A 70,840-nucleotide genomic window follows, 5' to 3' on the forward strand; every position below is an offset into this window, starting at 1 on the left:
GTTGATGTGAAACCAAATGACCCAACGGAGGAGACTGCTGCACTTTCCATTGCAGGCCCCATGCCAGCACCCCTGCTATAGCACACGATGCCTTTTCGTATTCTTAGCCCTCCTTTGCACCGCGGTAGCGGCTCACACAGGTGCTGACTTTTGTTTTAGCTGGTGGGTGCTCCTCTCTGCCCCCTCCCACCCATGAGGAAGAAACTGAGTGAGGGGTGGGGCCTTGAGGCAGAGCGGGGGCAGGGGCAGGGGGCAGGGCCTCAGGACACAGCAGTGGGCGGAGCCTCACTGGAAGAGATTCAGGGGGGTGGGGCCTTGGGGCGAAGCACAGGTGGAGCGAGGCCGCCGCCCAGGTGCCAGGACCCACAAAGGATTAATCTGGCCCTGCGGATGCTGAACACCCCCTATTTTTTTCAGTGGGTGTTTGAGCCCCAGAATATCTGGAACGTGAGCCCCGGTGCACACAAAGGACAGAGCCATGGCCTCCCTTTCCCCTCACCCTGTGTGATCACAATCACTCCGGGCCTCAGTTTCCCCACCTGCAAAATGGGGCTAACCGTCCATCCTCTGTGCGCCTTGTCTGTGGATGTGAAACGACTCAGCACAGAAGCGTGTGCCAGCACAACGGGGCCCTGATCTCACTTGGCACCACCTGCTGCTCCAGTCTGACACTACGAAAAGATTCTGAGGCCGGGTCTACACTGCAAACATAAACGGGTGTAACCGTGTCTCTCTGGGGTGTGAAAAATCCACACCCCCGAGCGGCGTAGTTATATTGATCTAACCCACGGCATAGACAGCGCTATGAAGCTCTCTTGTAAACGGCGCTGCAGCCTCTTGGGGAGGTGGATTAACTACACCGACAGGAGCAGTTCTTCACTAAAGCGCTACAGTGGTGCAGCTGCCTGGGGGCAGCTCTGTACATGAAGACAAGCCCTTGGGGGACTTCGTGGCTGGGACTGGCTGGCTAACAGGCCTGGTGGTAAGGGCTATGCCAGAACCTTTGGCGAAGGATCAAACCCTCCATGACTGACCTCTCAGCAAGTCTTAGTCCGGGCAACCTCTCGTGCTGCAGGGTAATTTCTCCTAAAAACGTAACAAGGCCTCAGATTGAGTGCGTAAGCTGGATATCACAAAGTATCTGCCATCCACAGCCTGGGAAAGTCTGTCCTCTTGCTAATGGTTAGTACACTCACACAGTCGGAGAGTCTGCTCTAGCTAAGGGCGCATAGTGCTTTTGTTGACACATTAGCAGCTTATGCCTTCTAGCTCTGAAAGTCCTTGGCTCGAGGGCTGGATTGTGTCACCCTGTGGCTAATACGCAGGGGAAAAAACCCGCCCCAAAGGTGCTATTTTTCAGGTGGGTTTACCATCATTTTATTAATTTACATGGATAAACTCAATTAGTCAAACTCATTACTTTCCAGCCTTTCACATACTGGCACTGAACGGCTTCTTCACTGGGGGCGCCTGGTGGGTGTTGGGGTTAAAAAACAGACCTTCATGAGCACAGTGTAGTGAGCTGGCTGGGGGCTTGTGTGCACTGCTGCCCTCAGCTGGAATGGAATCAGAATGGCTCGGCTGTGCGTCACAGCCCCTATATTGCCGCTAATTAAGGAAATGCTCCTTTAGCTCAAGTGGCAAGGGAGCTGTGCTTTGCAGAGCAGAGGGATCTGAGTTGTGGCCCTGCTATCACTGTGAATTTCCACAAGCACGAGTAAGCATACAGAGCGTCAGGAAGCTTTTTATCTTCAGGGGCATCTCATCCCCTGTTGGAAATAGGTGAGTAATGGATACAAAATGCCATTTCTTTGTTAGCCTTAAACTAAACCAAAAAATCTATAGCTACTGGTTATTCCTCTGAGGCGTCCACCAATCCACAGGAGCAGGACACTGGATTCTTACTGAGTCCCATGGATTTTGTCTCCTCCTGATGACCCCCTGCTCCAGATGGCAGCTAACAAACAGCAGGAACCCAAAACCAAGGAGAGCAAAAGCGCTGAGAAGAGAAGTTCTGAGGTTTGGGGCTTTGGTGCTTCCATTCTCACTTGCTCTCTGTGTCAAAAGGGCAGAAGTCACATCTGGGCAGAGGGTCTGAATCCAGCCTGTGCACCACGTAAGCCTTCAAATCAGTGCTTAAGTAGCACACAGGCCCTTGGCCCAGGGGTTGAATTTTGTGCCAGATTCACGGCTCCAGAGAACAGATTCCTCTGTTCACAGAACAGGGCAAGCCGCCTATCGGCCTCTTCCGGCCAGCGCTCCTGGAGGAGGCACCTTCGGACATGAGACAGGATTCTGGTCTCCATGGCCCATCCTGTCCTTGGTCTCTCTGCTAAGGCTGACGATGAATGGATGGGCCAAGCGAGTGTCATGTGCTGCTGGAAACTGGCCTGAGACCCACTGGGAAAGAGAAACACACATGGGAGACAGATCTCATGACCCTTGACAGGGGCAGGGCGACTGGAAACCAGCGAAGAGCAGAGCCGCCATCCCCTATCCAGCATCCCATCATCACCCCGTGCCATCCCTATTTCACCGAGAAGCAGTAGGTCCCATACGTCCTCTGCTCCTTGTTGGGGAAGCCGAAACTCCGGACGCCGGGGTCCAGAAGGCCCCCGCAGTGGGTGCGAGGAGTGGTGATGGGGTAGCGGACGCTGCCATCTGCCAGCCAGCCCCCGTCGCAAGTGTCCAGCTGGGAGAACTTCCAGGCGGAGTAGAGCTGCCCGACCTTGGCGATGGTGGCCCCTTGGTTGTGGCAAGCCTGCCCTGCCTCTTTGAAGCTCAGGTGGCCCTGGATGAAATAGACCTGGCCTGGGGAGAGAGAGATGGGAGGGGAGGGTATCAAGGCGAAAGTCATATGGGACGCTGAGTGGTGTGGGGACCTGCCACGGAGATGCCAAGGGTCCCTCTAGCCTGGCTAGAAAACAGCAGGTCCTGCCTAGCTCCTGGGCAATGCCCACTTCAGGGAGGTGGCGTGGAGCCATTGCACTGGGAGGAATGACCCAGACAGGGAGGAGGGGATACCACACCAGATGGAACTAGTGAGCTGACCCAGAACAGGACGGGGTACCAGACGAGCCGAGACGAGCCTCTGCTCTGATCTTGTCTCCCTACGCTCTGAGGTCGCATGGAGCCGCTGCATTCCCTCTGGACATACCCCTCACAGGAGAGGTGAAGCAGAACGCGTCAAACCGGTCCTTCTGCTTGTCCTTGGCCCCGTAGGTCCGAATTCCTGGGACGAGAAGCCGCCCCCCGCAGGGCTCTCGGGGGTTAATAATGGGGTAGTGGACGGTCCCGTCAAGAATCCAGCCTGCGTTACACCAGTCCAGCCCTTCGGTCCACGCTGTGGGTTAGCAAGAGAAAAGGGGACGGGCAAGCGTCAGAACCAAGCTACTGGATACCTTAATAATGGCCCTGATTCTCCGTTTTCCCGCATATCGTGCAGAGCAAAGGGGAGTCTATCCCCAGCTCTGGGAGAGAGAGTGGTCCAGTGCTTAGAGGAATGAGTTCTAATCCCAGCTCTGGGATCATAGAATCATAGAGTATCAGGGTTGGAAGGGACCTCAGGAGGTATCTAGTCCCTGCTCAAAGCAGAACCAACCCCATCTAAATCATCCCAGCCAGGGCTTTGTCAAGCCGGGTCTTAAAAACCTCTAAAGAAGGAGATTCCACCACCTCCCTAGGTAACCCCTTCCAGTGCTTTACCTCCCTCCTAGTGAAATAGTGTTTCCTAATATCCAGCTAAACCTCCCCCACTGCAACTTGAGACCATTACTCTTTTTCTGTCATCAGGTGCCACTGAGAACAGCCTAGATCCATCCTCTTTGGAAGCCCCCTTCAGGTAGTTGAAAGCAGAAGGGGGGTGGCATAGCAGTTCGAAGAGAGGGGGTTGGAGGCCAGAACTCCTGGGTCCTATTCCCAGATCTGATGATCCTGCTCTCTAATGTTTCTCTAAACAAAAACTGGCTGGTGTAACAATTCTGTAACTTCCGATGCAGTGGGCTGTAAGCACAAAAGCTTACCCTCAAATAAATTTGTTAGTCTCTAAGGTGCCACAAGGACTCGTTTTTGCTCATACAGACTAACAGGGCTACCACTCTGAAACCTGATTACCCTTCTGTCTCGGATATTTACATGACAATGATCCGTAAACCTATTAAAACATCCTCAATAAATAAAGAGATTATTTTTTTTCTCAAGCATATCTAGAGCAAAGTCTGTGAATTAGCTGCTAGAGGAGGTACAGAGGCTGGTTACCTTTGTAGAGCTGCTGGTAAGTGGCGAGCCTGGAGTCCTGCTCCTCACAGGCCTGCTTAGCCTCAAAGTAGTTGAATCTGTAGCGCCCCTGGCTGGTCTGGTAGGGGAAGACGACACCTGGGTAATTGTAAAAGAAAGAGAGTGAGCTGGTATTCTGAGGTCAGAGAGTTGATCTGGAATCTCAGTGCAGGGTGCTGGCCTCTGCACCTGCTTAACAATTTTTTGACAGAACCCTTTTCTGTCAGAAAATGCAGTTTTGTCAAAATGAAATTGATTTGCGAAAATTCGTCGACTTTGACGACATTTTCTGTGGGAAATAGTTGACACGATTCGCTTCGCCTACCTTGTTTCAGCACAACTGAAGCATTTGGCTTCGTGGCCACTTTTCTTACATGATGTTATAATAATATAAAACCAGCCAATATATTTTGTATTCTATTAGCATGTTTCAACGTTCCCAAAATGTTCTGAAGTTTCTGAATTGAAATCCTTCTGAATTTTTGTTCCATGGTGAATTTCAAAATTTCGACTTCTCTTTCTGGATCCGGAAGGAAAACAAAGTTTGAAATGTCGGGATTTCCTATGGGACAGAAATTCTATTTCCCGACCAGATTTGCTGGCACCCTGTGGAACCCCCATGGTAATATTCTGTTACAGCGGTGCATCAAAGGCTCGCAGGAGATCAGAGAGACAGAGCAAGAGACAATCCTTGCCCCGGAGAGCTCACAGTCTGAATAGACAGACAGAGGGTGGAAGGGGAAACTGAGGCACAGTGAGGGGCAGTGGCTTGCTCAAGGTCACAGAGCAGGGATTTGGGGAGCGGCAGCTGCAGGGACCCTCTGGACTGAGCGTAGGGATGGCTGGAAGGACCCAACTCACCCCTACGCTCAGAAGGAGCTGGGGGTCGAGGGGAAGTGAGCTAAGCCTTTTAAAACCACTTCCCTCATGGGCTCCCACCAGGGGATGCAGGTTCGCCCATCTCCCCCCGGGGACCCACTTCCAGGGGACACAGCTTCCCCTGACCCCTCTCACGGGAACCCTGCCAAAGGACATGGCTCCCCCCGCTTCCCCCCAAGGGACTCCTGCCAGGGGACACGGCTCCTGCTGCTTCTCCCTGGGGCTCCCTGCCAAGGGACTCAGTTCCCCCCGTTTTTCCTCTTGGCCCCCGGCCAGGGGCCATGGCTGCCCCCAACACCCAGGGCTCCCATCAGCAGAAGGTCTCTCCCCTGAAGAGGACGGGGCCATTGCTGGCCAGAGGGGGACCGTTCCCAGGCCACCATGGGAGCCGGGACCTACCGTCCAGCGTCAGCGTCAGCGACAGGCTCTCGTCCTCCAGCCCATTGACCAGCTGGCAGCGGTAGCGCCCCTCGTCCTCCAGCGCTACCCCGGCGATGGTGAGGGAGGCGTCGTTGCGGTGGCCGCGCCTCAGCCGGGCCCGGCCGCCCAGCTGCCCGTAGGTCTTGTGCTGGGCCCCGTTGGTGACCAGGATGATGTTCTCCAGCAGCTCGGCTGGCTCCACCTTGCTCCATTTCACCTTGTAGTGCGGGGGCCACGCCCGCAGGACGCAGGGCAGGGTGACCGTGGCACCGCGCTGGGCGTGCACCACCTCATAGAGGGGCTCCAGCAGGTACTGCAGGCGTGGGGTGGGGGCTGTGAGGGGACACCGGCAGGTGGCGGCACGTCAACCCCCCAGCCTTGCTCGGCCTGCGGCCTCCCGAGACGCTTGAGGATTGCGGCTCTGCGGCTCTCCTGCAAGTCCTGCTCTGTTTGCCTGCTGATGCCCTTCACTCCCAAACAGGAACCCCCACCCTGCTATTCCAGCCCTGAGCTCCACCCTCGTGCCCCCGATGCCCCTCAGTCCTGACCCACAGCCCCCCACCCTGCTATTCCAGCCCTGAGCTCCCCCCAGCATCCCTGATGCCCCTCAGTCCTGACCCACAACCCCACCCTGTTATTCCAGCCCTGAGCTCCCCCCCACAGCGCCCCGATGCCCCTCAGTCCCGACTCACAGCCCCACCCTGCTATTCCAGCCCTGAGCTCCCCCCAGCATCCCTGATGCCCCTCAGTCCTGACCCACAACCCCACCCTGTTATTCCAGCCCTGAGCTCCCCCCCACAGCGCCCCGATGCCCCTCAGTCCCGACTCACAGCCCCACCCTGCTATTCCAGCCCTGAGCTCCCCCCAGCATCCCTGATGCCCCTCAGTCCTGACCCACAACCCCACCCTGTTATTCCAGCCCTGAGCTCCCCCCCACAGCGCCCCGATGCCCCTCAGTCCCGACTCACAGCCCCACCCTGCTATTCCAGCCCTGAGCTCCCCCCAGCATCCCTGATGCCCCTCAGTCCTGACCCACAACCCCACCCTGTTATTCCAGCCCTGAGCTCCCCCCCACAGCGCCCCGATGCCCCTCAGTCCCGACTCACAGCCCCACCCTGCTATTCCAGCCCTGAGCTCCCCCCAGCATCCCTGATGCCCCTCAGTCCTGACCCACAACCCCACCCTGTTATTCCAGCCCTGAGCTCCCCCCCACAGCGCCCCGATGCCCCTCAGTCCCGACTCACAGCCCCACCCTGCTATTCCAGCCCTGAGCTCCCCCCAGCATCCCTGATGCCCCTCAGTCCTGACCCACAACCCCACCCTGTTATTCCAGCCCTGAGCTCCCCCCCACAGTGCCCCGATGCCCCTCAGTCCCGACTCACAGCCCCACCCTGCTATTCCAGCCCTGAGCTCCCCCCAGCACCCCCAATGCCCCTCAGTCCCGACTCACAGCCCCACCCTGCTATTCCAGCCCTGAGCTCCCCCCAGCACCCCCAATGCCCCTCAGTCCTGACTCACAGCCCCACCCTGCTATTCCAGCCCTGAGTTCCCCCTCCAGTGCCCACAATGCCCCTCAGTCCTGACCCGCAGCCCCACCCTGCTATTCCAGCCCTGAGCCCCCAGCCAGTGCCCCCGATGCCCCTCAGTCCAGACCCGCAGCCCCACCCTGCTCTCCCAGTCCAGGGTTTCTCTTCCACATGCACTGCTGCTGCACTGGGGTCCTGATTTGCCTCTGACAGTCCCAGTTCCCTTCCCCTGCACCTCTGCTGAGCCTGTCGCTTCCCTTCCTGGTCCAGCCCCGGGTGGGCACCCAACACCCAGCTGTGCTGGTGCACCTCAAACCAGCCTCCTGCTCTTCCCGTCTTCCCCCCGTCTGTGACCACGCACCTCAGCTTTAAACTGCGGCAAGTTGGGGCTTTGAGGTGATGCAGATGGGTTGGGACTAGTGTAAGAGCCAAACTGCCCCATGCTGGACAGGGGAAGGGGGGATTTGCTGGGAGGAAGAGAACATGGTTACCCACCTGGACCCCCAGCTGCCTTCTCGTAAATAGTTAAAGCAGCTGGCAGAGAAGAGAGGCAGAGTGAAGCCAGCAGCAGCAGCTGGTGCATACTTAGATGTGGGGCCAGGAACGTGCCTGAAAAAGGAACGATGTTTTGTTCTAGCAAGGCTCACCAGTGGTACTCTTCCACATAGTCTCAAGTTATTTTGCTCCCCTTGAGTTTTTGAAGAAATTCCGCATAGTTAGAGTTTTGCCATGAAGCTTCGTTTCGGGGGAGCTGTTGCAAGCAGCAGGAGAGTTTGCTCACAGAGAGTATGTGGGAGAGCAGGGAACTGTATCCAGATATCTGGCTAGCACCCTAACCACTGGACAGTCTGGCTTCTCTCCCCCACTCATATAATCACAGCAATTGTAGGGTTGGAAGGGAACTCGAAAGGTTGTCAAGCCCCTTGTACTGAGGCAGGACCAAGTAAACCTAGCCCATCCCTGACAGGGGTTTGTCCAACCTGTTCCGAAAAACCTCCAGCGATGAGGATTTCACAACCTCCCTTGGAAGCCTGTTCCAGAGCTTAACGCCACTGAGAAAGCTTTTCCTAATATCTCACTGTTCAGTCTTCTTTTCTCAAGACTAAACATTCCCCGATTTTTTAACCTTTCCTCACAGGTCGGGTTTTCTAAACCTTTTGTCATTTTTGTTTCTCTCCTCTGGTCTTTCTCCAACTTATCTCCATCTTTCTTAAAGCATGAGGCCGAGAATTGGACACAGGACTCCAACTGAGGCCTCACCAGTCGGACAATTATCTTCTGTGCCTAACATACGATGCTCCTGTTAATACACCCCAGAAGGACATAAGCCATTTTTTGTTGTTGTTGCAACATTCAATTTGTGATCCAGCCAAATCCCTTCCAGCAGTACGGCCGGCTCATGAGTTATTCCCCGTTTTGTGGTCGTGCGTTTGATTTTTCCTTCCAAGTACTTTGCACATGTTTTTACTACATGTCAGTGCTGCAGGAGAGCAAGGGGATAGCACATGCGTTGTGCTGGGTCGAGGAGAATGGACCATAGTTTGACTCTTCGTGTTATTGGCTGGTACAGCTCCTAGTGCTGTGGGGCCCTGGCTCCCCACAAGGGGTCATCGCAGTAATAATAATTATTAGCACCAGGATTCGATTTCTCTCTAATACTCACTCGGTTGAGCTCCCAGGGGGTCGCCGGCCACTTCTGACACAGGTGCTGTGGAAAGAAATGGGATTCAGTAAAACTGGCCCATTGGTTCCCCACCCCCATCCCATTGGCTTCGCCTATGAAGAGCAAGAGGCGGCCAGGGCAGGCTGACCCAGTTGGGGTGAAACAGGAACCAACCCATCCCCCCACCCAAGGCTCAAACCAAACCCAGAATGGGCTTCACCATGGTCCCGTATGCCTGAGGTTCGCTCACTGCCCATCAATGCCAGGTGGCCAGACCAGCCATACAAGGCATTCATGGTCTGCGTCCACTACCTCCCGGATCCTCAGCTTGTTCTAGGGCCGAGCAGACTCAGTGGGTTGTTGGATGCTTTCCCGAGCTGTCCCAGATATCTCAGCAGGACCTTGCAAGGAGATTGGTTCCAACTAGAACTGGGGAAAAAAATTCGGCCAAGTTTTTTGCACCAGAAAATGCAGATTTGGGTCAACCAAACCATTTCATAGTTTGGTGTTGAATTCGCTAAATTTATTTTGGTTGTAAGAATTTTTTTTTTTTAATAAATCTGATTTAAAAAATTTGATTTTTTCAGTTAGAAAGTATTTTGTGTGGACATTTATTTATTTTAAAAAACATTTGAAAAGGCTCACGGATGAAATGTTTTGTTTTATCTGAATCAATTCTGATCAGCCCCAGTTTTTCGACGGGGCTGGAGAACTGGAAAAAAAAAAACCCAACCAAAACAGTTCTTCACACAGCTCTAGTTCCAACACATGGTTCGTGCAGCATCCCAAGACATTTCTGAACCTCGCCCCAGATTCTGCCTCTGCTTCCATATCCCTCTCTGCCCCAAATTAATCCCAGTGATACGTCTACAGCTGCTTCCACTGATAAGCAATTACTTTGCACATCTCTAGCGTCTTCCCATGCAAAGATGACAAAGCCCTTTATAGAAACATAAATAAGTTAAGCCTCGTGGATTTTCAAAGAGGCCAGAGGTAGGCCAATGCCACTGACTGCCAGTGGGATTTAGGCACCTCATTTTCTTAGGGTCATTTGAAAGCCGCCCATGGTCCCATACTGGGCTATTAGCAGCACCCATTTTACAGACAGCAAAACTATGGCACAGAGAGACTAAGTGACGGCCTAATTTTACACAAGCAGAAGTCAGCGTCGGGGACTGAATCCTGAAGTCCTGGGGATGAAATCAACAGGGATTTTGCTACTGACGTCAGTGGAGCCAGGATTTCGGTCTGGGCTCGTAGTGCTACATTTTATTTGTTATCATCATCTGGATGACAGTTGTACGTAGGCGACCCAGTCATGGACCAGAGTCCCATGGTGCAAGGAGCTGTCCTGCTCCCTCCTTCCCTGCCCTCCACTTTTTGGTCCCCTCCTCTGACCCATGGCCCCAATTCTCCTACACCTTGCACAGTCATGGAGATCTGTGCAAAAATGAGTGCAAAGCGGGTGCAAACTGCCAGTGGGTCAGTGCACACGTCATTTGCATCCCATATGGAATGGGTGGGAATGACAGCAGAAGGTGCAAGGCAATGGAGGATAAAAACACAGTCTCTATAGAGCATCCCCCTACCCTGCCGCACCTCCAGCTCTACACTAACTCTTTGAGGTCTGGCTCCCTACAACCCATTGCCCTCTGCAAGATCCACTCGATCTGTTTGTCTAGGTCATTCTTAAACATAAATTGCATCATCCTGTGGCTTTCACATGGGTTGATTCTCTAGGGGGTTAATGTTCCTGGAATCCAAGGGGTTGGTGGTTGGAGGCTCTGTCTCTTTTGGTTCTCTGTTTGCACAGCACCTAGCGCCAAAGGTTTTTGGTCTGTAGCTAGGGCTCCTAGGTGCCCAGATCTCCCAATGTGCTAACACATAGAGACAGGCCCTGCCCTGAAGAGTTTACAATCTACATAGACAAGAGATGGGATGGAGGGAAGCAGCGAAGGGAAGTGACTGGCCCAAGGAGCACCCTGCAGGCCAGTGTCCTACCCACTAGACAATACTACCCTGCCTACTGAATCGTCTGAACCGCCTCTCACGTCGCTCGGGACCCACCCCCACCTTTGGGGATCGTGGGTAAGAGATGATGAAGGGAGGCAAAGGAGTGTTACAGGAAGAGCAAGCGGCATGTGGCTGGGAGGGTGAAGTGAATTCAGTTCGACCCCTGCCCTCTACAGCAAACCAGCCTGGGGACTGGCCAGCTCCCTGCTAGCCTACAATAACCAGCACTGTCAGGCTGAAGGGAGGGGTCTGGATGTTTTGGCTCAGCTGCCTCTGACTAGTTCCAGCAATGACTAGAGGCTGAAAGTGAGACTGGGGTCCTGTTGCGCTAGGGGCTGTACGGACGTGGAAACTGGGGAAACTGAGGCACTCGGCTTTGCCCTAGGTCACACAGCAGGTTAGCTTCAGAGATGAGACTACTCACATCTCCTCACTCCCATTCCAGTGCCAGACCCACTAGATCGGGGTGGCCAAACTTACTGACCCTCCGAGCCAGATATGAGAATCTTTAGACGTTGGAGAGCCAGGCAGCACCTGCTGCGGTTCAGGGTTTCAGCCCCACTCCTGCTGAAGCCCCAAGCCCCAGCAGATGCATCCCGCTGGGCAGAAGCCCTGAGACCCTTCTCCCCACTGGGCAGAATCCTCTACCCCACCATGCTGCTGCAAGGCAGAGGTCCTGAGCTTCCCACCCACCAAGTCTGGGAGGTGGAGAATGGGGGGAGACTTCACAAGCTGCACTCTAATGGTACAAGAATTCCTACCAGCAGAGCCCTGCATGGACACACAAAATTTGGCTCTGCATCTGAACCACATTTGTATCTGACCCACCCTCGACCTCTCATATGCATCTGCCCCAGCCCCCTCTTGCATTGTTAGAACCCTGTGCGGACACACAAAATTTGGATCTGCGGCCGATCCCCAAAGGTGGTGAACAATGCACTCGCATCCAGGGATGCAGGCATCCGTGGGTATAAAGCGGATAGCCGCGGATTTGCAGGGTTCTACGTACCAGCTCCGGGTTCGGTCCCGTACCTTCTACATTCACCAGGAAATCCTCCGCCAACCCACCGCACCCCTCCAAACCAGGCCGGGAAACAACAAAGCGATCCTTTGAGAGCTCTCCTCCACCACCTGCTGCTGCACGCCTGCCTGGGCCAGACTGCTGGCACGGGGCTGACTCAGCACCCCGTTATGCATCTGGCATGACGCACGCTCTCAAAAACCTGGTCCCGACTCCGTCACAAATGTCCCATTGTTGGATGGGAGAGGAACGGAAAGACCAAACTCGCTGCTCCAGTGCTGTTGGGTTCATTGGCAGAGGCGGCTTCTGGCTCCTTCCATGGCCAGCGGACACATCCGCTGGCATCGGGGACTGCGAGAGACCTGCCTGCCCTGGGAGAGGAAATCCAAGAACCAGAGAACGAGTTTTGCTTGAGGAGATCTAGCCTTTGTGCTCTTTGGACAGCATCAGAATTGTCTGGGTGGTGGTTGTATCTCCTTTTCTCTCTCTCTCAATCCCTCCCTTCGGCCCAGGACCAGTAAACAGTTGGTGTGTCTGTCTTTTCCCCTTTCACAAGCAAGGAAGATGCACAATTTCCCATTGTGAGCATCTTTCCCTGTATTGTTCTGCTCAGCAGAACAGAGCGGCCCCAGTGAACAAGCCAATCTTTATATGCAGCCGCAAGAGTTGGGGGATTCAGAATAAATGTCAACACCATTCAGACCCACATCTCCTCCGAACCAGATCCAAAGCTGGTGGAAAGATTCCCATTCACTTCCAGGAGCTTGGGATCAGGTCCTTCGAATACGCTCTCAACTCACTTTACTCCAGGGAAATTAGATTTTCCCATAATGCATCAGGCCACAGTCCGTTCCAGCAGCCAAAATCTGATGGCTCCAATTAAAGGAGGAACCTTCCCTATTGCACCAGGTTGACAGTGCAATGTTGTAGCATTGGTTGTTGGAATCCCCTTCCTGATCTCTGTACTGATCAGCTGATCCCCTGAAGCATGAGAGCTGATCATCCCCAAAAGGTCTGCAAATTAACTGGTCTTCTCCCCCCAACTCCCCCATCCTGCCAAACACGGACTGGCAGTGTTTGCATGAAACTTACCCCACAACCTGCTAGCAAGGGTTGCTCCATATGGGAAAAGGTTAATGGATTCCGATGACTCTCTGGTGCAGGGGAGTGGTTAACCCGACTGGGTATAAAAGAGGTGGGAGTGGGTCTCGGCGATAAGAGGATCTAGGGTGTGGGCTGAGCACAAAACCAGTCCTCCATAACCCCGAAACACTTGTGTAATTGACATGACTAAAGCGCTGGAAAGGTACAGGCCTTTCCTCATTCCACCTACTCCAGGATTTTCAAAGGTGACGACTGATTTGGGTGGCTCCTCTTCTGGGGACGGCCCAAATAAGACGCCATGAGAGGGGCCTGATTTTCAGAGAGCGCTGAAGGACCTGTACTCTGAAAACCAGGCCTCTTTCATGTGTCTCAGCTGAGCACTGGAAATCACTAGTGACTTCTGGAAGAACAGGCCAGGGTGTTCTAAAGGCCAAAATCCCTCATTAGCCCAAAAGAGAGATGATCAGGAATGAGCAGGACTGGGCGAGGGCAATCCAGGGGTCCTAGGTCCCCACCACGGCACAGCCCCCAGTAGTGCTGCTGCCAGGTCAGGGTTCCCCAGGATCACCCGTTTTCCAAGGCAGCCGTCCTGGGAAATGAGTCAGGGTGGCTCAGTACATGCTGTCACTGCCAGACGTCCGGTTTTACGGGCTCAGGAGCATCCCGGCTGTCCTGGCTTATTGTACTTTGGAGATGCCAATGCTAGACTCTGTAATCTGGTTCTGGCCCGTTACAGCAGCAGCGGCATGCAGCTCCCTGTTCCTCTCCAAAACAGAAGCAGTGGTCCCCTCCTCCTCTCTGGAGAGATGGGAGTGGTAGCTGGGGATCCCCATCGGCTGCATTCACACCCCTCCACACACTTCGGTAACGTACCTGCCTCATTTTGGCCGGGCCCTGATCCTGAGGCCACTGAAGTCGATGGAAAGGCTCCCCATTCGTTTCCCCAGGCTTTGGATCGGTGCCTTGGTCACGACACCGGCCCCCCCTGCTCTCCCTCCGGCTAAGGCTGGGGATGATGGTCTGTTTCTGAAAGGAGATGCGGAAAAAAAACAACGGGGACACAATGAGGCTGTGTTCTGGGGACGCAGCATGGAATTGGGCCTTTTCATTCAGCACCTCCCTCTGCCCCCCCGCCCCAGTACCCCTGCCCTGAAGATCCATCTCCTGGGAAGGAGGAAATGTACATCCGGATGAAACACAAGACAAGCAGCAGTTTGTCTCTGGCAGCAAGGGACAAAGCGATCCCGGCCTCTCCGTGACACACACTCCACCGAAAACAAGCTTCCCCGATGGCCCGGATGAAAACAAGTCTCCGGGCCTCACTCTCATTGCCTCGAACACCTCCCTTTAAACTGACCAGCCATTGCAATTCACAGTCACGCCCACCTTAAGGCCCCTTTGTGCTGCCAGGCTGTACAAAGGAACTGGATGCCTAAAACTAGGGGGAGAAAAATCATTTTTCGGGGACTTTTTTTTGAAAAATTTCGGTGAAAATGGAGTTTTCCCTCAGAAATTTCAGTTTCAACAAAACAGCCGTTTTCCTCCAGAAAAATCTAGCTGCTTATCCGGCCCCATGCCACATACCCCCCTACAACGTCAATGAATGTACCTGCTTGGCGCTTCTTTGACTTGCTGCGAGCCCCATGTCAGGAGTGGGGTACTGAGGCACGGGGAGATGAAATGACTTGCGCAACTGAAGTCTGTGGCATTTCGAACCCAGATCTCCTGGCTCCTCCTCTTCCGCACAAATTCAGTTCTTTGCACGCGGGGCGGTCAGAGTAGGCAATCTGTAGCTAAGCAATGACCCTGATCTTCAGCTGGGATAAACTGGTACGAAGCTAAGGGATCTGTGCTGATTTACACCAGCGGAGGATCTGGCCCCTTGAGACCAAGGCCAAAGTTAGTGGGGGAGGGATGGAGTCAGAGTCTGGCCATGTGCTGTTCTAAAAGGGATGGGGGGACAGGTAAATGAGTCCCCTGGATCTGTTTGACCCACACCTGAAGAATGTGACAGCACCATTAATGGCACTGGGGATAGGACAAACATGCTTTTTAGCTGGGGAGGGGAGGGCAAGTCTTGCTGTAACCAGACCGTGCTGAATGGAGCGGCCTCAGATGGTCATGGCTTTGCACCAGAGTGACCCGACTCTTCTGGTTGACCGGAGAGAGGCCTTATTGATGGGCTGATATGTTGAATATTGATTGATCTCTTAGACTGCAGAAGGTCAGCAAAGGTTCAGTCAGCTGAAGGCTACAGCATCAGGACTATTATGATTGATATCATTACAATGAGAGGCCCTCAGAGCGCACAAGAAACAGCTGCAATTTATCGCAAGTCCCTTGAGCAACAAATCCACAAATCAGGCCCCTGGACACTGAGAATGGACACAAATCAGATGTCGAGAATTATAACATTCAAAAACCAGTTGGAGAGCGCTTCAACCTCCCTGGTCACAATATTACAGACCTAAAAGTCACAATTATTTAACAACAAAAAACTTCAAAAACAGACTCCAACGAGAAACTGCAGAACTGGAATTAATTCGCAAACTGGACACCATTAAATTAGGCTTCAGTAAAGACTGGGAGTGGATGGGTCATTACACAAACAAAACTATTTCCCCATGCTAATTTCCCCCCTACTGTTACTCACACCTTCTTGTTAACTGTTTAAAATGGCCCATTTTGATTATCACTACAAAAGATTTTTTGTCTCCTGCTAATAGCTCACCTTATTCGATTAGTATCTTTAGAGTTGGCATGACAACACCCATCTTTTCATGTTCTCTGTATCTATCTATCTTCCTACTGTATTTTCCACTCTATGCATCTGATGAAGCGAGCTTTAACCCACAAAAGCCTATGCTCGAATAAATTTGTTAGTCTCTAAGGTGCCACAAGTACTCCTCGTTCTTTTTGCTGAAATCCAACAACAGACATGGAGAGAGTGCATGGTGTTTAGCCCTGTGACTAGCATCATTCACATCTCCTGCTGGGGCAACCTGGAGCATCAGTCACTCTTTTCTTCATCATCATCTTCATCATAATGCTAGTGCTTCCCAATGTGTTTTCCACGGGCCGGCCAACATCTTTATCATGAGTTCCGCTTTCACTTGCTAACGCTCAGACCTACCCATAAGTATTCCAACCCTTTTCCCCTTGTCCGGACTTCCTCCCCCCACTAAATTAGTGGTGCCGCCTTTTTCATATGCTCCCTGGTTAGTTCCCTTTTCACTCGTTAACACGGGTGTCACACAGTTGCCATAGCGACGTGTGGCCGAACTAAAATTCCCCAAGACATTCCTACCAGTCATCTTGCCATAATAATAGATACATTGCGATAGCTTTTCTAAAACATCAGCAATCAGCACGGCTTGTCCTCTAATCTTGGCAATTTACGGCTACAGGGTGCACTAGTGATCTTGGTGAATTAGCAGCTTGGTGAACCAGTCGTGTCAACCTCTATTCGGGCCTCAGCTTGTTGTGGCTAGCCGAGTATCTTACAGGCCTGAGACTCCTGATTACTGACTTAATTTATACATATATGTTTCAGATCAGGGGTAGCCGTGTTAGCTGGATCTGGTAAGCAGTCAGAGAATCCGGTGGCAACCATTATAGACATAACAGATGTTTGGAGGCGTGAGCTTTCGTGGTGAATACCCACTCTCGTCAGCCCTTAAGACAACAGACGAAGTGATATCCACTACAGAACGCACGCTCCAAAAACGTCTGTTAGTCTATAAGGTGCCACAAGGATTTCTCTGCTGCTTTTACAGATCCAGTACTATACATGGCTCCTACTGAGTACTGACACATGCAAGGCACTGCATTTAGCCGTATGGAGTGGAATCCATCAAACCTCAGAAGAAAACTGCACAAAACAGATACAGATATCATCTTCCTTCTAAATGCAAACGGATGACATCATACCAAATGGACTAAAGTAAAAAATCCACTGTATCTACATACTACAACACAGACCAACAGTGAGAGATTATGCCATAACACTAGCAAGAAACTAGAGGAACCACCTGAATCAGCAATCCTATACAGCAAACAGGAAACATCAAAAAAGAGCTCCCCCAACCTGGAACTTTCATTAAATACCAAACATTCCATAAAAAACGGACTTCACTAAAATAAGAAGAGATCTACAGCACTCACTTACACTCTCTACAAAGGAAAAAAGGACTGTAAAGCTGTCTAACTCCTACCTGCCAACATGGGGACACAACCGCAAGTACCCTAACCCACCCAGCAATATCGTACAAATGCTATCCAACACAACACTCAGCCCAAGAAGGAAAAGTCCTGTCCTACTCTCGGGACCTGCTTTCTCCCTGCCCAACCCACCAACATGATACAAGGTTCTGTGTGGCGATCTGGAAAGCCTACTTTCAGCCGTCTAACGACTGCAAAAGAATACTTCCAGGACAACACTGACAAGTGCACTGTACACAGGTTAACCTCCCACCACAGCACAAGAAGAAGAACTACCACATGGACTCCCCTGAGGGTCGAAATTGACAGTCTGGACACTAATACATTGAATGCTTCCGACGACATGCACAGGCAGAAAATCTGGAAAACAACATTGCTTTCTATAACCTAAGTCGTGCAGAACGCAATGTGCCATCCACAGCCTCAGAAACCACCCTGACATCATCATCAAAGAGCTGATAAAGGAGGTGCTGTTGTCGTCATGCAAACCAAGGTCCTGACTACCAAAAGGAGGCCGCCAGACAACTCTCCAATACCAAAATTCTAATCAGGCCATTCCCTCAGATAACAACTGAAGGAATACACTAAGGACTGCACCCATTACTCAGGACACTCCCGTAAAAAAAAAAAAAAAAAAAAAAGCATCGACGAAGTGGGGTTATCACCACGAACCGCTCACATCTCCAAACGTCGTTAGTCCCTATAAGTTGCCACAGGATTCGTCTGCTGCTTTTTTAACATATATGTTATATTTCACCTCTATATCCCAAATAGACTTGATATCCTTTATTCTTGGCTACAAGAGAACCTCAGATGAGGCCCACTGAGAGCTTGATGGTTGAAATGAACTCCTTGCCATGTAGGGCTTGATTCTAAGCCACTATGGACAAGCTCCCTGAAAGGAATTGAGGCTCCTAACTTCCTTTGATTTCAGCGGAAGACAGGAACCTAAATACCTTTGAAGCCCCAGCCCCTGCTTCTACACTTGTGGCAAGGAGAACCACCTTAAGCCCCCTTTGTGTTCCCCATATTCTGAGGCCATGCAGAGCCCCACCTGGTGTAACTTAGAGCAGCGTTGGGGCTGCCCAAACTTACGCTCTGCTCCTTATGGGCTGCTCTGTCTCCTGAGAAGCACAGCTGTAGTGGAGTGTGATCCACCCCCTACACCAGCATCTGGGAGCAGGGCCCTCTCACTGCTGCCACACCAGCTGGGGAGGCCCCCAGTGCATGGGGAAATCCTTAAAAAGATCCCTTTGTGCCCATATTAAGGCTGCTTTGTGCTGCCGGAGTGGCCTTTGCATTGCTGAGAACTGGGCACAACTCATCTGTCCAGTGGTTGGGCTACATGGTGGTTTGGGTCCAAATATAGGGTCAGATCCTCAGCTGGTGTAAACCAAAATTCAGTGTGATGCAAATCGGTCAGTGGAGGGACACTGATTTACAACACGATCTACCCTCCCCACTTATTTTTTAAGGGCACAAGAGAAATGGGCGAAGGGTCTATCCTCCGACAAGTTTCTCTGAATTCTTTGCATTGAATTGAGCTCTGGTGAATGGTGCAGCCCAGAAACTGGAGCCTTCTCTTTCCCCAAGAGCAAGTAAAGCAGCGGTTCTCAAACTTTTGTACCGGTGACCCCTTTCACACAGCAAGCCTCTGAGTGCAACCCCCCCTTAAATATATTTAAAAGTTTTTTCCTTTATAACACCACTATAAATGCTGGAGGCAAAGCACGGTTTGGGGTGGAGGCTGATAGCTCATGACCCACCATGTAATAACCTTGTAACCCTCCTGAGGGGTCCTGATCCCCAGTTTGAGAACCCCTGAGGTAAAGCACGTTCCAAGTTCTCCACACCTGCTCCTCCCTGCACCCCTCATCTTTCCTCTGCAGGGCGTGCCTTGGACAGCGTGGTGCACTCTTCACGAACCATTCAACGCTTGGTCTCTCCAGGAGCCTGCCAGCCAGGCACCCGCTTTTGCAATGCAGACACCTCTCCGCTGGGAGCTGGGCTGAGACCCACCTGCGCATTTCCTATGGTCCCACCAGCTCAGGGTGACTTTTACCAGCAGGAAATGAACTGAAACCAGCGACCTAGAACTGAAGGGCTCCCAGTCCCATCATGAGCCCGTTAAACTCTCCAGCTCTGTCCAGTTTCTTTAAGTTCTAGCCAAACACGGGCATGAGAACCAGACAAAACTTGGCTGCTTCCTCCCTGCTCAGACTAAAATAAGCAACCACTTTCACTCCATGGGCCAGATCCTCAGCTGGGATAAATCAGCACAGCTCTCTCCACTTCAGCACGACGCTGATTTACCCCAGGTGAGGATCTGGCCCGATATGTGAGAAGGCAAACGAAGGAGAGAATTTACACTGGGACCCCTTTACATCACTCTAGTGGCCCGAAAACAGCCTTCAAGGAGTGTAAATGTAATTTATGACCCCTTTACCAGGGCCAATGTTTGCATTAGATAAGGGCTAGATCTCATTAAAGAGCCCCCTTTGTTGATTGCATAATGTTTTGATTGGCTTAAAAAAAAACAGATGAAGCATGAAGATAAATGGATTGAAATCTTAGGGTTTAATGATTAATTGGGTAATTGCTTTGTTTGAGGTCACTTGAGTTTTATCTGTGTCAACCGGCAGGGGTAAAAAGTCAAATTCTAATTTACGCTCAGGCCCTCTTTATGCCTCTCTGGAGATGTAAAACGGCCTCCAGCATTTGAGAGTATCTGGAGCAATGTGAATAAATCTGGGAACACATATTTCTTCAGCTGGCCAGGTCAACATGAAATTCTGCCCTGAGCAGCGTGTGGGGTGAACTCAGCTTTAATTTAACTGCTGCCAGGTAGTTTGTGGAAAAGGGTCTTTAACTCAGGGGTGGGCAAACTACGGCCCAAGGGCCACATTCGGCCCTCCAGACATTTTAATCTGTCCCCTGAGCTCCAGTTGGGGAGCAGGGCAGGGTCCTGCTCCACTCTGCATGGCTCCTGGAAGCAGCGGCATGTCTCTTCTCCGGCTCCTACACATAGGGGCAGCCAGGGGGCTCCACATGCTGCCCCTACAGCTCCCATTGGCTGGGAACTGCAGCCAATGGGAGCTGTGGGGGCAGCGCCTGTGGACAGGGTAGTGCGCAGACCCGCTTGGCTGCACCTCCATGTAGAAGCCAGAGAGGGAACATGCTGCTGTTTCTGGGAGCTGCTTGAGGAAACCGCCACCCAGAGCCTGCCACCCTGACTCCCTCCCATGCCCCAAACCGCTGCCCCAGTCTTGACCCCGCCCTCCAAACCCCTCAGTCCCAGGCCGGAGCACCCTCCTGCACCCCCAACCCCTCATCCCTACCCCAGAGCCCACACCCCCAGCCGGAGCCCTCCTGCACCCCAACACCCAATTTGGTGAGCATTCATGTCCCACCATACAATTTCCATACCCAGATGTGGCCCTCAGGCCAAAAAGTTTGCCCACCCCTCCTTTAACTGGTTCCCCCTTTTTTTTGCACCCCTGGGTATGTCTATACTGCAAAAGAATATCTGCGGTATTGAGTTTCAGACCCTGGGTCAGTGTAGATGTTCCCACTGAGGTTAGTGGCTGGTTTTAAAAACCAGCTAGGAAGGATGGGTCTGAGAGCCCAGGGTTTAGCTGGAGTGGGAATATCGACACTGGTCTTGTTAGCCCTTTCGTGTGAGCCCGAGTCAGCTGACCTAGGCTCTGAGACTCACTGCTGTAGGAGTGGGGATTTGCCGTGCACACATACCCAATTTAATTTGGTTTTGGGAGTGTGTGTGCAGGAAATAACACTCGGCCAGACCCTGAGCTGGTACAAACTGATGTCGCTTCTGTCAAGCCGTGCTGATTTACAGCAGCTAGGGAGTTGGCCTAGAATTTAGAGCCAACTATGGTCTTGATTCTCCTTTTGCTTGCACTGGGTTAACGCAAGGCTGACATCACAGCTGGTACAGTCATCTCAGGGGCAGAATTATCACCGTGTCCAGTCCTACGTTTCTATGGTTATTAAGACAGCATCTAAGAGCCAGCCAAGAGCAGGGCCCCAATGTGCTAGGTGCAGTACAAACAGAGTAGACGGTCCCTGCCCCCAGGAGCTAACAATACCAAGCTCTTCTCTGGGGCTTTTGTAAGCAGTACATCTCAAAGCACTTCACAGTATTTATCCTTACAGCACATTTGTAAAGCAGAGCAATTAGCCCCATTGTACAGGTAGTGAAACTCAGGTACAGAGAAGCTAAGTGACTTGCCCATGATCACCCAAAGAGTCTGTAGCAAAGCAGGGAATTGACCCCAGCTCCACCAAGGTCAAGGCGATTGCCCCCAGCCATCTGGCCATCCTAAGACATACACAGGCTAAGGAAAAGTATACAACACACAAGCAGAGTGACTAATGGGCAGGCAGCAGACGTGTTCATTCCACTTCCTTTTGAGAGACAGATTTCAATCTCTGAAACCGCAGAAATCTAGAGTAACTCACGTTACACCAGTGTCATTCCACTGAAGTTAACAGAGATCAGAATCTGACCCAGTGCCTTTAAAATTAACAAAACTTATCCACGTCACTTTCCAAAAGGCTCTTTTATTTATTCAGCGTCAGTTCATTTCTCCTCCTCTGCTTTCTCGAGTCTTGGATTTCGCACTGCCTCTGTATATTACAAACACCTCTCAGCGAATGCAGAAGCAGAGAAAAAAAACGAAATCACACTCTCTGTTCCCCACACCCACTGCCTGCGTGAAATAATTTATAAAAAGTACAGGCTTTATTAGGAGCATAGAATTTATAAACAGTACACGCTGACGCAGCTTCTCTGCCCCCAGCTGGGAGATGAAACTTTCTCTCCTTTTCAGTTACCGGCCACCCTGGAACTGGGCAAAAATTTTCAGTTCAAACTTTTTTTTGGCGAAAATTGCCGATTCTATGACACCAAAATGTTTTGTGAATTCACATCGAATTCATCAAATCATTTGTTTTGAATAAAAAACAAACAAAATTCAGAAAAGATCAAAACATTTTGTTTTGATGACATTTTTGAAAATGAGACTTTGATTTTTTTGGTTTGAGATCAATTTCTGTTGAGAAATTTCGTTCAAATTAGCTACTCAAAAGCAAAACTTTTTTAAACCTTTTTTTTAAAAAAAAAAAACAAACAACAACAACCTTTTCAATGCTCTGAAAATTTCAAAAATTTTGTTTTCAGTTTAATCCAAAACATTTTTAGGAAGGATTTTTCGGAAGGATTTTTCAGACTTGCCAGCAAATCAAAACATTCATTTTTCACCTAGCACTGTTCTACAGTCCAATCTATCTAATCTCATATCTACATAAATCTGTTGAATCTAGAGAAAAAAGTACTTTACAATCGAGTTAAAGTTGAGAGTATGTGTTAGTAATTAAAAGCTAAAAGGCATTTCAGATATGTTATAAGTATCCCAAAACCACACACTGTAAATCCAGGAAATTCGGAGTTAAAGATACATTTAAAAGAAATGTACAACAAAATTACCCAAACAACTTTAACTCTGCCCTGCTGTGACATCACACAATAAACATATGTTTAGAATTAAAACTTTTTAAATACTTTTGGTCCTAAATTAGATACAGCTGATTTTTAAATACACATTTACTTTTTCCTATATTTTGTTGCATTGCAACATCATTATGGAATGATGTTAAGACTGAGTGCCCTAACTGAGCATGTCAAACAACCTACCAATGAGAACTCAACACAACTGACCAGTCCCATACTGGTGGGTCATTACAACCAATAGAGCTGTTGCATGCAAATTAGCCTTTGAGGCAATGTGGTGATTGGTTGAATTACCTTATCTGACAATGGAACCTCCTTAAGAGTTACCGGACCTGAGCCTGCCTGTAGTCTATCTAGTCATAAAAATTAGATACAACAATTCAGATAAATTGCAAACTAATTTATCCAATTCACCCAGTTAATATACTTGAGTGTTTGTGTTATTCTGTTGTTGTTAACATTTGGGACAAAAAAGGGACAAACAGATACTAAATTTCTTCCAGGATCTAGATTTGGGTCAATTTACACTAATAAACTAACAAATGTATTTATTTGTAAATTCTCAGAAACGTAATTCTATGCTCAAAGAGTAAGAGCTGTAAATTTGGGGATGGGATAGTTTATTTTTCATACAAAATAAAAAGATTGAAACTCCCCTGTAAGGGCAATACACAATTCACGAGGCACCCTAGCAAGGGTTAAGCTGCTCTACCTGTTACAAAGTTTACTGAGCTTATAAAGGTTAAAACCGCAAAACGTCCCACATAGATACAGCCTTATTTGGAATACAAATTGCTAATGCTGCAAAACATAACTAATATTTTTCCTATATGGCATGAATCTTGCAATTTAGCAAGCAACTCTTACACATTTTCCTGTTATTGTCTTTGCCAGTCAAGTCTGCGGTTTGACCGTTCTAGCACCTTTTCTGTAGTCCCGACAGCAGGCTCAGCTGTTGTAACTTAACAGATCTCCTGGGTCCCCTTTATCCAATTCTAGTTCCTCTTTTTGGGGCCCTGACCACGTCTTTCTGCCTTGGCATGCCCTTTGTACAGAAAAACAAGCTAAGCTAAGGCTCTAAATTATTTTTGCTCAAAGGCCTAGGGCCTAAAACAATGGGGGGGGGGTGTTATTTTCCCTATCATTCCCTCCTTTGGATGCCCATCTACGGCATCCAACTCCTATAATTGAATGTTCATTAGGTCTTGGATTTCTGAATAAGGGGCTTCTTCTTCATGGGGAAACTTTAAGGAAGAGTAAGTGGTGGAATGGTCTACTGGAAGGGGAGCTATTTCCCTTACAGGGCCTAAGACCATTGTTTGGGGTGGATTATATGGAGTAGGTTTTTGGGCGGTGACAGCAATTACTACAGCAACAACAACAAAGAGAAAAGGTTAAAACTAATAGCAAACCTCCCCCCAGGACTATCCAGAATATCCACGGGCGCTGGGAGGGATGAAGAACCTTCGTAACCTGACAATAGGTGGCTGTTCCTACACAAAGAGAAGAGGACATGTGTGCAGTTTGAAAGGCATTAAGTGCATCGTTATATATATATATTTTTTCTAGATAGTATAGTTGTTGTTGTGTCTGTGAGATTCTCTGGATTTCGAGCAATAGGGACAATAGACTGTGAAAACGATTAGGTACCACAGATGTCCAATCAAAAGGAATCTGGAACCGCAAAGGAACTTGATATGATTTTTCGGTAGGCACGTATATGGTGTGGGTACCTGAGGCGGTGACTAGATTAAAAGCTACATCGTGTGGGAGAAAAGAAGAGTTCACATGCACACAGCTATTATTGGCCAGTATTAGGGTTTGGGAGCTGAAGGCCGATAGGTTCATAGATTACCGAGTCCAGTCCAGAGGTCAGGTTTTATAGCTGGGGCACTGACAAGGAAGCAATTAGGACCATTGGGAGGCTTGATTTTCCACACATCCCAGTGGACCACCCAGTTCCACAAACAGCCACGGACCTGGGAGGATGCGATAAGTGGGAGCCCACACTCCTTTCACTGCCCATAGGCCTGGAAGGAGCACTGTGAGCACCAGCATTTCCATCCAGAAAATCTCCAAGTATATCTCCATGGCCACAAACCAGATGGTAAGCCTGAAGCATCCATAAGGGCGATGGGCCAAGCCTGCTGTTCAAGATCCTTCCGAACGGCCATTAGCTGGTCGTTCAGAAAATCCCGCACCTCGGAACAAGCCAGATTCCACCGCAATGCCTTCCCTGCTTCAGCGATGCTTAAAAGCATTTTCTTAATAAATCATGGGCCAGAGAACTAAGAGTGGGGACAACATACAATTCGCCCACTTCAGCCCGAACCTGTGCCCCGGAAATAAGCCTATGGCCTGGGCCAATTGGCCCAATTTTTCATTATGCTGTTGATTTTCGCACTATTTTAAACAGAAGCAACACTATTTTCCCGTCCCATAAGGAGCCAGCTAAGACCCTCCTTTGGCGGGAGGATGCACCCCAAGTCTGCTGCTGTACTAACCCAAGGGCAGCCCCTCAGGAGCAATTTGGGCAGGTAGCAGTGATCTGGAAGTGGGATAAGGGCAGGAAGACTTCACAGTTCCCAGGGTAGTGTTTAATCAAATTTACTCTGCCTGGGATTAAGTATGGTCCATTTGAACCCCCTGGGTTTCTTTTCCTAAAAGAACCATACCACAACTGTTGGTTATACACCCGGATACTTCTTCGGGAGCCTCTAGGTTCGTTATACGGGAGGGAGAATACTGTAACAGAGTACAGGCTATGTTGTTGGTTACTGGAATAGCCTCTAAGCAGAAAAATATTCCCGTGGTCAGACGAGTCCTGTGGATATACGTTTGGTTGTTTACTAGTAAGGCTACTGATTGGCTAAGATTTAGAAAAATATTACTTTCCCATCCCCACCCTAAGTTCGTTAAAGAGGAGAGGTTAAGGAACATTCATTTTCAGGTAGTTTTGGCTAGCTTCCGCAAGCTATTCTTCGAGATTTCGTAGTCTTAATTCACTTAGTTGTCCAGCAATGAGGCCGCAAGGGAGAGGTTACTAGCACAATCACCTTGCTTGCTTGGAGGCTTTATTATGTCCTCGAGTGAGTGGTTGTTTTCTTAGCAAGGCACAGTGAGTTTGTCAGCAGACAAAGGAGACGTTACCAGTTCTTTTACCTTGTCCTTCACTCCTGCTGTCCAGAAAGAGCAACAACGCCAGAAGGAAAGATAGACCGATCATCAGTCGGAGAGCCATTACAGTGAGAAACATGGGCAGGTAGTCAATTTTTGGCACTTCACAGCAAGCTGATAATTAACAATATTTGATAAGGGTCCTTTAGCATGGGGCCAGGGCAGTTTCTCACTGGTGGACTCCATGTAGACCCAATCTTCTGGTTTCAGCGAGCGGCAGAGCTACTGTATGTAAAAAACCTAACACATTTCATTAGTGCCTGGCAATAATTACACATTGTATTATCTATTAAACAAATGTCCACCTGAGCCAAAGCCAGCAGGGCACTGTCGATAGTTGCACTGGGTGCCCTGGTAGAAATTTTATGAGGGCTGAATGTGGTTTTTCAATTGGAAGTGGCCTTCTAAGGGCATTTGGCCATACTGGATCTGTGAAGCTGCACATGACTTAATTATAATGTGTTCAGTAAAATTAGGTTCACAACACATTGTTAAAACTAACACATACTTATAAGAACAACATTTTGGCATGTTTATAAAGTCAACCTGAATATTTACAAAGGGTCCCCATAAAGTGGGGTGAGCTACCGATCTAGTCCAGTCTGGCTTTTCACTATTGTGTGCCAGTTATTTTTTTATAACACCTTTTAACATTTATACTTAGTTTTATTATTTAATTTTCTTCAATAAACTATAGAGTTAACTTTTAACTTCTCTCTAACTTTCTCAAACCGCAGTTGCTGTTTATTTGGACTCGATCCTTTTTTCTTGCCACATTATTTCCTTCATGGACACAAGCATTGTTTCACTACCAATTTAACAATGAGGGTGGGCTTTTTAACTAAATCCCCTTTTATCTATTTATGCACACCTATTTACATACACACATTACATTTAGATGCATTTTGTTTAATAATTAACATTTTCTCTATGTCCGGACTTAATACAATTTTTCTTTGAGGCAATGACAACCCCTCAGCACCGGTGCTTTATAAGAAAGAAAAATAACAGGGCTATGAACAACAAATAAATTAAGGAGAAAAACAACATAAACAACACAATAAAATTCCTTCCTTGATATAGTTTGAGAGAGGGTTTCACTATATTTTGGGAAGTGGTCTTGCTGGGTTTAGGCAATTTCAGCCAGCTGGGCAGACCCAATGTGCCCAACCTAGTCAGCATGATCGGCTCACAATGTCCATAGGGACGGAGAGATCTTAACCAGCAATTCCTGTTGCAACGAGGAAGGGCTGGGGTCAGTCTTCTCCTTTAGAGTGTTCCTCTAAAAAAACTGCCAGGACCTCCTTGTGAGCGGGATCAGGCACATCCAGATACATACCATCTGGGTACAGCAGATTGTACAATTTAATTCACACAGCAAATACTTTCCCAATGGGGTGACGGGAGAACACGGACTAAGGACAAAAGCATGTTGAGCCAAGAGCAATACCAGTTTCCTGGCATTTCTAACAGCTAAGGGGAGGAGGGGATTGGCTTGGAAAAAATTGTTCTGGTGCTTCCCCCACATAAGAGGGATGTCTGGGGGGACGTGTGGGGCAATTTCCAATAATATGTCCTGTTTGTTTACAGTAGGCGCAGCTGCTATCCTGTGGGCAATCCTTTCTCCAATGTCCCTCCCTCCCACACGCAAAACCAAACATTAGGGTTGGGCAGGGGGTTCATTCCAGGCAGAGGTTGCGCTCCCGCTATTGGCTGTGCTTGTTTTCGCCTGAACAATCTCTTATTGGGATTCTGCATCGCTTGGATCTGCAAAGCCATAAGCTGGTATTCTGCTTCGTCCTTTTTCCTTTCCAATTGTCTATGAAAATGCTGTGCTGCAGCCAAAATTCCCTCCAAATCCTTGCCCTCCCAGTCCACTACACTAATCTTTAACTGCTCCCCAACTTTAGGCAGGAATCCCTGCACAAAAGCGGCTACTACAGCTTGCCTTGCTGTCTCCTCAGCATCATCAATCCCCGAATACCGTTCAAACACTTGCTTAAGACGTTCCATATAGTCTGCTGGACTTTCTCCCTTATTTTGTTTACAAGCATTTATTTTTGTCCAATTCATTTTCTTGGGGCAGACGGAAAGGACTTCCCTAACTAGGGCATCCCTGTGCATAATTAAGGCCTTGTCGGTAAGACCCTCACTAGTTTCCGGCCACTGAGCTCTCTGACAAAGGCGAGTAAGGGTTTCCCTGGGCAATATGGCTCTTAAAAGTTGCTCCATATCAGCCCAGGAAGGGTTATAACACCTCACTACCACGCCCAATTGCTCTTGGAATTTAACCGGGTCCTCCCAGATTTTTGGAAATTTATCTATTAGCTGGTATAAATCACCTGGTGACCATGAGGCATGTACACTCACCAGGGATCCATCAGCCCCAGGCAACTGCCGTAAAGGGAAGAGACATTCTCTTTGCCCCCTTCGCAGGATCCTCTGAAGGTGGGTGCAACGGGCTATTTGGTCGGGGCTTTTCAAAACAACCTGATACTCTGGTGACTGCAAAAGATCTTTAATAACAGACAGCCTGCCCAACAACTGATGCAATGGCGAATGTTCATCCTCCGAGAGTATTTCTGCAATACTCATTGGTCCCCTCACCTGTGCTATCAGTTGCTCGGCTTCTGATGCTAACTTGTCAATAGCCTGTATTTGTTCAGGCGTCAATTCTGGGCTCCTGCTCCTATGGGAGCTGGGGGTCAAAGGGAAGGTCTGGGAAGATGTTGTGGTCTGAGAGTGAGTAGAATCCTCCTGAGACGGGGAGGAACTAGAAGACGCCTCGGACCGGCAGCTAGGAGTTGAACTTGGGATTCCGAGGAGCCCATTTCCTGGGGGTTGTACGGGGGCGGGATCCTGGGCCATTGTCGGCATTCCACAAATAAGTCAATTAACTCGTCTGAGGGGGCCGTAGGATTTGGTTTTGGGTTAGTCTGAGTTGGTCTAGAAGGGCACAGGGGAACTGCGCCAGCCTGATAAACAATACTCAATTTTTCCTGAGCCTCTTTTAATTGGGTTTTTAATTTTTCTTGAGTGTCCTTAAGTCCCCTAACTTGGGATTCCTGACATCTCTTTCCCATCTCATCATGCCACTCAAAATACGCATCAAACTGTTCTTGACACACGGTGTTGGCAAGAAGTGCACCCCTTAGATGCACAATCTTTTCGAGGTTGAAACTTCCCTTCAGGGGAAACTGCAGTTATAGATCTTCTCTGGTATACCAATTCCAATTTTGTAAATATTTACACATCGACGGACCACCATGTACATACATATATGCAGCAAGTGTGCCTCTAGGTGGGACTGGGATCCTTTCGGATTGACCAGCCCTGATTCTTGCTTTAGCCCGCTTTCACTCAAGCCACACACACAAGGGAACGCTTATAGGATTACCACGGTTCTAATACCAATGGCCTCTTTACCTGCCCTGGGCAGGGGTATTTGTAGGCCATAGAGCTCCGTGCCTGTCGGAGCCCTACTCCCGGAAAGAGGAGAAAGGGGGGCGGGCCTCCTGCCTTAGGGACTTTTACCCTAATACTTATGATTCTAACTCTAACGGAAAAACCCGTGGTCTCCGCACGCCTACCGCCAGCCTGGCTGGTCACCAGCCCAGAGCACCAGCCTTCAAGCCAACGATGCCTCTGAAGCTATAGACCCAGCGATATGGTTTCCTGGGGCTTCCCTCCTCTCCGAGAAGGGAAGGGAGCTTAAAGCTCCAGGGGGATAAGAAAGGGACCCTGCAGTCCTTATAGGACAGTGCTCGAAGAGCGGTTACAGGGTCATAGGTCAGGGAAGGGGAAGGGAAACGGGGACGGGGAAACACACATGCACCTCAGCTTTAGAGCCACTTACCAAGGTTTGCCAGCTGGGGAAGCTTTACAATCTCTTTCCAAGCAAGGTTGTGGGGCTTGCTTTCGAAACACTCCCGGTCACGAGCTTAAGCTTCGCAGGAGGCTCGGGGCGTCTTCCCACAACCGTCACTCACACTGGCCACACGGCCTTCTCACGCAAACAGGCACATTTCCTGACACAGTTGTCAGGGCAGAAGACAGTTCCCGGGTCCCGACCAAATCTAGTCGGCGGAGACCACCAATCAACTACCAGGGCGTTATTAGCTCAAGACAGGATCAGGACACTCTGGACTGAAAGAGCACGGTCCGTGGGATGCCGGCTACCTGATACTGAAGGGTCCCAAACCCCTAGACTGATGTCCAGATCGTTACCTGGACAAACCCTAAACCCTGATACCTGAGACTGAGGGCATCAGGCTCATCTGATAGCTGAAAGTTCGGATCCAGCTTGTGCCTTTCCCGAACCGGAGCCTACGGAACAGTCCTCCACCAAACCCCATCAGAGATTTCAAAAGGTCTCTTACCTTTAGATGGGCCCAGGGGTTGGAGGGGAACTGTCCGCGGTCCTCCGATCCAAGAGAGTCATCTGTGGATCCCCGTACGGGCCACCAAATTGTTGGCGAAAAGACCACCACTCTGTTAAATTTGAATCAGATAGCCTGAGGCACCTTTATTGATATACAAGTGATCACAGGGACAGACAGCGAATCACCCTAGCAAGGGTTAAGCTGCTCTACCTGTTACAAAGTTTACTGAGCTTATAAAGGTTAAAACCGCAAAATGTCACACATAGATACAGCCTTATCTGGAATACAAGTTGCTAATGCTGAAATACATAACTAATATTTTTCCTATATGGCATGAATCTTGCAATTTAGCAAGCAACTCTTACACATTTTCCTGTTATTGTCTTTGCCAGTCAAGTCTGCGGTTTGAGCGTTCTAGCACTTTTCTGTAGTCCCGACAGCAGGCTCAGCTGTTGTAACTTAACAGATCTCCTGGTTCCCCTTTATCCAGTTCTAGTTCCACTTTTTGGGGCCCTGACCACATCTTTCTGCCTTGGCATGCCCTTTGTACAGAAAAACAAGCTAAGCTAAGGCTCTAAATTATTTTTGCTCAAAGGCCTAGGGCCTAAAACAATGGGGGGGGGGGGTTATTTTCCCTATCACTATAATCTAATCCAACTGGTCCATAAATTTATGCATCGAATCTCTTCAATCTTGAATCTCTAGATATTAGCTCAATGTGGACACCAACACAAATAAATACATCCAATACCAAATTTAATCAATCTAATCCATAATCTAAAATAATCCATTTAATATATAACCAAATACAATCTAATCCATCTCTTTTCTAGTCTAATTCAATTAATCTACTCTCTAAATCAATGGACAGCACAAAGAAGCCCAATTTGGAAAACCAGAGTCTTGGGTCTGCCATTGGCCTGCTGAGTGATTTGTCCAAGGTTACTTTGCCTTTCTGTGCCTCAGTTTCCCTGACTATAGAATGAGGATAATGCTACAGACCTCCTTTGTAAAGTGCTTTGAGATCTACTGATGAAAAGCACAAGATGATAATACAACCACCAGTTTCTTGTATAATGCTTTTCACCAGTAGGTCTTAAATTGCTTACAGTCGCTAATGGATTTATCTTCACAACACTCCTATGAGGTAGGTACTGTATTATTAACCTAATCCAGTCTATCCATTCTATAACCTAATCTGTCCATTCTAATCTATTGAAACTACAGTCTAACAGAATCCATTTCTCCCTAGCCCTATTCCAGGGCTAGGACTTGCATTTAAATGGTCCCCCACATACAACAGTTGTGCTGAACTCATTTAATTTGTCTCTGAATCATAACAGGCTGACTCAGCTGCTGTCATGATGATGTGACGCAATGGACCAGATCCTCAGCTGGTGTAAAGCGGTTTAGCTCCATTGACCACCATGGAGTTACAACTGATTTACCTCAACCAGGGATTTGGCCCTAGGACTCCATACCTGGTGCCTCAGTCACTAAGTGCTTGGCAAAGCTGGCTCTCCACATTTCTCTGCTCCTGCCTAAACAGACAGTTGCTTGCAAGCATGCAGCAATTGAGACAGGAGCAAATATTTACTCACCCTCTGGAGCTGTGCTGTGTTTCAGTGGGAGGGACACAGCTGGCAACTCATTGACTGGTGGGCTGGGCTTTCTACAAGTAATTAACAAAAGTCTTGGCACAAGGGCACCAGCTTGTTAACTTCCATCTGCGGCTGGTTGGAAGATCAGTTTCATTTTCATCTCTCTCCCCACTTCTTTCTCCTCCACCTCAGCAGCATGTCTGGCCATGCAACCAACCTCCGTTTCAAGCTCCCGGCAATATGTTTCCTCCTCCAGCTCTTCACCATCATCCTCTTCGCTGTTTTCGTCCGCTACGATCAAGAGACCAGCGCCAGGCTCTGGCACGAGGAGCTGAGCCACCACAACAAAAGCAACCGGGACAACGATTTTTACTTTCGCTACCCGAGTGAGTACAGCCCGTCCATGCACCCAGCTCCTGTCTCATCAGCCTAGGTCCCACCTGCATCACCCGTCACCACAGTCAGATGCCATCCATAGGAGGGGAACCCAAGCATTTATGAGCCCCCAAATGTTCCATGGCCCTTCTCTGTGACAGAGAAAGCACATCCCAAGTGCGCAATACCCACGGTCTCAAACCCCGGATTAGCCCCCATTTATATGACGGTTCTTGGCTGACCTCTGGGATTGAATCAGAGACCTCCAGTCCTAAAACATGAACCTCTACGGCTGGGTGGTGTATCAGACTCACAGCCTGTCTGTCTTAGGAGTATAAATCTTCAGCCCATCCTCGTAGTATTGGAGACTTTCCACGTAAAATCAACAGCAACAGAAGCATCTTTTGTGGCTCAGGCACTGCAGGAAATGTGTACATTACAGGCCCAGAGAATCTAGGCTATGCTGACTTTCAGGGAGATTTAAGAATTTAGACATGCCCCAAGCTGGTGCCCGCTGTTGGCACCATCTTGGTTTTTCTTCTTGGTGCAGAAAGATTGCGCAGAGTGTGGGAGAAGCTGGCGTGGCCGGTGCCGGGCGCGTGGGTTAAAAAACACTCAGTGTATTATCCTCTCGAGCGGGACACTCCCAGGAGTTGGTGGGCAGCACAGCTGCAAGGCAAACACTGATCCCTTCCCAGGGTCTTGCAATTCAGAGCTGGCCTCCGGGAAGGGCGGGTCTGTGTGCCAGGGCATCCCTTGCCGAGCAGAGGAGTTAGGTTCCAAATGAGCCTCCAAAAGCCTGAAAGAGGTGATTGACTTCTAGGGGAGCAGAGAGTGCCCAGCCCCTTGTACCAGGCCGTGCAGTGACATTGCTAAGCAGCTGCTCAGTGGGGGCCTGCACTTCAGCTGCAAATGGTAGTCAGGGCTGGTGGATAAAGAGTCAAAGGGCTGGAAGGGAGGTGTCGGGCTCCTCAAGGATTCATTCATTCCTTGGTTCAGATCTGTTCTTATTGCGGCAATCAGAGCCAGCTTAAATGCCGGGAGTTGCGGGGAACCACACACAGGCAATTTGCAACACCACAGGGGAAGTTCACTCCACCTGGCCTCATCAAAGAATAAATTGTGGTTCAGGCAGTGGCCTGGCTTGCTAGAGAACAGAGTTCAAACCCCTGCTCTGCCACAGGATCCCATGGGCAAATCCCTTCGGGTTTGCCTATGCTGCAGTCATGGCCTGGATCAGCTGACGTGAGCTGGCGCGGCTATATAATATTGCCGTTTGGGCTGAGGCTGGATCCCAGACTCTGAGACCCTGCCTGGGGTGGGTCTCAGAACCAGAGCTCCAGCCCAAGCCCAAACATCTACTCTGCAATGGTTAGCCCCGCAGCCCATGCCAGCTGACCTGGAGTCTGAGGCTGGGTGCTGTGGGTTTTTTACTGCAGTGACATACACTTGGTTTCCCTTCTTAAAATGGACATAATCTCCCTGTGTCTCATTAGAGAGGAGCAGGCTTTGCTTGGCCAAAAGCTTGACAAAGCACTGATGGGTGACTGGCCCATTCCCACGGAGCATGCTGTAGAAATACTAGCCTGCCACTGTTGAAACGTTAGACAGGAACCCTTAGAAATACCAGGTGACAACTAGAAATAGCAAGGTCCCTACTGAACTTTGGGAAGACTCAAAGTGACTGCATAAATCCTGGGCCGTTCGTTTAGAAGCCTTCCAGAGGGGTGTTAATATCCGGGAGAACACTTGCCGCTTGGCCATGCATCTCTTACTTCTTCTAATAACCTCACACTGCATGCTGCTTCTTTATCAGCATAACTAATGCTTAAGCTAATAAAGGAGATCTTTGTACTGAGCTATGTACGCATTGGATTGATACGCACTGCTAGGTAGACGGTACACTTTTCTAGCCTGGGATCTCTACTATAGGGGAGCCTGTAGTTTAGTCTGCCAGCAAACTTGTGTCAAAACTACAACCGCCTTGCCCTCGCTAGTTTCCATTGTTGTTTGCAGTATTGTTGTTGCCATATCGGTCCGGGGATATCAGAGAGAAGATACCGGAAGAAGAGCTCTGGGTAGCTCGAAAGCTTGTCTCTATCACCAATGGAAGCTGGCCCAATAAAAGATATTACTTCACCCACCTTGTCTGCGCTAGGATTTTAACGCTTGTTAAGAACACACCTTTTTCCCCCTGCAGCAAAGACATGCTCATAAGGAAATATCTCTTGCTATTTACACACACAGTCTCTAGCACAACTGGCTTCTGGTTTTGGTTGAGGGCTTTAGTTGGTAGTAATCACTGGTGGTCAGAGCTATACAAACCATGATGTCACTCATAAATCGATCTTTCCAGTCCGCTAACCATTTTCATCGCTCTCTGCAGAACTTTGTTCAATGTTCCCACACACTGGCTTTCACCATGGGCCACTGTGAGATCTACATAGTGGGGGAAAGTAGTTTTATTTCATGGGGGATTTCGATATTTCAAAATCAGGTTTCACTCCTGTTTGGAATTAAAACAAAAACTTTCAAAGTTGTCCATGAAAAGGAGAGGAGGCGGATGCACAGGGCCGGACGCCTGGCCCGCTGCCCCCGCGAGCCCACTGGAACATCGGTGAAACCAAACTGTGTCCCAGGAACCTTTTGACTTCACCGAATCGGCAATTCTGATGAAACATTGTTTGGTTGGAATTTTTCTGACCAGCTCTAATTTATACCCCGTGTGGATCGGTCAAATTTAACCATAGACACAACCACTTTGCAGCTTAGGACCTGGCTTGTGAAAGTCACAGAGAGACTTTCTGGTGACTTCAACAGGCTTTGGATCAGGTTCTAGCTGAGTAAGGCACATGTTTTTCAATCTCCATTGTGATCTGTTAATTATAATTACAATTTAGTGCTATCCTACCACTATTACTATTTACCGTGGAACCCAGGAGCCTGTCATGGACCAGGACCCCACAGTGCAAGGTGCTGTGTCAATCCAGAACACAGCGCTTCCAATCAAAGTACCATCCAATGTGTCATTTTTCACTGCCGATGCTTCCCTGCTCCAGTACTGACAGCCCCGCACAAGGTTAGAGGTCGCTGCTCTGCTGAGAGGCGCTCTTTGGAAAGAGCTTGATTGCAAAACACAGGCTCGGACCACTCATGGGCATGGAAAGTCCCGTGACTGTTGTCATGAACCAGGGTCATTAATCCTGATGCCCTAGTCAAATTGCTAAGGGCAGCCAGCGAAACCGCCAGGCCTGAAACAGATACGGATCAGACACTTACAGGAATAATGAAAACACCCACCCCGCTTTGCCTTAGCTAGGAAAGCAGCATGAAATAGACTGAAACTAACACTGCAAAGCAAGTGACAGAGAAATTAGGTTTGCAGTGTTAGAGCTGTGTCGGTCCCAGGATATTAGTGAGACAAGGTGGGTGAGATCATATCTTTTACTGGACCAGCGCCTACTGGGGGGAGAGAGAAGCATTCGGGCTACACGGAGCTCTTCTGCAGGGCTGGGAAAGGGGCTCAGAGATAGTCTACCCTTGAAAGGCTACAGCGGCCTGGCTGTAAACACTATCTTCAGTGTAGACCCTACCTATGCAAAGGGAGGGGTTCTCCCCTTGGCATAGGTAATCCAACTCCCCGAGAAGCAGCAGCTAGGTCGACAGAAGAATTTCTTCTAGCTCTGTATAAGTGGGGACTTAAGTCAGCTTACCTACGTCAGGTGGGGGGTGGATTTATGAACACACACTTTTCTAGTGTAGACCAGGGTATTGTCTTTATTAAGGCCTGGTCTGCACTAAAAAATTAGCTCAGGGTAACGACGTTGTTCAGAAGTGTGAAAAAAAAAAAACAACCCTACACCGCTGAGTGGTGTAGTTAAGCCGACCTAACACCCATTGTAAACAGTGCTATGGAAACAGGAGAATTCTTCCATCAAGCTAGATATCACCTGTTGGGGAGCTAGATTATCTACAGTGGTTTACTGCTGCTGTAGCATTTTCCGTGCAGACAAGTACCTGATTTTTAGAGAAATTTGGACAATTTGGACCAGATCCCTAGCTGGTGTAAATCAACACAGCTCCAGTGACTTCAACAAAGAGTTGAGACTCAGTGGTTATTTCTGAAAACATTGTCCTAATGGTTCTGCAATATTGCATAGGGAGGCAGCATTGCCTAGTGTACAGATCACTGGCCTGGGACTCAGGATACATGGGTTTAGCTCCTAGCTCTGCCAACTGACAGACGTGAACTGCTCACCCTGAGCCACGCCTGACTTTCTTCCCCAGTCTGACACGCCTCTGTCTGTTCAGTTGGATCAAGACTCCTGCAGCCAGACTGGTCATTTTTATGTTGTCTCTCGCCAGGGGAAAGGCAGTTGTGACTGACAGTGCTCTACGCACAAAAGCAAAAGCTTACCGCGAACCCTGCCTTTTAGCAATCTTGGGAACTTCCTGGCTTTCCAGGACTCCCCTTACCAAGTTACAGCCCACCATCCACGCCACCTCCTGCGTTCATGGAACCCCTGCACAAGAGGAGGGATAGGTGAGTCCAGGGCTGAGAACTGCCCTGCTCGGTGTTGGTGAAGGCAGGGCAACCACACAGCTGGAGCAAGTCAGGCTAGCAGGGGCGGCTGTTCGACAGGTTCTCCCAGCTCATCTGCCAACTCTTAACTCCACCCAGAGCTGAAGGAGAATTACTCATCCCCCCACCTCCTCCCACACACACATTCAACCCAGAGAGACATGTACTTCCTATCAGGAAAGAATGCAGCCTAGGGTATGTCTACGCTACCACAGAACTGAAGCTGTGCCACTGTCGTGTGGCTGCTTCCTGTGTCCAGGGGAGGGGTTTAGATAATCCATCTCTCCAAGAGGCCGTGGTTAGATCGGTGGAAAAATGCTCCCGCCAATTTAGTTGCCTCTACAGCGGGGTTAAGAAGACCTGCAGGGCACAGAATCTTTCACAGCCCTGAGCCATAGAGCTAGGTCAACCTACGTCTTGGGAGTAGACCAGACCTTAAATAGCCAGAGATAGACAACTTTTTTTTTTTTAATTAGGCAGTGGCAGAGTTGTTGCATATTGCTTCCAGGAGTAGCTTGGTATCAGGGCTGAATTTGTCCGCTTTTAAAAAAAGAGAGCTAGACGAGCTTCTGGCCCAAGCTCGAGGTTTCTTTATTAATGCAAACCCCCATGTTTTTTGGAGGAGGGTAAAGTCCTTCCCACTCACAGTTCTCTACACCCACATCTGGGCCTTGTTACTATAGTATCTGAGCTCCTCATAATCGTTAGTGTATCTGTCCTCACATCAGCCCTGGGAGGCAGAGCAGGGCTGCTATCCCCATCGCACAGATGAGGAACTAAGGCAGGGCCAGACTTGTCCCCAGGAAGACTCTGACAGAGCAGGGGATTGAAATCAATCTCCCAACTCTCAGCCTAGCTCTGATCACTCAGCCTCTCTCATAGGTTCTTCTGTGCTATCCGAGGTCGGATTCAAACCCATGACCATTTACACACACAGGAGGACACTTTCCACCATGCTGCTGAGCTGTGAGACCTGAAGTCTCTGGCTATGTCCACACTACAAGCAAGACCACCCCGCAAAACCAACCTGCACCCCAAACCCCTACAGCAGAGAGGTTCAAAGCCCTGGTCAACTGGTCCAGGCTTGCGAGGCTCACTCGATGGGGTGAAAATAGCCATGTAGATGTTCGAGCTCAGATTGGAGCCTGGGCTCTGAGATCCTCCTCACTCACTGGCTTTCAGATCCTCAAGGGCCAATTATCCTGCGATTCTTGGCCCCGGAGTGTGACTCCGAATCAGCTGACCCAGGCTCCAGGACTCACTGCGTGGGTCTTTCTTTGCAGGGTAGCTGCCTCCCTCTTTCTCCACTGACCTGGACCTTGCGACCGCGGGTGTGGTATTTACCCTAATGCCTCTTTATTCTACTTGGGCAGCGTGAAGGGGGGGCAAGTACCTGTGAGCACACTGCCAGCGTGGAGTGAAGGGGCCCTGGTATAAATCGGCATTGGGCCCCTGGGGTTCTTATTGGCACGAGAACGAAATAAGTGCAAAACGCTACAAAATCATAACTGGTCATACCAGGCTCTTAGACAGCGTTTGTCATTGGTAGATCTCCCAAGTGTTTTGTCATCTTTAATGTATTTAAACTCACAGTGGTAGATGCAGAGTGTCCTTTATACCATGGGCCTCTGACGCTGCTCTGGCAAGGGAAGCAGGCTCTTAATGGGAGTGTAAAGCATCTACTTTCTCTTTAAGTCCAGCCAGAGCAGCGTAAAGGGTCTTGGCATAAATGAGGATCAGGCAGGTGCCATTACACACCCATTTCACACCAGAGTAAAGGACTCCCCCCGGGGTGCAGGGCAACGCAGGACCAGGCCCTTGCATTGTTCCTCCATCATGAGCCTAATGCGTGTGCATCTGCAGAGTCTATATTTATTTAGTTGCTTTCAGCGCAGAGCACACAGTGGCGCGAAATCCTGTACCTGTGACTGTTGCAAATGTCGAGTGTGAGCTCCATGCGCTGGCAGCAGCGAGGTGACGAGACAGAGGAGCAGGCGCTGCCCTGGCGTTAATCGGTGGAGTCCTATTGACTGCAGTGGTTTACACCCGCTGAGGATCTTGGCACTCAGTGGGCTGTTTTAACTCCTGTGGAATGAGGGGGCGGTGAAGCACCCGGCAGATCTCTGTGCCTGAGGGCGGCAAAGGTGGAAGAGTTTAAGAGAACGCAGCAGACCCTGTACTCGCATAGCTCTCCGGTTTGCAGCTATTCTTGCGATAGACCCCCATTTCTGCTGTCCCCCCTCGATCCCCCCCAGGGCATGTAAGTTACAATCATTTCTATACTCTCCCAGTGCCCATGGCTTGATTCTCGTTTACACAAAGGCCCCTTCATGCCGCTTTAGCCTGTAAAAGAGGCTTTCATGCTGCCAGATCAGTGCAACGGGACCTGAAGAGTGGAAGTGAGAATCAGGCCCATAGTGCGTTGCACATGGTTCGCATTGGTGCGAATGAAAACAGGAGGTGCTGGACAAGGGAGAATAAGACCTTTTTACTCCCAGCTACATTTGGCTCACTGGTTTCAGAGCAATTCCATATGTGGTTTGGCAGGCCCCCTTTCTGCGATTATTTACACTGATCTAAACTCCACTGGAGTCAGGGGCGTCACTCTGGATTTACAGCTGGTTTAACTGGACAAACAGCCCACTTGCTGTAATGGTTACAGTAAGGGACTAGGAGTACTGAGATTTTGGTTCCCTTTGCAGATCTGCCACTAACTTGCTGTGTGACCTTTGGCAAACCTCTTCCCCCCCTCTGCCTCAGTTTCCCCATATGTTAAATGAAGATAATAGTCACAGTGTTGCGAACTCCACATGGGTTAAAAAAAAAAAATCATGGCTCAGGCACCCAATGATGAAATTGGCTTAAAATCATAAGATTAAAAAACAAAAAACAAAATAAAATTCTGGGTTCTTTCTATCTGTCTGGTTTCTGAGCCTTCAAGGTGCTCTTGATTCATTTGCTTTTCTCTGTAGACACGAGGACTAGAAGCAGTTTTGAATTCTATCCCCCTGCCCCACTTGACTCCCAGAGGTGGGGCTTTACCAAGAACAGCGAAGATCATGAGACTTGTGATAAAATTGCAAGAACTAGCAATGGTCTGTAACCACTCCCCACTTTTGTAAAGCAAGATCTAGGCAAGAGAGGTGCTATCCAATGGCTAAGAATTATTGTCCATGTTCCCACAGTAACACAGTGTAATGTTTTGGGTGGAAATGTCACTCTTACAAGTGCAATGCTGTTCATTCTGCTTTTAACCAGGATGTAGGTTTTTGTAGCATGGGTCAGCCCGAGGAATTCCAAAGCGCTTTCCAGAACAGGGATCACCTGTCCCCCACTGAAATGCAGCCACCTCTCAGTCCTGAAAGTGAGGACGTGGAGGGTGCGGGGCAGGGGCTCCTGTTGGAATTTGTCCAGGAGACGCCCCAGAGCTCTTGTGAAAGATGTCATGGGCTCTCTACGGGTCAGGATCTCGCTTTTTACATCCCGCCCAAAGGGCGGCAGAACAAAGCGGTGAGGTACACTGCCCCAGTGTTTGCACAGCAGCCACTCAGCGAGGTCGTTGTTCCATGGGCCAGCCCCAGAGAAAGGAGTCGTGGGGCATGTCCGTGCTTGGGGAATTCTCAAGGTCGCTTGGCTGCTCTCATGCCCTGGGTGATGGCTTCCTAGAGCCGGCTGGGGGCTGCTCTCTGTTGTGATGAAAGCAGAGGGGAAAGAAACAGTCCTGGGAAACGCTCAGTGCGTTTGTGCAGAGAGGATGATCTTAGCACTGCAGTCTACCTATATCCTCTGGGTGGATTCTCCGGCCCTGACAGGAAATTCAAACATGTTTTGAAGCTCAAAGGCAGTTTTAAATTCAGACTGAAAAAAAAAAAAAAAAACCCCGAAACAAATTAAAAAAAACTCATTTTTGTGGATTTCTCCCATCCTGGGTTACTTTGCACCAATCCTGGAGCATGTCAAAAATCTGTCGATCCTTGAGGTTTGTGTGTGTGTAATAAATATTTCAGAAAATGTGTTGACAAGTTCCCCCTCTCCCATGATCAAATCCACTTGTGATGTTCTCTCCAGGTTTCCAGGATGTCCACACCATGATCTTCATCGGTTTTGGCTTTTTGATGACCTTCCTGAAACGTTACGGGTTTGGCAGCGTAGCCTTCAACTTCCTGATCGCGGCGTTCGCTATCCAGTGGTCTACGCTGATCCAAGGCTTTTTCCACTCTTTTCACGATGGCAAGATTCACATCGGAATAGAGAGGTGAGCGGCTGGAACCCAGGGGTCAGAGAGGAAGGATGTCAGGTGGCTCATTCCCAGACTCTTTGCATGACGGTGGGTAAGTCTCAGTGCTTCAGCTCCCCATTGGTAAAACCGGAGGACTAGCCCTGCTCCGGCTCCCAGGGGATGCAAGGAATAAAGGTTCAGAGGCGCTCAGATAGATGGTAACAGGGCGTGAAGTTACACATACAGCTTTCCTTTCGGGGCCAGGGAGCCGCCCAGATGTTCACGTCAGACACGCTTGTGATCAGAACACCGCTGTGTTGCCTTAGCCTGATTTGCTCGTTTATCCAGCAGTCAAAAGCGGATTTGGCAGTTGGCATGGGAAAGCCAAGGCTGAAATCCCGGTTCTGCTGCAGACTCCCCATGTAACCCTGTCTCCCTTGGCCTCGGCTCCCTGTCTGTACCGTAGGGATAACAAGAGCACATTTCTCTCGCCATCGGGGCAGAGCGCGTCTCTCCCTGTGTGTATGGACAGTACCTAGCACAATGCACTCTGATCTCAGTTGCGGCTACTGTAATACATGGAATACCGGTAATAGAAAGCCTTTTTTCATTCGTTATATTGAGACTAGCTAGGACCAACAGATCATCTGGCCTCCCGCAGACCACAACACTGGCCGGATAATTTCACAGACGTGAAACCCTCCAGCCAAGTTCTTACGCCTTAGACAAGCCTAGCGTTTCTGTTCCAAAGTCTCCAATCACACCCACTAACTGATTCTGCCGTTCCTTCTTTGGATAGCTTTCAGGGTGACCAGATGTCCCGATTTGATAGGGACAGTCCCGATTTTTGGGTCTTTTTCTTATATAGGTTCCTATTACCCCCTGCCCACATCCCGATTTTTCACACTTGCTGTCTGGTCACTCTAATGGCTTTTCTCTTGGGGACCCTTGTGAATTTCCCACACTGTCAAGTGCACAATCCTCTCCATTACCCATTAACCTACCTGGAGGCTGAAATTCACCTTAGTGCAAGGGTCCCTGCACCATTTAAATCTAGAAGAAACTGGTCTTGTGTTTGGCACGCTGCCCGGGATAACAGTCTCCTATAACCTGTTCTACTTTCTTCACAATTCCTGCTAGCATGATCAACGCCGATTTCTGCTCCGGAGCCGTCCTGATCTCCTTCGGAGCAGTTCTGGGCAAGACAAGCCCCATCCAGCTACTGCTGATGGCCTTATTCGAAGTCACACTCTTTGGTATTAATGAATATGTCCTGCTCAGTCTCATTGGGGTAAGTCACACTTCTCGTGGCGCTTCCGTTCCCCAGAGGAAGGACTGTTCTAAGATGGGTGACAACATGGTCTTCGAGCCGAGCAAATGCCCGACTTGTCGGTTCAGTGGCTAAATAAAATTTAAAAAATTGTTTTGGGTCAAACTAAACATTTAGTTTGATCCAAAACGTAATTATTTTCATTCAGTTTTTTGGGTGTTTTTTATCCTGCACCTTTAACAAACAAACAAACTCACTCTTTTCTTTCAAGCATTTTAAAAGGTTTTTAATTAAAAAAAAAATTCCAGGAAGCTTCCAAATGAAAAATAGTTTTCAAATCAAATGTTTAGATTTCTAACTATTTTTTAGGGCTCCCTCCCTTCCCCCGCTCAGCAAAGCATTCAGCAAAACTGACATGAATTCGTGAAACCATTTCAGTGTTGTCGAATCCGCATTTCTTTGCTGAGCGCATCTGGGCTGAAAACATGCTGCCCAGCGGTAGTACAGACTGGATTACCTCCCACCCCCTTTTCAGCACCGTCCTTTGCTTCCTGTACCGTCCAGGCAAAGGATGCTGGGGGCTCCATGACCATCCATACCTTCGGGGCTTATTTTGGATTGATGGTTTCGCGGGTCTTGTATCGGCCCCAGCTGGACAAAAGCAGGCAGAGGGAAGGCTCCGTGTACCATTCAGATCTCTTTGCTATGATCGGTAAGGACTCAGAACACATACTGCTTCGCTGGAGCCCCGGATGGGGCCAAAGTAACATCTGACGCATCAGAAAACTATGTCTGTGGTATTTTTAGGGGGTTTTATCTTGAGACTCCCGTGCTCAGATGACCCCAAATTTGGACCTGTTAACCTGTCCCAGTGTGACATTACCCAGCTGGACCAGTGAACAGCTGCTGGGACCAATCCCCTCTTAGTTCAGTTCTCTGAGAGTTAATGTCATGAGCAGTGGAGGCCTCTGTCTCTCTCTGATACCAACCTCCCCTCTCTGAGGATTACCCCTGACTAGGGTGCAGGTGACAAGTAGCCTCTTGGGGGTGAGGGTTGGACCATCTCTCTAATGACAGGTACATTTCTTGTTTACACCTTCATGTTGCTGAAGAATGGCTGCTCAAGCCAGGGACAGCTCTTTAACACCTGGCTGGGGGTGCTAATGCATCTTTGAAGAACTGGTTTGGATCTGCCTTTCTAGCTCTGGAACATGTTACCACAATGTTATACAGTAGAAACATATAACTTTCCATACAATGTTGATACACATATTTTACCAGGACAATAATGTTCAGCAGGATATGAGTTTTCAAATGATCTCTCACCAGGCATGCTTTGCACAAAATTTATCAGAGTCTTGTAAAAGTGATGACCATAACACTATAGACCATCACTCCCAGACAACGCACATCAAGTTTCAAAACAATCCAAGCAAGCCTGTGTATTTTAGGGCACTTAGAAAAGTGCTTTGTTAAACAGTAAACAACTCTCTCAACAAACAGCTGGGTAAATAGCTGATTTATCTGCTCAGCAGCAGTTCCGGGGAGGGAAGGGGGGAGTTTGTGTCAAACCAAACCTGAAAATCCAATCAGAAGTGTCAAATTTTGAGTCGATTCTAGAGTTTTCCATTAACTTTTTTTGGGGGGTGGGGGGAAACTTTTTGTTGAAAAATCAGAAACTGAAAATTTTTGGTAAAAGTATTTTGGGTTTTAATTTAACCGAAACCCAACACTTAGTCTTTCATTTTCTGTTTTTTCAATGGAAAAAAACAGGAAAATTTCAACCCAGAAGAAAAACGTGAATGACTATTTTCATTATGGTCAAAGACCCATTTTCCATCGAAAAAAGCGTTCACAGAACATTCTTCATCAGCTCTGTGGGAGATTCCCTACCTTCCAAATCTGCTTTCAACTCCTGATTCCTTCCCCTGCAGGAACAATCTATCTATGGCTCTTCTGGCCAAGCTTCAACTCTGCCATTACAACTCATGGCGACGATCAGCAGCGGACGGTCATGAACACCTACTTCTCCCTGGCTGCTAGCACGCTGGCCACCTTTGGCACGTCTGCCCTCATCAATGGGGAAGGCAAACTGGACATGGTGAGTCAACTCAGAGGCTGCTCTATCTTTTTGCTGATGACCCCTAAGCATGTGCAATGGGTGAACCCCCGCTTCAGGGAGGCTAGCCCCCAGCCCCACCCCTTCCTCCCAAGGGCACATCTGAGCCCCAAGTCCACCACCCCCACAGCTAGCCTGATCCCCGGGCCATTGGCCCGAGCCACCATTGGCCGTCGGCTGGACCTGAGCCCCTGCTGGCTTCAGGGGAGAGGGATACTGAGGGAGAGGCCTCAGGGCAGAGCCTGGGTGAGGCCATGGCCTGGATTAGGGGAAGCTTAGCCTCCCTTGGCCTTCGACACCCACCACCCATGCCCCCAAGTCTCCTGCCAGCCACATTTCCCCCTTCCAATGAGAACCTCAGTCTTTTGGCTGGGTGAACTCCGCTATGCACCCCCAAGACTCTGCAGGAGAGGAGCCTTGAGCCTGGCAACCTGAAGAGATGCACAAGAGTGGGGCTCCATTTGTGCAGACCTGCCTCGCCAGGATTGTCCTTCCCAAGATGGTGGACGGGAACGGTGGTGAGCAGGTGGGATTATGGGTGTCACAGTTCAGGACCCCTGTATTTCCCCCGTCATGGTCCGCCAGGGGCTCCCAGTCTAGGCTCCCAGCTCCCCAGCCCTCACATCGCTTGGGGAGAGACTGCACTGTTGTATTCCCAGCAAGCCAGTCAGGCTGCACAAGCAGCCTCAAGCAATGAGCAGCGTGATTGCTCGCAGTTCTGTTACCACCCAGCAAGCGTATTTATCCTTACGGTAGCAGCATTACAGGGAAAATGTATTTAAAACAATACAAGAACTTATCTGCATGCTGCAAAGCTCACTAGAGGCCACCTGAACTCCAGCCTTGGGCTCTGGGGGGTGCTGGGCCTTCAAAATCCCCAATCAGGTTTTCCCCGTGGTTACAAGTTCACACCTGTCTAGGTTCACAGGCACCAGGAACAGTTCAGCCTCTCCTTTATACAGCTTGGGTCTTTCAGCTTGGCCTCATGTACCAGGCAGTCAGCAGGCAGTGACGCGATCTTCAGGGCATGGCTTCAAAAGGCTGGGTTTTGGCGTAACCGGCGGTGGGGAATTTGCATTCATCTCCCCCTAGCTATTCCCCAGGAAAGCCACTTAGCGTTTTCTGTTCTAAAAGTCCATTCTTGTCTGGCATGTTGGTCATTATAGCCATTTCAAGCACCATTAAAATGTCACATCTCCTCACACTGAGAGGTTACATATAACCTCAGCCCACAATAACACATAAGCCATTCGTTTAATACAAGGGAGCCCAAAGAGACTCAAACTTAATTCAATAAGGTCTTCCAAGGATATTGCCAGAGGCAGTAAGGAAGGATGGTCCAGTGTTCAGGACATTAGCCCTAGGGCATGGGATACCTGGGGGTCTATTCCCTTCTCTGCTACAGACTCACTCTGTGACATCTGGCAAGTCACTCGGTCTCTGTGCCTCAGTTTCCCTATCTGTACAATGAGGTAACAGCACTGCCCTACCTCACAGGGAGACTGTGAAGATAAATGCACTGAAGACTGAGAGGTGCTCTGGTACTGTAGTGATGGACCACATAAATACCATTGGCAGATAACATGGTGACAGTTCCTCACCTTCTGGGCCTTCTAAGAACTCTGTGAACAGGCTTCCCCTTTTGAGGGGCTGCCGTTTTGAACCGCGCCATCCAGACACAACTTTGAAATTCTTCCCAACTTTCTCCCCACCTCTCCTTCCAGCCTTCACTGCACCTGACCAGCGGTGGGTGTGGGAGTCTGCACTGAGCTCCTCCCCCCGTGCTCTCTCTCTCTCTCTCTCTCTTTTCCTCCAGGTCCACATTCAGAACGCAGCCTTAGCCGGCGGGGTCATGGTCGGGACATCAGGCGAGATGATGCTGACTCCATTCGGTGCCATGATCGCCGGGTTTCTCGCTGGGCTCGTTTCTACCCTGGGCTTCAAATTCCTCACGGTAAGTCCCGTTGGCGATGTCGACGCAGCATGGGAGGGTCCGTGGAGCTCCCTGCCGCAGTGAAAAGCAGACTGTGTTCACACAGTGGTGCGTAGCTTCACCTGCCGGGAAACGGTTCTGGCAGGAGGAGGTGACGGGCTGTGTAGACAGGGAAAGCCCAGCTTGGGCGTGTAGAAAGGTGTACAGGGTCCATACCCACAGAAGCCAGGTGTGGCTTTACTTGCCTGAAAGGGGCCTCGCAGCCTACGCTGCTAGTTATACTCATGCTGGGGGCATGTGCATGTACTCGACCCACGATGGACAAGAGCTTGCTGTGTAGATGGACCTTTAATGTGGGGCCGGATCCTCATTGGCATTAAGGCCCCTTTTCTCCAGAACGCCAGCCAGGGCCCTCAAAGGGGCTGGAGCACCATAACCAGGCTCTAAAACCCCAGCTGGGGCCAGGGGAGGTTTCCTCCAGCGCAGAGACGGTGGAAGACAGACACTCTGCTGCCTCCACCTCACTACCCCCAGCCTAGGGTGTGCCGTGCAGGCCAGGCCTCAGTAACCGCACTGGAGCTGCAGGGGGATGGGGGGACCTGGACTGCTGGAGCTTAAAACCGTGTCTGTATGACACACCATTGGCCTTTAGGGTACATGTAGCTACGTGCTGCAGCGAAAAGCAAGCTCCATCCACACTGCAACGTGCAGGGGGCAGCGAACACCTCTGGCAGGGGGGAAGATGGTGGGGACAGGCTCCTCCGGCAACGGGGATGTGACACTGCACCTTGTGTGTGCAGAGAACCGTGTAGGGTTTGTCCTGGAAACATACCCACAAGGTTCAGGTGTGTCTTTCCTCTGCCTGCCTAAGCCCTGCCTTACCATCTACACTGGTGTTTGTATTCGTGCAAGGGGGAGGGAGGAAGCCATCTCTGGATTCTGCTGTAAGAAGCATCCCACATAGACAGGCCCCCAGGGATGTCCAAGTTACACCGAGGGGTTTTCCAGCCCCTGAGGGTGGGGCAGGCAGTCCAAGAAGGTGGCTTAAAGCCCTCCCACCCCCTTCACTGTGCCTCTTAGATGCACACTGCAAAACCCGGGCCCTGAACGCATCTCTAGCCCTTCATGTCCTCACAGACCCCTCTGTGTTCTCCGCAGCCCATCCTGGACTCCAGACTAAAAATACAGGACACATGCGGGGTCCACAACCTCCACGGGATGCCGGGCGTCCTGGGTGCTCTCCTGGGAGCTCTGGTGGCAGCTCTGGCAACGCAAGACGTCTATGGGGACGGGTGAGCACCACTCGGCGCACTAGTGTCACTTGTGTGTGTGTGTGGGGGGGGAGACTATCCTTCATTCCAACCCTCCCCTCCAATGGATTCTTTGATTTCGATCGTAAATTGCACCCTACTCAATGCCAGCGATGGAGTGGGCAGGAGGTGACATCTAGGCAGCTCTATGCAAGCCAGGCATTGATCACACACGGTTCATTAACACACCAGCCTGACCTCTGCTCACTAACTCGATACTGCCACCGAGAGGCCACGAATCACTGGTCGGCTATTCCTTGGGAGACAGTATTTCTATAGCAGCCTCTCTCCATCTTTTCAGCACCAAGAACCCCTTCCTGTGTACCAGCACCAGAAGGTCAGTGTGCTTTATGGAAAGGACAGGGCACTTGCTATCCTTTCCCCCAACACTGGTTCAGAACCCTACTCGGGGGGGGGGGGGGAATAACGCACACATCTAAGACTTCACAGTGAGACTTAGCAACACGCGACTATTTTTGAATATTGTCGATGGATAACACAGAGGTTTATTTTAAAGCATTTTTTTCCCAGTTATCTATTTACATGTTCACACTTGTGGGGAAATTAGGAGCAGTGGGCAGACCACAGAGGCCGTCAGACAGTCATTAGGTAACGAGAGTAGACGCTGACATGCAGGAAGTTAAAGCTTTATAACTCAAAGGCGCAAAGAGTCAGCATCACATGGCAAAATATACAAGTCAATATCCTGAAATCAAGTTCTTAAGCTGCGTTTTTCTTCCTTTGCCTAGCTGTAAATTTCAATCATAGATGGAAATACACTTTTGGACTGTGTGCATACGGTGAAATCAACGTTCACCAATATTGACAGATAAAAATCGAATCCTTTCAAGCCTATCAATAGCGCCTTCCAACTCCCGGCGCTTTACTAACACTAGTTCTGCCTTGTAACGCAACCCCTGGGAGAAGAACATTATTGCATTCATAATGATAGGGAAACCAGAGCATGGAGAGGGGAAGGGAATTGCTGCTCAGTGACGGGACCAGGAATAAAACCGATTTCACAAGCTCCCGTCACTCACTCTCTAGGGATGAGTGAACTGTTTTGGGCTTGAACCTCTGTTAGGGTGACCAATGTCCTGATTTTATATGGACAATCCCGATTTTTGGGTCTTTTTCTCATATAGGCACCTATTACCCCCCCCCCCACCTCCTGTCCCGATTTTTGACACTTGCTATTGGGTCAGTCTAACCTCTGTGCTCACACTTGGCTCCTGACAACAAAAATCTGTTGGGAGGTTTGTTTTAGAAAGTATCTGGCTCGCATCTCCAGTGTTTTCCGTCTGCCGGCTCCTCTGTCATCTACTGGGACTAACAAGTGCAAGATGACGTGATTGGAGCCTCTGCACTTTTTGATCTGTGAATATTTAAGGGCCTTGGGGGCTAATGTCTGTGGTACCCAAACGCTTTCCTTGCACCAGTCTGGAGCTGTGGAGTTGCTTCTGTAAGGCCTGCTTCTTCTCTGGCACCCCACTGCCACGGACAGTAAGCTCCCCCCCCCCCCCAGCAATAAATGCTCCCCAAATCCTTCATGCCCCTAGCACTGCACCCTTTCCATTGCCTCTGAACCCTTCTGTATCTAGGCAACCCTGCACAGTTACATCTCTATGACTTCATTAGTTCCACAGCAGCAAACCATCCGTCCTTGGAGCCTAACTGAGCCCCCACAATCTGGCTTTGATGGTGGCCCATCGACAGGGTTTGAACAGGTGACCTTCAGCACTAAGAGTAGACGGGCTACAGCTCAAGCTAATGGAGTAGCCCCATTGACTTCCAACAGTAGTAGATTCTTATCCTCTTAAATGACTCAGGCACACGTTGGGGACGAGGCCCCACCTCTGTCAGTATGAGTTACAGGAGCTCCCAACACATACCTGGCTCTTGCAGGATGGCTGACGTGTTCCCTTTTATCGCTGATGGAAGCCGGACGGCAACATACCAGGGAATCTGCCAGCTCTTCGCATTACTCATCACGCTGGGGTTCGCTGTTGTCGGAGGAAGCCTCGTGGGTGAGCTTTGTGTCTGTTGATGGGGCATAATTTCACTGTGACCACAGTACCACAGGCAGAGGGGCAGACTTATTTTCCCCGGCAATGCTCCACCCCTGCTCCGCATACATACAGAGAACATGAAAAGGTGGGAGTTGCCCTACCAACTCTCAGAGGCTAATTAATTAAGATGAGCTGTTATCAGCAGGAGAAAAAAAACTTTTGTAGTGATAATCAAGATGGCCCGTTTCAGACAATTGACAAGAAGATGTGAGGATATTTAACATGGGGACCTACGAAATTAGGTCTCTATAAATGTCTGTTAAATACTATAATCACTGAGTGCCAAACCTCTGTCCAGCCACTAGAGGTCAGCGTAAACCAAGGCGTCGGGAAATCATCCTCTGTTTCAGCTCTTAAGTTTTCAAAGTTGGGCAGGTAGTTAAAGTTAAACATCCAAAATACAAGCAACAAAATAAGTGGGCCTGATTTTCAGGGGTGCTGGGCCCTGGCTGCTCCCCCTGAATACCAGAGGAGCTGCAGGTGATCAGCACCTCTGAAAAGAGATCGCAGAATGGGACAAAAACTTTCCCCCTCACCCTTCCTTTTATGTTCCCAGGAGCTGCCTTGAAAATCAGGTTGTTGGGGTCCCCTCCGGACACACAGTGCTTCGACGATCAGATCTACTGGGAGGTAAATCCTTGATTTTGTTTTCTTTCGGCCAGACGCCCCAAGCAACAGACGCCGTTCCCTGGGGTTAGTTTGAAGAGCTGCAGCAGATGGGGCACCACATATGATTTATTTCACTGTAGCACTTAGCAGTTACTACCAGGATTGGGGCCCCGCGACCCTAGGGGCTGCACGTACACATGGCGAGACCCAGGCCCTGCCTGGATGAGCTTTACCACCTAACTAGGCAAAAAATGATCTGCTCTATTTTACAGATGTGAACTGAAACACCGAGGGGAAAAGGCCTGGTTTTTCCAAAGCGCTCAGCAGCTGCCTTTGCTTTGTAAAGTCGTCAATGGGAGCTCTTGAAAATGTAGCCCTGGGTGGTTTTCCCAGAGTCACTGGGGGAAATCTGGAGCAGAACTGGGAACTGAGTCCCAGGCCAGAGACTGAAACAAACAAAACAAACAAACAAACAAACAAAAAAATCAGCCATGACAGAGATGGTGGCTGGGAGCCAGAAACCTTTAAGTGGGTCCCCTCCCGGGACCATAGGGGGCCAAGGATAGGTGCATTTGCCCTGAAACTGTCACCAACAGCCTAACACTCACCTTCTCCATAACAGGAAAAGAGTTTCCCAATCCCTGTGTCTAATGCTAACATATGCTCTCAGCTAGTGCCACTTGCTGTATTGTGGTCACCATCAATGCCTGGGCTCGTGGCTCACAGTCAGCATCTCTTCCGTGCAAGGTTTCTGATGATCTCCAATTGGTCTGAGCAGGGAAATACCCCATGTCATCCTGTGTCTCTGGTTTCCTCCAGGTTCCTGAGGATCATCAGGACGGATACATGAGGGCTGTGAACTCCGAGGACCCCGAAAGGAGTGCAAGTGTCTAATGGGATTTCCCTCTGCGTCGGCACACCTCAGCCAGCTCGCCACGTGGGCCCACCTGATTCAAGCCATCCAGTACAGGGGGAGATTTCCCAAGCATCAGCCGACCGCAAAGGGTCTTAGTCTGAAAGAGCCTCATTTAGCCTGAGCTGTGGACAGAGGCATAGCAGCTTGTGATGGGAAGCCAGAACATGGTCTCCACCCCATCCCACCTCCTCTTGCAAGGATCCCCTTGGTGCATTGCAGCTACATTCCCACGCCTGTTCTCCCTGTGACAGGACTAGCCCTGCTCATCTGTCCCATGCCTGGAATACAAAGCAAATGGAAGCCAGGATCCACGTTCCCATGGAGCTAACAATTTCTTCACCCCATTCAGTCTCACTTGCTATCCAGGCTCCTTTCGAGAGAAAAATGATGCATGGCAGTTTAGAGGATAGACTGAGAGATCTAGGTTCAGTTCCCAGCTCGGTCAGACAGCCGGTGTGAGATCAGGCCAGTCCTTTAGGACTGGTGTACACACCTGTTTCACTGAACTCGTGCAAACTGTGTGGATTCTCTTATTTCAGTTTAACGGGCTGATCAGTGGCTGATCTTAAACCTGTTCCTCGTTGACTTCAGTTAAACCAAAATAAAGCGCTCCGAGTGAAATGATCACCTCCATCCAGCCTTGGGCACTGGTATAAAACCCCCCCATACCTTTGGTTTAACCAGTGCAGCTTTGCATGCAGGCAAGCCCTTAATCCCGCTGGGCCTCAGTTTCCCCTCTCTATATTAAAAACGAAACCTTTCTGAGATGTTTAGATTTTCAGGCAGGGACTGTCTCTCACTATGTGTCTGCACAGTACTCAGTCCAGTGAGGCCCTGATCTCCGGTAGCACCTGGAGATGCTACCATCAAAGTAACTAATCGTTCAAGGAGTCTTGAGAGACAGGTCAAAAGCCTTCAAAGCTGGTCCATCAACCCAAGACAGAGGTACCTGGGTGTGTCCATTTTAAGCACTATGGATGCAACAGGATTCTGTTTTAACTGCAGCCTTTTTACACACCGTTGTCCTGTTTTCTTGCCTTGACAATGGGATTTAGGCCAGCTCGATGTACAGATTTTTCTACCAGCTCCGCAGAAACTGTCAGCTAGGGGTGTGGTTTGCTTTAACCAAACAGAGCTATCCTGGAGCCCAGGGGCGGTGGAACGGGGGCAGCAGCACCTGGTGGCTTGAAGTAAAAATAGCAACTGAAGCCCAGTTTCCATCCTAGGCAGGGTTTACAGTTTGATTCAGTGGCTCTCAGCATCCCCCCTTGACAAATTGTTCCAGTGCCCCTGCCGGTACGAGCCCTACAATAGATACAGGATACCCCTATAATGAGTACTTCATACCAGTACAGTTTATATTCCCCTTCCTGTACAGGAATAACAAGTCCAGTGGTTCTCAACCAAGGGTCTGCAGCCCCCTGGGTGGCCATGAGCAGGTTTCGGGGGGCCGCCAAGCAGGGCTGGCGTTAGACTGGGGTCCAGGGCAGAAAGCCAAAGCCCCACCACCTGGGGGCTGAAACTGAAGCCTGAGCAACTCAGCATCATGGCCCCCCTTGTGGCGTGGGGGTACCAGGCAATTGCCCTGCTTACTACCCCCCCCAATGCCAGCCCTGGCTTTTATATGCAGAAAAACAGTTGTTGGGACACAAGTGGGCAGGGGAGTTTTTATAGCATGGAGGGGAGGGGCTCAGAAAGAAAAAAGGTGGAGAAGCCCTGCCATGCAGAGCACCTTCATACCGGTGTAACTGCGTCCACACGAGGCTGTACTGGTATAACGAGACCAGTTTAGTCAGCGGTGTGTCCGGCAGGCCTTCGACTGCGCCCCTCGGGGCTCATGGAATGTACTGGCACCCTATTACGTGCCATGTATGAGGAGGTTATTAATAAATCATTTTGTTTTTAAAACAATGGAGGAGACCAAACCACGGGGAAAGATTCCGTTCTTTGTTCAGGGGGAAACGTGGCCCAATGGACAGGCAATGGGAGCCCTGTCATGAGACCTAGGTTCTATTCTTTGCTCTGCTACTGGGTGACCTTGGTCAAGTCATGTCCCTGCCCCGTGCCTCAGTTTCCCCATAGGTCCTGTGGGGATTGTGATCCCATGCCACCCTTACAAAGTGCTCTGAGATTGATGGATGAAAAGAGTTAAGTGTTATTATTCAGTGTCCTGGGGCACACGGCTTGGTCACAGATGGTAAATATTATCTGTACAAAAGTTTTTGAACAAAGTTTCCCCCCTCCCCCTTCTTAGAATTTTTCAGGGAAAAAAATCCAAACTCAAACTCTTGTGCAATTTCTGACTTCCTCCCCTTTCAGCCTTTTCCAGTGGGGAGCAGGAAAAAGGGGGAAGAAAATCCACACACACCAGAAAAATGTAGCCTCACCTCACACACCAGATTTCAATGAAATGAAACTATATTCCATTTTCAACTTTGCTCCCTTTTGTCAAAGAATTCAGGTGAGAAGGAAAGGTTTCTTGGGGGGAGGGGGATTTTCCACGGCTTCTAGAATGCGCCAGGAATGTGTGTTTTATTTCTGAGCCACTGAGCACCAGAGGACGCTGTCGCCCCAGACACATGGAGCACGTCTATAGTGCAACAAAAGGCTTGTGACAGCGAGTCCCAGGGACTGGGTCAACCTCCAGTTTGTGCTGTGGGGCTCAAAGTAGCAGTGTGGGTATTGCTGCTCAGACTTGTAACCTGGGGTTACAAGTGCTGGGCTCCCATGGGAGTTGGGCATCTAAATATCTTTGAGGATCTGGACCTCAGTGGCACAAGCTAGAGGTGGAATGTGTGTGTGCGTGTGCGTCACAAAGCAGCCTGTAAACCTAGATAGGAGTCCCGGAGCAGCCAATTTGACAGATTTTTCTGCTGCAGTGTCCTGAGTACGTGAGAGAAAGAGAATTCCACAGATCACCAGGAATTGTAACAGAAATCTCACAGAAAAGTGACCCAGAACAACACTGCCTGGCCCTGTGGCGAATGACAGCCTTGTGAGACATAGCAACCTCAGCTGAAACACGAGGAATCAAACCCCATTCTGGATGGGGCAAACTTGTCCCTATTGTAGCTGGGAGCTGGTCACGTTTCCTCTTCCTCTGGCCCCTCCTCACAGTGAAAATTGAAGTTTTTCATTGAAAAACTGAACCCCCAAAACCTAGAATATTTTTGGCCCCAAACTAATTTTTTTTCCAGGTTTTCAATTTTCCAACACACCTGCCGCCACATTCCCACAGAAAACAGATGTTTCAGGAAAGTTTTCATTTTGCCCCAAACCCAATTTCCCATAAAAAGCAATTGAATGGAAATGTTTTCACCCAGCCCCCTTGGGGGCAAGTCTGCCTTCTTACACCGTGGGTACATTTACACTGCGAAGGAAAACCCGTGGCATTGAGCCTTGGAGCCCCGCACAATCACAGGGCTAAAAATAATGATGAGGACATAGCCACAGGGGCTGGTTTTCGGGTCCTGAAACTCGGCCCTACACCTTTTTCTGTAGCGTGTAGACCTGCCCTTTGGCATCACTTTGTCTGGCTCCCCCTGCTCACTCAACTGGAATCATAGAATACCAGGGTTGGAAGGGACCTCAGGATGTATCTAGTCCAACCCCCTGCTCAGAGCAGGACCAACCCCAACTAAATCATCCCAGCCAGGGCTCTCTCAAGCTGGGCCTTAAAAACCTCTAAGAAAGGAGATTCCATCACCTCCCTAGGGAAACCATTCCAGTGCTTCATCATCCTCCTAGTGAAATAGTGTTTCCTGATATCCAACCTAGACCCCCTCCACTGCAACTTGAGACCATTGCTCCTTGTTCTGTCATCTGCCACCACTGAGATCAGCCAAGCTCCATCCCCTTTGGAACCCCCCTTCAGGTAGTTGAAGGCTGCTATCAAATCCCTCCTCACTCTTCTCTTCTGCAGACTAAATAACCCCAGTTCCCTCAGCCTCTCCTCGTAAGTCATGTGCCCCAGCCCCCTAATCATTTTCGTTGCCCTCCGCTGGACTCTCTCCAATTTGTCCACATCCTTTCTGTAGTGGGGACCCAAAACTGGACACAATACTCCAGGTGTGGCCTCACCAGTGCCAAATAGAGGAGAATAATCACTTCCCTCAATCTGCTGGCAGTACCCCTACTTATACAGCCCAAAATGCTGTTAGCCTTCTTGGCAACGAGGGCACACTGTTGACTTATATCCAGTTTCTCATCTACTGTAATCCCCAGGTCCTTTTCTGCAGAATCCAGAGTCTTCTTCCAGCAGAGGGTGCTCCTTGCCCATCAAGGCTGCAGGGAATGGGTGCTGTGGATGGAGCATGGCTATACTGCATTCCCCTCTCTCATCAATGGGGACTTTGTTTCTTGGCAGCCTCATTTCCTTCCTCCAGTATGCAGAACTGATGTCTGGCTAGGGACATCCCTCCAGCTAAATCGCTGGCTATTCACGCCACCGGAGGCAGCTGTTATCTCCAGCTAGAGAGGTGTCAAGCTCCCGTCTAGGTTCTTCCTTCACCTCCACCCCTGCCACCCAGACCCCTGTCTGTCCCATAACTGCCCATCTGGCCTCCCTGCAACCTACTTCACACGTTCTCCAGCCTGGCCAAAGGCGTTCTCCCCACCGACCTCTCCCGGCCACGTCCCTTTAGGAGCCTTGTTCCAGCTCCACATTGCTGTCGAACCTGACACCCTGGTGGCCACGGCCCCTATCCGAGTCTCGTCTCTGATGCCCAGTCAGGTCTGCCTCCCACGGTCACCAGCTGGCCCCCTTCTCTTGTTAAGTGTTTCCGTTCCTTGTCCCTGCTGGCCACCATGCCAGAGAGTTCCTCTGATTCTGCTGACCATGCATCCTCCGGCTTGACCTCACCTCTCGTCCTTTACCAGCCTCTTCAAAATGTGCATCAAATCCAAACGCCGGCTCCAGTGATGCTGCTGGGCAAGAACCCAGCGGACTAGGAATACAAACAACATAGGAAACTGGTGTAGATTAGCCTAGGAACCCGTCTCCAACACTGGCCAGCCCCAGCTGCTTCGGAGGAAGGTGCAAGAACCCCTGCAGTGATGGCATAACCTGCCTCCGGGGATGCTTCCTCCTGACCTCCATCCATTAGAGCTTGATTCAGACCCTGAAGCATGAGGTTTTTGAGCCCTTCCTCCAGTGATTTATATTTGATTGTTCGTTCTTTGCTAAGATAGTCCAGATGTTCTCATTAGTTGTACACATGAGGCAAATCCATTTTGCGAAGCCCACTAAGCTTAATGATTTCTTGTGGCAATGAGTTCCACAGGTGAGTGTGTGTGTCAAATGAAAAAGTAGCTAGGAAATCATAGCCAGCACAGCTTTTCCTTGCATTTCAAGGGTATCTCCACTTTAGAACCAGAACATCTTTTCTCTCTTTAAAGGGCCCAAATACTGTCAAAGGATCCATATGCAACCTACTGGAGAGGCAGCCTGGTTGGGGTTGCAGAGGCAGAGATCCAAAGAGCTTTAGCCTGCCTGGTGGGCGAGGGAGAAAATTGATTATTTTTTTTTTGGCAAAAGTGGAAATTTTTCCTGGGGGAAATTCTGATTTTGCAAAGACAGGATCTTTTCAGACGCAATCATTCTACCAGAAGATTCCCAACCAGCTGTAATACGCTGTAAAAAGGCAGCGCAATCCCATATCCCGGCTGTGACAGAGTTTTGGGCAGGCACTAATTACACCACATCCAACTGGTCTCATTAACTGCCAATTATACACCAAGAGGTAGAAAGGGCAGAAAGGGGAAAGATCAATGTATTGATGACAGCCGGGGCAGACCTTTTTTCACTCCCCTTCCTGCTCTGAAAGGCCAGCTCTGCTTCTCTCTCACAAGCAACAACGTGAGTGGTAATTAAGGCCTGTGGGTTAATGAAGATGGGCTATAGATGGAGCCGAGAGAGCTGTCTGGGATTGGAAAACCAGTGGACAAGGTTTGGGGGGGATGCTTGGCACCCACACACCTCAGACCTTGCAGGAGCCTAGATGACAAACAATAGCAGAGTGAGGAAGGTAGAGGGCGGGGAGGGGGTAGATCCCTGCTTTTGTCATGCTTCATATCTGAGCCCTTCTCTGAACTGATTTAAATCTTTGCTCTAGGGCTGGTGGAAGAGAAGTGGAACCAACGGAAGAGGGCCAAGTTTCAGGAGGGCCCTTACTGGGCACAACAGGCCTCTCAGAACGTAGTACCACTGGCCTCTATGTATGCAGGCTGCCAATGAAGCGGTCAGGGCCTTGTTGCACTTGGAGCTGTACATACACATAGTAGGAGATAGCCCGTCCTGCACAGCTGACAACCGAAATAGACAAGACAGGTAAAGAAAACATCACGAGCCCCATATTACCCATAGGGAACTGAGGCCAGAAAGACTTAGGTGCCTAAATACCTTTGAGGATCTGGGCCCAACTCTCATGGGTTTCAACGTGAGTTGAGCACCTAAATACACCCCAAAGGCCCCTCCTGTAATCTGGATCTACGTGACTTGCCCCCTTTTCAAAAGGAATATTCCCACAGGTCAGATTGGCAGAGACTTTGGGTTTTTTTTTGCTTTCCTCTGCAGTGTGGGGCACGGGTCACTTGCAGGTTTGACTAAATGGTAGATTCTCTGTTACCTGAAGTCTTTAAATCAAGATCTGAGGATGTCAGTAACTCAGCCAGAGGTTACGGGCCTGGGACAGGAGCGGGCGGATGGGGCTCTGTGGCCTGCCACGTGCAGGAGGTCAGAATGGATGAACATGATGGTCCCTTCTTGGCCTTATAGTCTCAGAGTCCGCGAGATTGTCAATTGTCAAAACCGGAACGACTTTGTCCTTTCTCCCGCGCTGCCTCTGATGCTTGGGAGGAGCACCCCATAACCATCCACAAAGCTATTTCCTTCACACCCCTGCTTAAAACTCGCCTCGGCTCAGACACCTTCAAAAATCACAACACCTGCCAGGCAGTTGAGACCACTGCTGCTTCCTTGTACTCCCCTGCTTGTCTGCCTGTATCCACCTGCTGTGTCTTTGCTTGCACCTAGAGTGGAAACTCCTTGGGGGCGGGGACTGTCTTTGTTCAGTCTGTGCAGCGCTTAGCACCCTGGGTCCTGGCCCTGCAATTAGGCCCTTGCGGGCTGTGGCGACCGACGTAATTAATGGTAATGGATACAAATGCTAGAGGTGCCAGTTATGGCCCCAGAGTTAAGGCGGAGTTGAATTTTGCAGCTTAATAACAAGGGTTTAGGAAGTGAGAGGAAAAAGGGCTAGGAGGAGGAGAAAAGAAATCACAGGAGTTTCAAGAGAGGCTCAGATCCCACCCACCTGCTCCATCCAAGCATTCCCCCCGTGCTAGTCATGTTTGTCTTTGGAGCTGCACGCCCGTGGGCCTGATTCTCCCATGGCTCACAAACCGGGCCCAACTCTCCATTCCCTTATGCCAGTCTTCACTCAGTGCGCAAACCATCCGCTCCCTTGGCTTGCGCAGCCTCGCTCCCGACTCACCGAAGCACAAGGGAGAAAAGAGTCGGGCCCGCAGACTCTGCACGGAGCCTGGGGTCCTGGTTTGCAAGGCTGCTGCTAGGAACAGGCCTGGGAGGAAGCAAAACACCTGCCTCTGCTGTTAGTCGCTTGCTTCCATGAGCTTTCAATTCACTTGCACATGAAGGCAGAAACCCTTGGCTATAACCGAGGACTAATTGCTAATTAGCACGGGATCAGCTCCCCCAGCTAAGGGGCCAGGGCTGTGAATTCCTCAGCTGCTGCTTGTAAATTACAGGAGGATCTCGCTAACCAGCCCTGGCTAACACCTGCAGCCGGAGGCTCATCAACTGCTTGATTAAATGGGGCCTCACAGCACAGGCTCCTCCACACGGCTTGGCATATTGCACCTAATGCGGGGGGAAGACAGGCCAGCTGGGCTCCCCACTCACCTCACACTCCTGCCCCAAGGGATTAGCTGGGATACCTTAGCTCAGTACAAATATACTGCCCCGGCCCCCACTAGATGGAACCCAAACACACTCTGGTCCAGGGATCGGCAACCTTTGGCACCTGGTCCGCCGGGGTAGGCACCTTGGCGGGCTGGGCCGGTTTGTTTCCCTGCCGTGTCCACAGATTCGGCCGATTGTGGCTCCTACCCAGGGCTGGCTCCAGGGTTTTTGTTACCCCAAGCAGTGGGAAAAAAAAAACAAGCCGCGATCACGATCGGCAGCAGCTCCTCCATGCCGCTTTCTTCTTTGGCGGCAATTCAGTGGCAGGTCCTTCCCTCCGGGAGGGACCGAGGGACCCGCCACCAAAGAGCTGGACGTGCTGCCCCTTCCCCTTGGCCGTCCCAAGCACCTGCTTGCTGAGCTGCTGCCTGGAGCCAGCCCTGCTCCCACCGGCCACGGTTCGCAGCTCCAGGCCAATGGGGGTGGCTGGAAGCAGCGGTCATCACATCCCTCGGCTGGCGCTGCTTCCTGACACCCGCATTGGCCTGGAGCAGCGAACCGAGGCCAGCAGTGGGAGCCGCGATCGGCCGAGCCCGCGGACGCAGCTGGTAAACAAACTGGTCCGGCCCACCAGGGTGCTTTCCGTGGCGAGCTGCATGCCAAAGGTTGCCAATCCCCTGCTCTGGTCCAGTGGCTTTAGGGCATGCCAAGTACAGGTATAAAGTAAGCAGGTGGCTTCTCGCCTTTAGGGCTGATCTCCTGATTTCAGAGACAAGAAAAGATACAGCCTCTCCCTGGCCCGATGTCCAAACGTGCGTTCCTAGAGTTTAAAGCCAGAAGGGATCACAAGATCTGACCTCCTGCGTATCACAGGCCATAGAGTTTTATCCTGTTGCTCCTGGAGAGGGCACGCAGATTTAAAAATTTTCTCTCAGGCCAAAAGAGGTGGCCAGTGAGCACCTGCAAACACCAGTTGAACCAAAACAGAGGATGCTCAGTGCTGCTCAGGATCAGGCCAATGATTCTGTCAAGGGTTGGGGGGGTGGGGAGAGTACAGCTTTAAATGGGTAATCATAGCTAGTCAGAAATGGGCCACAGCAGCTGGGATCTGGCTTGGTCAGAGTCCAGCAAAGGGAAAATGGCCACCTGCAACAGGCAGGTCTGGGTCAGAGTTAGCCACAAGGCCCGAACTCCCATTGATTTCCCCTGGAGTTTGGCGCCTAAATACCTTTGAGAAGGCGGCCCACTATGACAGTAGTATCCAGAGGCCTGGCTAAGCTCAGGGCTTCATTGCGCTAGGCGCTGCACATGCAAGAATCAGTCTCTGCCTCCAGTGTAAAGACAAAGGAAGGAAGGTCACCGAATGGTAGATGGGGAAACTGAGGCACACAGTGAGGAAACAATGTACTTAAGGTTACCAGCCTTGGAGTCTGTGCACCAGAGCCATGAATTCAGCCCAGACACTGCCCCTGCCAAGTATTAGGTTTGCCTACAAGGCCAGTCTTCTGCACTCGATGGGCTCTGAAGATCTGGTATAGCTGTTTGCAGCTTGGATTTCATTCTAGGCTCCTCCCTCACACTCTGCCTCAAAAGGCGAACAGAGAAGGCTCAGGGTCATTGGATTCTCTGGATCTACTGCTAGCCTCACAGAGTTCAATCTGGTGCATGCGAGATGCCAAACAAAGACGTCCAGGCCTGGATCGCACCAGGCCGCTGGCAGAAGGAGCAGCGCCAGCTCGCCTCCCGGGAACATGCGAACTCAGGGAGACGGGCCCCAGATGCTTCACGCCTCTAGTGCCAGACTCTCGCACTGGGTGTGCGTGTCTCCCGCTGGCACAGGTGCCACCCAGCTGATTGGCTAGGTCTGGTTGGAGCTGGAGAGAGGAAGTACATGCGAGTTTGCATGCACAAGGCTTTTCAAAAGGGCCATTAAGGAAAGGCTAGGAGAAAGGATGCTAGTGATGAGTCAAGTCAGTTGGGATGATAACAGAGAGGAGTAAAGAAGCAATGCGATCTGGTGCCTAGGGTGTTGGGAATCTTTAGATCTAGCCCTGTCCCTGGCCTGTTTACCCTTAGGCAGTGGCCATGTTGCCAACACTCACAATTTTCTGAAGAATTGGATGTTTTAGTTAAAGCGCCAGCTTCTGGAGTCATGTGATGGCAAGAGAGTCTCAGCTTGCATTAAAAAAAAAAAGAAAAAAAGAAAAAGGAGTTTGTAGATATTGGGGTCATGAAGAAAAACTTGACAAGCCTGAAGGCTCAAAAGCCAGAAGGCAAATCAAGAGAACCCGAGTGGAATTATTGAAGAAAATGGCATGATTTTTAAGTCCATCTCGTGATTTGTTTTGAAGTCCGACTCACGATGTTGGATGGACCCCAGAGGAGATGGAATAAAGCATGGGGGTAAGAAAGGAGTGGGGACTGGTCTAGTGATGCTTTTTACAGTATCTACAAAAAGGGGCTGGCCATCACCCTTTCCAGAAAGGGATAAGGAAACTTTGGATCCAGATGCTTTGCTCTAAGGACCTAAGGGAGTTAGGTGCAGTGCCCAAATCCCATGGCATTTCATGGATTTAGTGCTGGTGAAAGCTTCCAGAATGAGTGGCCTTTGATTTCCCCGCTCCACAGAGCAGATTTCCCTTAGCCAGTACCCTGCCAATGTGCCTCACCCCAGAGCTGTGAGAACAACACTACTGAGCTCTTACCCTGTGCTTTTCATCCATACAGCACTGAGTGCTTTGCCAAAGAAGCCAGGACCATTATCCTTATTTTACAGATGGGGAAACCAAGGCATGGAGATAACGTGACTTGCCCAAGGTCGCTCAGCAGGCCAGTGGCAGAGCTGCGAACAGAACCCGGATCTCCCAGGTCCCAGAATCAGCCTAAGACAACCCAATATCATCACCTTTTCCACCTCCTTTGCTTTCCCATGCAATCCACCCACTCCCACACCCCCTTTTCCCTGTTTGATCTCCTCTCGGTAGGTTTCAAAAGCAACCTACTGGGACTGAAAGAAAGGCCCTTCCCGCGGGATCATTACTAAGCCCCAGACGTCCAGGGCTGGTGTGAAACTGACCTCCCTTCCCCCATCTCCATAGAAGCTGTTATGTTTTGTAATCGGATTAAGAGAACTCTCCCCCTCCTGCTTCCCCCCGGCCCTGGCCCTTTTTCTAACCCTACCAGTTTGAGCCTGGCTACTCTGTAGATAGATTGTTTAAGTGAGTCAGTCGCTCGGCGAGTCCTCGCCTTCCCCCAATGGTGGTGGTGGATTTGGACAGCCAGAGCCTGAAAGGTTTAGTCAGTGAACAAATTGCTTCTCTGTAGGGGCCGTTTTTCTTCCCAGGTTGAACATAATGATGGCAGTTTGGTGAACAGATGGCGCAGCTAAGCAGTTAATCCGGGCAGCCCACTTTGGTTGCTACCCACAGGCCTGTCCTGGGGCGGAGGGGTCACCCAGACATTATGGGCATCAGGATTATGATTAGAGACAGGCCCAAGCTGAAGAATTCACATCAGATCTCAAACGGCCTCATCTTCGGGAGGTTCTACTTCAGCCAAGCAGAGAGTCAGAGTTCACCTCTGGGTTTGGGTCTGGTTTCCAGACAGGTCTGTGTTTGTGGAGTGTCAGGAGCCAGGATTCTAAGGCAGCCCTATCCCATTGGGTTTGAGGGGAAGGAGGTTGTGTTGCTGCTCTGTGCCTCAGTTTCCCCACATGGAGGGAATGTCACCGAACACTCCTCACAGGCTTTATTAATTTCTGTGCAGTCCTTTGCAAGCCTCCATTCATGGATAAAGTGTAACCTCAGATAACGCAGACAGTTAGGCGGCTTAGAATGGGGAGCGCTCAGAAGGCTAGGAAGATCGGTCTGGTGAAGGCACTGACCAAAGACTCAGAAGAACCTGGTTCATTTCGTCTTTCTGCCACACTCTTCCTGTCCGATTCCAAGCAACTCACCTACAATTTCGCTGTGCTTCAGTTCCAGCCGAACACAAAAAGAACGTGGCTAATCATTCAGTTTAGACCATTAATTCTTCCAGGCAGGAATTGTCTGTACCAGAGCTGGCTGGAAAAGATGAATACGGTTTCATGGAAAGTTTTGAGTTTTCAGACTTTGTTTTTCTTCCGCATCAGAATGAACCCAAAACACAGAGACTTTTTTCTGGAGAGGGGGAAGCAAGAGAGATATCCACCCTAAGCATTATGGTGGGGACAGGAAGGGGAGTGCTGCCTCTCCCATTCTGAGCAGAAATTCTTCCCATACCTGAGCTCCCATCTCAACATAAGTTTTGTTGAAACTGATCTGTGTCCGAGATGCATTCCAACAAATCAGCATTTTCCAACAGAGAAACATTGTCCTGACCAGCTCTAGCCCATGCACCACCTAGCACAATGGGGCTCCGATATTTTTTAGGGAGTTTAGAAACTATGGCCATGCAAAGAAATAATACACAGCCATCGGGAGTTCTGTCTACAATAAAAAAAACAGCCCCTCCCTAGAACTTCACTCCACTTTCATGTCAATGAAAAAGGAGGAGTTTAGGAAAGATTGGAAAGTCTAAAAGCATGAACCAATCAACTCGTCACTTCCTGAATGGACCTGCAGCATGGAAAGGGAGACAAAAAGTGCTACACACTTGGATGCAGGTCAGAGCTTGCCTAAATTTCAGGATACATCATGGATTGTGGTTCAGGCCTAGCTCAAGATTTTGGGATTTTCAATATTGTCAAAGCTAAGGGTTCAAAAACCAAAAAGAGTCAGGACTAGCTTAAAAATCACAAGATTTAAATATATATAATACCTTCGGAGTTCTTTTTATTTGCCTTCTAGTTTCTATGCTTTTGGAGCTCATGTTTTCAAGCTTCTCTCTGCAGCCGAGAGTGCTAAAAGCATCTTTTTTATTTAAATGATAGCTGAGGGTCTTATGTTATCTCCTGACTCCAGGAGCTGGGGCTTTATGGAAAAATCTCAAATATTGCACCCAACCCCCTTCACCCCCACTGTGATGAGATTTGCACCCAAATGCAAGCTGATTTCATGTTAGACCTTGCTTTGCGCGTGGGCAGCTCTCGTGTCACGCTTTGTGTTTTGATCAGCATCTCTCCGGTGGGCAGCTGCACGGCACCCCTGAAATTGGCCTGAGTTCCGGTCCTTTGGAGGCTTCCGCAGCCTAGAGAGCACAGCGGCTGGGACAGGTTCTACTTTAGGAACGAGACAAGTGTGTCCCTTTTTCTGTAGTTTTCTCTCTACAGTTATAACATCAAAGGATCCCCCCACCCCGTCCATTAAATGACACTGCCGGTAATGCCCTGAGGACACACTTTATACTTGCAAATTCAATTTCAGTTCAGCCCTATAGGGGTTTTATTTAATTAATTTGTTTGCCTTCCTTTGTCTTTATTTTTCCCCTTCCTTGTTGGACTCCCTCTTTGCTCCTGTGTGTCCCCCCCTCTTCGCTTCAGCAACAGCTCCCCTGCAGCTTTCACCGTCCTAAAAGCTGTGACCTGTTGATTTAACCCAGTGCCGCAGCATGAAGGATGGAGTAGGATTATAAAGTGCAGCTTCTCCTCTAACTCTGTCAAAAAGGCACCATCATAGTGAATAAAAATAATCCTTCACTCTGATGTGGCATTTTTTAGCCTCAAAGTGCTTTGCAAAAGAACTCGGTATCATCAACCCCATTGCACAAATGGGGAAACTGAGGCACGGAGCCTTGCCCAAGATTACCCAGCAAAGCAGTGGCACACAGAGGAATAGAACCCAAGTTGCCTGGGTCCTAGTCCAGTCACTAGAGCACTAAACATCACTGTCACTTCACAGGCTGCCTGTTTGTATCAGTCCGACCTGCTGATTTTTGATTCCTGTTAGCCCAACAGAGCCAGCCCAGCTCTGGGAGCTGGAGGGAGAGTCTATTCCATCTGGTGCATCATGTGCAGAACTGTTTGCTAAATCCCAATCATCTGCACCTTTGCAAAACCTCTGGAAGGCAACAGGGCTGCAAAGGTGTCTCCAAGGTGCTAAAATGACCTGTAGCAAGCTCCCTGGAAAACCTGCATTAGAATGTCCATGGAAATTAGCCAAAAACAGGTACAGACACTTTCACAGCCAATCGGTTCATAAATTCTCCCATGCAGATTTATTTTTATTTTTTTTAATCCACCTACAATTATGACCGTGGCATGAGTTGGGGCTGGAGATCATATGGCCGAGAGAGGGACTTACGCCAGTTTTCCCATTCCAGGATAATCTGAGCAATGGGAAGATTTTCTCATCCCAAATCGGAACAAAAAGTTGAAGCCTGAAAATTTTCACAAACCAGAAAAAGAAAAATCTGTTCAGGTCAAACAAAGTGTTTCATTCTGATTGTTTTAAAATGCATTTAGATTTTCACCCTCTCAACTCCCCCTCTCTTTAGTTTAAATTTACTCAAATTTCAAAATTATAAAGTTCACCTTAACCATTCCCCTACCCCTCTAAATTTTCTGGTTTAAAAAAACAACACATGTCAAAATGTGGTGTTTTGATGATTTGGAAACTTTTCCCCAAGAATTGGAATTGGGAGGTTTAGGTTGGGGAGGTTTGGGAAATGTTCCATTTTCGAGCAAAAAATGGTTAACTGCAGAATTCCCAACCAGATCTGATGGCCTGTTTGTATAGCCTTACCCCATCTGGGGGGTTGTTTGTCCCCACAGGAAGGGCTCCGCAGGGGCAGCAGTTTACTTCTCCTCCCAACCCCACTGCTGAAGGGACGGAGCAGCAACAAGAAACAAAACTGCCTTGGTAGTCAACTGAGATCAAGGCCGTATTGTATTAGGTCTGTACAGACACACAGAGTTTTCCCCAGTTAAATAGACAAGAGGCAGAGGAAGAATTTGTATCTCCATTTTACAGAGAGCAGAGCCATTAAGGGCCAGATTTATAAAGGTTTTTAAGCCCCCTCCCCCCTGGATTTTTTTCAAAAGCACCTAGGTGCCCAAAGCCTATAGACACGGGGATTTTCAAAAGCACCTGGGCACCTAACTCCAGTGGGTACTGGGCACCTTGATGCTTTTGACAAATCGTGAGATGCCCAAATACCTTAAAGAATCTGGCCCTAGGCCACTTGTCCCAGCTATAGAGGGAGTACGGTGACCAGATGTCCCGATTTTATAGGGACAGTCCCAATTTTTGGGTCTTTTTCTTATATAGGCTCCTATTACCCTCATCCCCCATCCTGATTTTTCACACTTGCTGTCTGGTCACTCCAACAGGGAGTCTCTGCCAGAGCTAGTTTAACCCAGACCTCCTGGGTCACAAGGGCACATCTGTCAAAGGAAAGCACAATGGGGACGAGAACCAAAAAAAAAACCTCTCTCCCCTATATTCTTCTGGGCCAGCTCCTCAACTGGTGTACATTGATGCAGCTGTCCTGACTTCAGAGTCATAGAATTTAAAGGGCAGAAGAGACCACAAAATCCTCTTGTCTGATGGCCTGTGTATCACAGGCTACCAGCTCCTCCCGGCCACCGCATGCACACCCAACAACTGAAATGAGACCAAAGTATCACAGCCCTCAGGCATCTAGACTGTTCCGTGCCACAGGAAGGAGATAAAAAAACCAAACAAATCTAGACTACATTGGGGTGGGAGAGTCCCTTCCTGACCGCTGCAGGCGGCCAGAGGGAACCCTGAAGCATATTAGCCTACAGAATCTCCTGGGAGTCTAATCTGAGGGGGGAAGGAGTCCAGGAGAGCTGGCTGTATTTTAAAGAAGCCTTACTGAGGACACAGGAACAAACCAGCCTGATGTGAAGAAAGAATAGCAAATATGGCAGGCAACCAGCTTGGCTTAAGAGTGAAATCTTCGGGGAGCTTAAACACAAGAAGGAAGCTTACAAGAAGTGGAAGCTTGGACAGATGCCTAGGAAGGAGTATAAAAATATTGCACGAGCATGCAGGGGTGTAATCAGGATGGCCAAGGCACAGCTGGAGTTGCAGCTAGCAAGGGATGTGAAGAGTAACAAGAAGGGTTTCTACAGGTATGTTAGCAACAAGAAGGTGGTCAGCACAATATGGGGAGGAGGTGCGCAGCCCTCAGTGGTGGAAGAATAAGTTAAGGACTATTTAGAAAAGCTGGACATGCACTAGTCCGTGGGTCTGGATCTAACGCGTCCGAGACAGCTGAGGGATTTGGCTGATGTGATTGCAGAGCCATTGGCCATTAGCTTTGAAAACTCATTGCGATTGGGGGAGGTCCTGGATGACTGACAGAAGGCAAATATAGTGCCCATCCTTGAAACAGGGAAAAAGGAGAATCCGGGGAACTACAGACCGGTCAGCCTCACCTCAGTCCCTGGAAAAGTCATGGAGCAGGTCTTCAAGGAATCCACTTTGAAGCACATGGAGGAGAGGAAGGTGATCAGGAACAGTCAACATGGATTCGCCAAGGACAAGTCATGCCTGGCCAACTTGATTGTCTTCTATGATGAGATAACAGGCTCTGTGGATATGGGAAAAACGGTGGATGTGATATTCTTTGACTTTAGCAAAGCTTTTGGAATGGTCTCCCACCATATTCCTGCCAGCAAGTTAAAGTAGTATGGATTGGATGAATAGACTATAATGTGGATAGAAAGATGGCTAGATCGTCAGGCTCAACGGATAGCGATCAATGGCTCAATGTCTAGTTGGCAGCTGGTTTCAAGAGGAGTGCCCCAAGGATTGTTCCTGGGGCCAGTTTTGTTCAACATCTTCATTAATGATCTGGATGATGAGATGGATTGCACCCTCAGCAAGTTTGCGGATGACACTAAGATGCAGGGAAAAGTAGATAAGTTGAAGGATAGGGATTGACCTAGACAAATTGGAGTATTGGGCCAAAAAAAATCTGATGAGGTTCAACAAGGTCAAGTGCAGAGTCCTGCACTTAGGACAGAAGAATTCCATGCACTGCTACAGGCTGGGGACCAACTGGCTAAGCGGCAGTTCTGCAGAAAAGGACCCGGGGATTACAGTGGATAAGAAGTTGGATATGAGTCAGCTGTGTGCACTCATTGCCAAGAAGGCCAACGGCATTAGTAGGAGCACTGCCAACAGATTGAGGGAAGTGATTATTCCCTTCTATTCGGCATGGTGAGGCCACATCTGGAGTTTTGAGTACAGTTTTGGTCCCTCCACTACAGAAGGGATGTGAACAAATTGGAGGGAGTCCAGCGAAGGGCAACGAAAATGATTAGGGGGCTAGGGCACAAGACTTACGAGGAGAGGCTCAGGGAACTGGGCTTATTTAGTCTGCAGAAGAGAAGAGTGAGGGAGGATTTGATAGCAGCCTTCAACTACCTGAAGGCAGGTTCCAAACAGGATGGAGCTCAGCTGTTCTCGGTGGTGGCAGATGACAGAACAAGGAGCAATGGTCTTAAGTTGCAGTGAGGGAGGTCTAGGTTGGATATTAGAATACACTATGTCACTAGGAGGGTGGTGAAGCACTGGAATGGGTTACCTAGGGAGGTGATGGAATCTCCTTCCTTAGAGGTTTTAAGGTCAGACTTGACAAAGCCCTTGCTGGGATGATTTCGTTGGGGTTGGTCCTGCCTTGAGCAGGGGATTGAATTAGATGACCTCCTGAGGTCTCTTCCAACCCTAATCCTCTATGATTCTTTGAGCTTCTAGGGGCATAGAGGAGCTGTGCTGATGATCCGGCCTGTCTGTTCTTAAAGTGTATTTATATTTTAAAGACGGTTCACTGTGACTGATGACCCCATGCCCAAGCAAACTGGTTCAGAAGATGAGACCCTAGAAGCTTCAGCCTTAAGGGATTTGAATATGGGAGGAGATTTGCTCTTGGGTAGCTGAACAGTTATTCCATCATGCTGGCCCCTGTAGGTTACAGAACAGAAGCTATGCCACCCCCCTTTGGTAGCACAGCTGATGTCATGGGCTTTCGTTGATGGAAATCCAGCTAATCTTGTTTCCCACCTTCATTAGAGTGTGACTCGTTATTCTAATGACACCTGTAATGCTTCTTGTTAGCCGAGGTTTGTGCGATATTATAATAATGGGAACCATATGGGAAAGCAGAGACAGATAATCAACAACAGAGAGCAGAGAGAGTCCCCTACCCCCCACCCCACCCCACCCCACCCCGGTTTGAACAAAGGGGAGTGGGGCTAATCATTCTCCAACAAGAAAAAAATTGAGCTAACAAAGTCCTTTACAACTCAATCCAGGGCCTGTGGCCATTTTAGATACCAATGCCACTGCACCATACCAGATCAATACAGCCGGAAGGGCAGATATACTGCATATTGCATTACATATTTGGATCCTGATTCTCTTTTACATTAAGGCCTGCCTGATGCACAGATTTCAGATATATCTGCGTTAGATTTGATATAGCTATGTTGGTTAGGTTACAGCGGCTCTCAACCTTTCCAGTCAACTGTCCCTCTTTCAGGAGGCTGATCAGTCTTGCGTACCTCCGGGTTCCACCTCACTTAAAAGCGACTTGCTCACAAAATCAGCCATAAAAACACAACAGCATCACAGCACATTGATACTGACAAGTTGCCGACTTTCTCCTTTTTACCATATAATTATCAGATAAATCAATTGGAATATAAATATTATTCTTTCGTTTCAGTATATACAGCAGTATAAACAAGTCATTGTCTGCATGAAATTTTAATTTGTACTGACTTCTCTAGTGCTTTTTATGTCGCTTGTTGTAAAACTAGGCAAATAGCTAGATGTGTTGATGTACCCCCTGGAAGAACTCTGCATACCCCCAGGGATAAGCACATCTCTGGTTGAGAGCCACTGGGTTAGAGGTATAATTTTTTACCAATATATTAGTACAACTGTATAATTATAAAAGGTGCCTTTTACCAATATAGCTTATTCCCTTTCCCACAGAGGAATAGCTACTTTCTCTGGTGTAGAGGAAGTAAATCAGGAAGTGTTGTTTACTCCTTCTCACAACACAAGAACTCGAGGCCACCAAATGAAATTAATAGGCAGCAGGTTTAAAACAAACAAAAGGAAGCATTTCTTCACCCAAATCACAGTCAACCTGTGGAACTCCTTGCCAGGGGATGTTGTGGAGGCTAAGACCATAACAAGGTTAAAAAAAGAGCTAGATAAGTTCCTGGAGGGTAGGTCCATCAATGGCTGTTAGCCAGGATGGGCAGGGATGGTGTCCCTAGCCTCTGTTTGTCAGAAGCTTGGAATGGGCAACAGGGGATGGATCACTTGATGATTCTCTGTTCTGTTCATTCCCTCTGGGGCACCTGGCATTGGTCACTGTCAGATACTGGGACTTGATGGATGTTTGGTCTGACCCAGTATGGCTGTTCTTATGATCTAAACACTTTTATATTGGTAGAATTGCATCCACCCTGGGAAAGCAGTTGCTATACACTGCTCTGGTGGTGTAAAAAGGCCCCAAAACAAGTGTAAATGTAGCTTAGTGAATCCACTGGGCAGAGACCAATGACTCAGACACACCAGTTCCTGACCCTAACAATGCATTTCCAATGATAAATAACAAGATGAGCCCAAAATCAGAAAGTTTGGCTGAGGATTTGGACCAAACCAGAGCTTGAGTGCCTTTGAAAACTGCATTTGAGTTCAGGTCTATCTTTAACAGACAGCAGGGAGAAACTGAGGCCTCACAACCAAGTGAGGAATATACAGGTTTTCATCAGAGATCTGAGGTCATATGGCACAGGT

At 49.4% G+C, this 70,840-nt stretch overlaps 2 protein-coding genes across 3 annotated transcripts; one reads left to right on the plus strand and one right to left on the minus strand.

Moving 5' to 3' along the window:
* Nucleotides 1-1,728: 1,728 nt before the first annotated feature.
* Nucleotides 1,729-12,254, minus strand: HAPLN2 (hyaluronan and proteoglycan link protein 2). Of its 2 annotated transcripts, none has more exons than XM_032792111.2 (7): nt 11,809-12,254; nt 8,764-8,808; nt 7,596-7,709; nt 5,554-5,907; nt 4,258-4,374; nt 3,158-3,343; nt 1,729-2,811 (listed from the first exon to the last, which is right to left on the minus strand). In XM_032792111.2, exons 3-7 carry the CDS (start codon nt 7,681-7,683, stop codon nt 2,528-2,530), a joined length of 1,029 nt encoding a protein of 342 aa, XP_032648002.1. In that variant the 5' UTR covers nt 7,684-7,709; nt 8,764-8,808; nt 11,809-12,254; the 3' UTR covers nt 1,729-2,527. The 2 variants fall into 2 exon arrangements, with proteins under 2 accessions (XP_032648002.1, XP_032648001.1); XM_032792110.2 differs by having other exon boundaries at nt 11,786-12,254.
* Nucleotides 12,255-31,932: 19,678 nt separating this feature from the next.
* On the plus strand, nt 31,933-53,126 carry RHBG (Rh family B glycoprotein). Its single transcript, XM_032792112.2, has 10 exons — nt 31,933-32,198; nt 40,838-41,024; nt 42,129-42,279; nt 42,823-42,970; nt 44,193-44,359; nt 46,194-46,331; nt 47,469-47,602; nt 49,526-49,647; nt 50,246-50,319; nt 51,118-53,126. The coding sequence occupies exons 1-10, from the start codon at nt 32,009-32,011 to the stop codon at nt 51,190-51,192; spliced, it is 1,386 nt and encodes a 461-aa protein (XP_032648003.1). The 5' UTR covers nt 31,933-32,008; the 3' UTR covers nt 51,193-53,126.
* Nucleotides 53,127-70,840: the final 17,714 nt, after the last annotated feature.

Source organism: Chelonoidis abingdonii, chromosome 11 (genome assembly GCF_003597395.2).
Source record: "Chelonoidis abingdonii isolate Lonesome George chromosome 11, CheloAbing_2.0, whole genome shotgun sequence".
Classification (NCBI taxonomy): Eukaryota; Metazoa; Chordata; order Testudines; family Testudinidae; genus Chelonoidis; species Chelonoidis abingdonii.

Excerpts from the sequence above, each read along its gene's own strand:
- HAPLN2 (XM_032792111.2), bottom strand. The coding sequence starts at position 7,683 with ATGCACCAGCTGCTGCTGCTGGCTTCACTCTGCCTCTCTTCTCTGCCA. Across the intron at positions 4,375-5,553 it reads GCTGACGCTGACGCTGGACG|GTGTCGTCTTCCCCTACCAG; the intron begins GTAGGTCCCGGC and ends ACAATTACCCAG. Across the intron at positions 3,344-4,257 it reads TTACCAGCAGCTCTACAAAG|CGTGGACCGAAGGGCTGGAC; the intron begins GTAACCAGCCTC and ends GCTAACCCACAG.
- RHBG (XM_032792112.2), top strand. The coding sequence starts at position 32,009 with ATGTCTGGCCATGCAACCAACCTCCGTTTCAAGCTCCCGGCAATATGT. Across the intron at positions 32,199-40,837 it reads TTTTTACTTTCGCTACCCGA|GTTTCCAGGATGTCCACACC; the intron begins GTGAGTACAGCC and ends TGTTCTCTCCAG. Across the intron at positions 42,280-42,822 it reads TCCTGCTCAGTCTCATTGGG|GCAAAGGATGCTGGGGGCTC; the intron begins GTAAGTCACACT and ends TGTACCGTCCAG.